The sequence below is a fragment of the Sycon ciliatum genome, chromosome 3 (genome assembly GCF_964019385.1).
Source record: "Sycon ciliatum chromosome 3, ocSycCili1.1, whole genome shotgun sequence".
NCBI lineage: Eukaryota > Metazoa > Porifera > Calcarea > Leucosolenida > Sycettidae > Sycon > Sycon ciliatum.
This window is the reverse complement of record NC_088645.1, coordinates 13,117,145-13,189,233: the sequence shown is the minus strand read 5'-3', so window position 1 is coordinate 13,189,233 and position 72,089 is coordinate 13,117,145. Positions and strand designations below refer to the sequence as shown.

General features: G+C 44.7%; 1 protein-coding gene across 1 annotated transcript; it reads left to right on the top strand.

Annotated features, from left to right (window-relative positions):
* The first annotated feature begins 55,087 nt into the window (after positions 1-55,087).
* LOC135812863 (uncharacterized) lies at positions 55,088-70,596 on the top strand. The gene is made up of 12 exons (XM_065326079.1): positions 55,088-55,175; positions 56,848-56,913; positions 59,210-59,245; positions 60,109-60,132; positions 60,311-60,478; positions 60,993-61,016; positions 64,944-65,105; positions 65,797-65,826; positions 66,714-66,737; positions 67,732-67,896; positions 70,215-70,336; positions 70,582-70,596. The coding sequence occupies exons 2-12, from the start codon at positions 56,856-56,858 to the stop codon at positions 70,594-70,596; spliced, it is 828 nt and encodes a 275-aa protein (XP_065182151.1). The 5' UTR covers positions 55,088-55,175; positions 56,848-56,855.
* The last annotated feature ends 1,493 nt before the right edge of the window (positions 70,597-72,089 follow it).

The window sequence follows — 72,089 nt, the reverse complement described above, 5'->3', positions numbered from 1 at the left end:
GTATCATTATATTGGGTAGTTTTGTGGTTTGTGTGCAGAGAGACTTGATGTGGTATGAAAGAATATTTTCTTCTGGTAAGTTATGGTAACTCAGCACCACTGAGGATTACTAAAAGTAGAAGGGAAGCAAATGAAATGCTGGGCTCTTATTGCGAGCTTCATTCTTATTCATAGCTTGTGGAGCTATTTAGGGGCTTTGAGAGCCCCTTGTCGATACCTCTAATGACTTTGATCTTCGGTTTTTATAGGTTTCCGCCAGCTGTTGACAAACGAAAATCGTATAAATGAAAGAATACGGGAGGCAAAAACCGTACACACTTCTCAAATGCGTAGCTTTTAGTAGTACACCGTACATTTTGTGCAGAGTTCATTATCTGCACCGTACTATAATGCATACAGGAGTTGTACGCACCCGTTTAGAGTATATTCAGCGGGCTTTGAACTATTCCAAGGCCCTCAACGCGTCATCAAGAGTAGTAAAATTACGATTGAGCGGGCTTTAAACTCTGATAAGGCCCTTGGCGGGAATGTCGCTGATTGGTCGTTTCCTGGACAACGAGACAGACCTCGTTCTAATAAATTTTATGGCTCAACATCCGAGTTTCAAATAATAAGAGGCCTATAATCATATGTATCAACCAGTGAATAATATAACTGGTATCGCAGCATACTAGGCAATTATTCTGAGGTGCGAAGCAACTTCAGAAATGTGGCGCAGAAAACTGCGATGCATGTTGGGATGAAATGGATTCATAAAGCTGCGAAACTGCTGAGACATGAAACTGAGGTGTACAGTGTACCGTGTTCTGAGCTTGCACTCTGATCAGCTTTGCAGGACACTGTTGTCAAGTGTTGAAGAAAATTGCTAACATATTCATTTGCTATCCAGGTTTATTATTATTATTATTATTAAAAAGCTTACGTGGAGATAAAAATGTAATCAACGCAATAAATAGAGTAAGCTGCACTCAGTACAAACACCATTAGCAAAACTTGTTTTCATGAAAACAAGTTTTGCTAATGGTGTTTGTACTGAGTGCGCAGCTTACTCTATTTATTGCGTTGATTATTATTATTATTATTATTTATGAAAGGATTGGGAGAACTTCAAATTCAAAGGTATTATTATTATTATTTTTATTTTTAAAAGAGGTCGGAGGCGGATAATACTTTAAAACGAAGGTAAGTTATGGGTCGCAAATATCCACGCAAACACACATCCAGTCATAATAAGGCACTTGTCATAAGTATCCGAACGTTTTCGGTCCCTTCTCATCAAGGATTATACAGGGAATGGCTCAAGCTGGAAAGACTAAAACTTATATAGCGTAAAGATAATTAGATAACAACACTCGTGACAAGGTGGAAAATTATCAAGTTTAGCACGACACAAAACTCGAAGGAAAATAATAATAGTGACAACAACATAGTGAGCAAATTAAGTTACATTGTTACCACCTCGACGAGGAGTAACACCAAACAATTGTAGCGACAACACATTTTCTTTCTGTACGCAAAGTTCAGGATCTAACTTACGGATATACAAAGCTTCTAACACAGCCAAATGTAACGCACATCTACCACGTGACAATATTGAGAAAACATTATCACTGTACAACTCACGACAATTGGTACGGGCTGACAGATGTTGCTTGATTGACGAAGTGCGATTCCTAGCTCCATTGGGTGTTGTCTCCTCCATTTTCCCGTCATCTCGCCTCTTCGTGGCATCACCACTATCTGTCTCTTCGCGTTTCCGCGGCCTTCCACGTTTCTTGACACTAACCGTTGGGTGCGCGATACCCGGTGTCCTTTCCGTTACGTCTCCTCCGTTGCGGATTTCTATTGAGCTTCTTACTCCAACTTGTCCGGTGTCCGATATTGAGGTTAGTTTTCGCGGTCTACCACGTTTTCGAATATTGACTGTTGTTGTCATTTCCGTTGTCGTTGTACGTTCGTCCTCATCAGTCCGTATTTTCACTTGGCTTCTCGTCACCCTTTCCGACGCCGACAGATCCTTTGTCAGTTTCGGTGGTTTACGTGTGGGTCTTTCACCATCTTTTATGCTGTTCTCAGCTGGCCCGTGTCCTACACACGCAGAGGAGGACGGGCATGAAGTCACATCTTCACGGGAAGAGGAAGATCCACCGATGGACTGGACAGCACATTTTGGAGGACGACCACGGCGAGGACGACAATCGCGCGCATCAAGCGGAACACAACTTAACGGCACATGTTGACGAATGCGTGCGCCCAGGTGCTGAAGGGTTCTACCTACATACCGATCTTCACATTGTCGGCATTGAAAGAAATAGATAAGGTTACTTTTACTAAGGGTAGGTAGAACATCCTTCTTCACACTGAACGCACGCACTGTCCCAAATATGACTATATAAATATGAAAAATGGAGCTAGGAATCGCACTTCGTCAATCAAGCAACATCTGTCAGCCCGTACCAATTGTCGTGAGTTGTACAGTGATAATGTTTTCTCAATATTGTCACGTGGTAGATGTGCGTTACATTTGGCTGTGTTAGAAGCTTGGTATATCCGTAAGTTAGATCCTGAACTTTGCGTACAGAAAGAAAATGTGTTGTCGCTACAATTGTTTGGTGTTACTCCTCGTCGAGGTGGTAACAATGTAACTTAATTTGCTCACTATGTTGTTGTCACTATTATTATTTTCCTTCGAGTTTTGTGTCGTGCTAAACTTGATAATTTTCCACCTTGTCACGAGTGTTGTTATCTAATTATTATTATTATTATTATTTTATTTATTTCACTAGGGTGTTTCCCACAGACCTATGGTCTTCTTACGGGAGCCCCTAGAAAGGTTAAGAATGAACGAACAAATGGGCGATAATCTGTACAAGAGCGAACAGTGGAAGGCAGCATATTCCACTGATCAGAACCTATGTAGCCAAGACGAGAAAAACCAGCTTTAGTGTGGGCAGAAGGCAAGGCCAGAGAAAAAGAGATTTGGGACCTAGTGACGGCAGTAGTATGTGCACTGGAGGAGCGGGTATGGAAATTTTCTTTTAGGAGAGAGCTACATGTGCCGCTATGGACAGAGCGAAATAGAAGAATAAAAAGCTTCAAATTGACTCGGACAGAAATGTGAGAGAGATTGTAGAGGCTAAGAAAATGAGAGGCACTGGTAAATTATCGAAACCAAAAACTATTCTTAGACACCTGTTAAATAGCCGGACATACGTATCGAAATAGTAAGAACTGAGGGTGTGGACGTATGCGCTACTTGCATACTCCAATGACGACTGAATAACACTAAGGTAAAAGCTACGCCGTGCGTGGAATGGCAAGAGATGTCTTGACATGTGGTAGGCGCCGAGTTTCCTGTTGAGAGACCCAATCAAACCGTCAATTTGTGGCCCAAAAGTCAGGTGCTCGTCAATGACAATGCCAAGATAGCGTGCGGACTGCGCTCGAAGAACATGGACGCCGTCAATGACGACATCCATGTTCTTCGAGCGCAGTCCGCACGGGTTTGAGTTTGCTTAGCAAAATTGCTTTATGAAAAATTGAAAGTAAATTTTTTCCTGTCAACTATCAAGCACTTTGTGCATTTTGCCTGCGGCTAGTCGTGCTTTCTTTGTTGATGGAGCCCTCGTGTGTACTGTATGGCTGTCGTGAGTCAGTCAAGTGGGGATTTAAGTCGGCAGGAAAAGAGCGAGCTCCCACGTAGGGAGCGATACACAATTTCCCAAGTACTGAGTATCACCAAAGTCCAAACAACCTCATATGCATAGTGGAAAAAAGCTTATTGTCCTTTGTCTGTGTACAGTGATTCTACCTCTTCTCCTTCTACCACTACCACTTCATGTCGAAATGACGCAAAGCCAACAATCCCGAGGTCGGCATCGATTCCGATACCGCGCCAGAACGGACAATGTAATGCCCCAGAAAGTAAGACAACTGCCTACCCCATCGAACATCGGTGTTCGATCAATGTATAGGCCAGCCAATAAAGGGTTAAGACAAATGAACTGATTTTCAAATTTGCAGACCCAATTACATCATTGCAGACCCAATTACATCACATTTTAAAAACGAGAGAATGGTTCTTCTCCATATTTGGGAGGTTTAGTCCCACGTAATCTGTGCGGCCGTGGGTACTTTACGTGTGTGTACCACGTGATACTCAGTGACCCACGTACAGACGTGTTCTGATTCACGACATACCGTGTATGGAGGCTCACCCACGTTCCGCCAGAACGTGGGTGAAAATCAGAATGGAGCGCACTGTGCGAGCTGTAAAAGTGCTTAGCTGAAGAAGTTTCCGAAGCACGAAATCTAAATATTCGATGAGCTTCTTAGGCCCGGGTAGCTTCGTCTTTGACCAGGTTTGGGCCTTTCGCTTCATGCTTTTGTTTGTTCCGTGTGACTAAACACAACATTGCAACGTGGGTGCCCTTCACCCACTTTACGTGTATCACCCACGTACGCGTTTCCGTTACGTTGGAACTAAACCTCCCTATTACAGTGCTTTGATCATCACAACTCATGTACATGTAAATGTATAATTATGACTATGCAGAGAGCGTGACTATGCAAACGTTATGTATGTGTATAGTAAAGAAGAGGAAGAAGGAACTACAAGTTACGTACCCTACAATGTCCCCTCACCACCAGTGACTATTTCAAGTAAACAAACAGATCATGCAATAATATTGCACGACAGGGATGGACAGTACTCACGTTCTGCAACTAATTGCCTAGAGCTAGAGCTGATAGCCAGTTGCAGAACGTCAGGGACCGGCGGATTCTGGTCGAAAAGCAGTGAAATTTGGAAGAACCATACAAACCTTATGGCGGGCAATTCCTCGAATTCTGCTCCATTTTTTTATCCACATGCCAAACATGCATGAAACTTACCAGAAAAATACCGAATTCTGCCAATTTTTCTGCCGGCAGAATCCGCTGGGCCCTAGTACCATATGACATATAATTATGTAAGTGTATACTGCATACTCATGTACATGTAGATAATTGGGTTATGTGGGAGTGCACTATACAGATAAAGTGTGTTGTAAAGCAGGAAAGTGCGGACAACATTACGATCGTATTATGCAAGGGGAAAGGTGTTGAAGTCGCACAAAACTCTTCTTCGTATTATGCAAGGTTGCTATTTCTTTGTCTTTTTTCTTCACACCTGAACTTCCTTTCTGTGTTCAGTTCAACAACTGATTGATTCGCATCGACATAGGAATGACAGGAGGATCAGGAGACCAGTACAGCCATGAAGCCGACCGGATGTTACGCATCCTCTCCTGCAGCTTCATTGGAGAACGAACTTGAAATGTTTCTTTTCTGTTTGTGCTAGATAGTAGTGGTTCAAGTACAGCAGCATGTATGTTATTATTTGTACATGTAGGTCGTCACGGCAAGTTATTATTTTATGACTCCCAACAGTGAAATTATAAAAATAAATAAAAATAAACTTTTTTTGTGTATATTATACGGTGTAATATGCATTTACTTGAAGTAGATGTGGTCAAGTATTTCTTTATTATGTGCATGTATACTGAAAGCGTTCGTGCATTGGGGTCCTAAGTTCTCAGTTGGTGTCCTGCATTCCTTGCTTGTTATTTTACTTGCACGTGATCTACATGTAGTTGCTGGTGATAATTGTTATGAGCACCTTTATCTCTCACTCTCAGCTCTCATTGTTTTGAAACAATTGTCATTGATTTTATGCAAATAAAAGAACAACCAGGCTTTCAGGGACAATGATTATGATTTTTTGATAGTCGAAATCAGTTCTATTCATCTAGGTACAACATTCCAAGGTGAGATAGCTAAGCAAACACAACTAATCGGGCATGGTTCTGCGGCCCCGACAGACTCAGTGCTTGACTTGTGTCTACTAAACTACATGATTGTGTCCTGTACTTGGACGTTCCGTCGCTTTCTTGTTATTGGGAAACTTGCCCGTTAGAACCTGCGAAGTAAAATAAACAACAACAACAACAACAAAAGTTCACTGCCCAAAGAAACCGTGTCACCCCCCTCCTGCGTCGTGCAAAATCGGATTTCGTAAACAACTCAACAGCCTCCTCTACTTCCCTACACCGCCTCATGAAGCACCTAACTACAGCTACAAAACAACGCATACCCTAACTCGGAAACTCCTGCAACAACACTAGCACAAAAAGCCGCTGCCCTCAATGAATTCTTCATTTCACAGAGCAAGCTGTCCGTGGCCAATGCGGATGAGCAAACTCCAGCCATCAACACCACCCCTGACATCCTCAGTCCCCTTCAAGAAATCTCGACTTCCCAAGCTGAGGTCGAAAAACTCCTCCGCGGAGTTGATACCAACAAAAGCCCCGGGTTCGACTCTATTCCGAACCGCTTACTCAAAGAAGCGGCTAAGGAACTTGCACCGTCGTTCTCGTCCCTCTTTAATCTATCATTCCAAACCGGAGAAATCCCACAGGAGTGGAAAGATGCCACCATAACTCCAGTACCCAAGCCTGGTGACCCAACCCAACCCACAAACTATAGACCCATCTCTCTCCTGAGCACTAACAGTTACATCAAAAATCCAAGATAAAATTGCACATCAACTCCTCTACAAGCACATAACACTCCACCTACCCAACCAGCAGTCCGTTTTCCGTGAGAAAGACGGCACTGTACAGCAGCTTGCCCGTCTCGTCCATACTCTCTCCTCTGCGAGAGACAACGGGAAACACGTCAATGCCTGCTTTTTTGATCTATTAAAGCAAGGCCTTCGATCGTGTGTGGCATGCAGGCCTTCTAGCAAAACTCTCCCACTATGATATCCAGGGCAACGCCCAGGAGTGGTTCCGACGGTACCTGTTGGGGAGTCGGCAGAGGGTCCAGGTGGATGGCGACCTATCGCCTTTCCTCGAGATCTCTGCCGGCGTCCCTCAGGGGTCTGTTCTTGTGCCGCCTCTCTTCCTCGTCTACACCATAGACCTTCCACACGCATGTGAGAATCCCGGCACCACCTGTAGCCAATTTGCAGATGACACCGCTCTGATTTCCATAGCGAGAACTCTTCAAGACTGCACCCAAAACCTACAACAGAGTGTCACAGCAGCTGGAGACTGGCTTCAAAGATGGCACCTGCGGGTTAACACAAAGAAAACTGTCATCCTCCCGTTCTACCACAATGACCGCCCCCCTGAACAGCTACCCCAGATCACCCTCAGGAATAGTCCGCTTACCGTAGCACAAAAACACAAACACCTCTGAATAATCTTTCAGCATGACCTCCGTTGGACGGAGCATGTTGAATACATAGTCAAAAATCACTCAAGTCTTTCAATATTCAAATAACCTACGTGGAGATAATAATTTTAATAAGCTATGAATAGGATGGAGGCCGCAGACATCACGCAACTACGTTACTTGTTTGACATGTATTACTTGTAATAAAGGGTTTGCTCCCCACACAAATCATCGCCGAAGTCGCAACCACTACTTCGTACATGTATTACTGTGTATTTTATAACAAAAATATTATTGAAAACCCAGAATCGATTTTCTCGTTCCTATTATCAGTGGGAAAACGGAACTACAGTCCATTCATTGGAAACTGGCACCCTAACTTTTTGGTGTCTCTCTCACATAGTTGTAGATATCGTGAAAACAACAGTACATCCCGCATTGTGTGACCCGTGCAATTACTCCTTGCCACATTTGAGGCCAGAAAAGTCCAAGAACAGGGAAATAGAAATTCAGCCAGGTTTTACAAAATTAGGACAGGTATGCCATGGCAAAATGTATGGAGAAGCAGATCCAAAACCCAGATTTTTGAGATTTAAAGTGGGTTTTTGATCCTCAATTCGGCCCAAATCCGACTTTCAAAAGCCAGCGGGCCAGTTTCCGATGAATTGACTGTAAGGATACAACCAAAGAAACAGAAGTTAAGTACTGTAAATAGAAAGGTGTTAGAAATAACATCAAGATACAAGTGCAATAAATCCACTATTCTTTTTAGACTAAGGTCTACCTCACCAGTGATTCTTTATCTCACATCTATCAGACATACATACTACATATTCTCATATGCGAGCAATGCTCTCACACCGTTGTCACACACTTTACTTCCCTTGACAGGCTAGAACGACTCCAGCGGAAAGCCGCCAGAATATGTCTCCACCTTCCCCTTTACACACACTTAGAACACTCCCACCTTTTGCATCGCATCAAATGGCCAACACTATTTTCGCGGTTTAAAGTTAAACATATACTCTTCGCGCATTCTCTGCGCCACAATTATGCCCCACCACATATACTCTCGCTGCATACTGCTAGCAACGTGCAACCTTCGTATAACTTACGTCGCTGTCGTACTTGGCACTTGCCAACTCCAAGGACTGATCGCTGTCTCCATTCTCCCCTGTACAAGGCTCTTCATTACGTTAATTGCTTGCCAACCCAGCTTCGCGAACTCCCTTCTCGTACTCTTTTCAAACCCCAGATATCCCTGCTGATGCACAACTCTGTATGCTAGTGTAGCAATCACCCCTGCCTGCATTAACTCCTAGGCTCTGCCCACCCAATTCTTCCTCACTCTTTCTCCTTTCTTACACTATTATCTCTTATTGGCCACTGGTTATCGTGAGAATCCCCTCCACTTGTACCGCCTGCCAGGGCGAACAGGTCCTCGCGTGCCACCTTCCTCTTTGTTACCGCTGCCACCTGGAATTCTCTCCCCACTGGCATTAGAATCTCTCAAAATAGGCATTGCTTTGTGTCTCGTGTCCGTACCATCTTTGCCAACACCCCCTTCGAACCCGCTGGTTTCATTCCTTCCAGAGTTTCTATAACAAAGTAAAGAATGGTATGGCTGATTTCTACAGCATGCATTTGCTATAACCCTTCCTCTTCTCAATCTATATGTTATAATTTTGCACATATATTCCCAGTAAGCCATGAACGGAGAACCCCTCGACTTAGGCCTCGGCCTTTAGGGAATCCATAAATAAAAAATAAAAAACAAAACAGAATTAAAATTTGAAACAACAACAACAACAACAACAACAACATGACATTGTACGGAACTTCTGCAAGACGTGCATTTATGTGTCTAGTTCCTGGCGAAATGAACTCGGGCTATGATACGCGCAAAGGGATTCGGAGAGTGCGTTAGAAACGGGTCTGTTCAAAGCACACAAACGCGTGACGTGGGACTGGGGGTATAAATACACATGTACTATCAGAGCTCACTGACTTGTCAGTTTGAGCACTCTGGCAAGGTACGTTCGGGCCTGATTGGAAATTTTTATTTCCACTGCTATCAGGTTCGGCCTCATTTCCTCTGTGCTGCGCTGACGAGTCCACAAAGGACGAAATAGTTCTGTCCGCAGATTGAGTATTTCGCTCCTGCTCTTGTAGCAGTTGACCACTCTTGCGTGGGGTAGTGCCTTTGCTGTTTGCGTTATGCAGAGCTCACTGACTTGTCAGTTTGAGCACTCTGGCAAGGTACGTTCGGGCCTGATTGGAAATTTTTATTTCCACTGCTACCAGGGTCGGCCTCATTTCCTCTGTGCTGCGCTGACGAGTCCACAAAGGACGAAATAGTTCTGTCCGCAGATTGAGTATTTCGCTCCTGCTCTTGTAGCAGTTGACCACTCTTGCGTGGGGTAGTGCCTTTGCTGTTTGCGTTATGCAGAGCTCACTGACTTGTCAGTTTGATCACTCTGGCAAGGTACGTTCGGACCTGATTGGAAATTTTTATTTCCATTGCTATCAGGTTCGGCCTCATTTCCTCTGTGCTGCGCTGACGAGTCCACAAAGGACGAAACAGTTCTGTCCGCAGATTGAGTATTTCGCTCCTGCTCTTGTAGCAGTTGAGCACACTTGCGTGGGGTAGTGCCTTTGCTGTTTGCGTTATGCAGAGCTCACTGACTTGTCAGTTTGAGCACTCTGGCAAGGTACGTTCGGACCTGATTGGAAATTTTTATTTCCATTGCTATCAGGTTCGGCCTCATTTCCTCTGTGCTGCGCTGACGAGTCCACAAAGGACGAAACAGTTCTGTCCGCAGATTGAGTATTTCGCTCCTGCTCTTGTAGCAGTTGAGCACACTTGCGTGGGGTAGTGCCTTTGCTGTTTGCGTTATGCAGAGCTCACTGACTTGTCAGTTTGAGCACTCTGGCAAGGTACGTTCGGACCTGATTGGAAATTTTTATTTCCATTGCTATCAGGTTCGGCCTCATTTCCTCTGTGCTGGGCTGACGAGTCCACAAAGGACGAAACAGTTCTGTCCGCAGATTGAGTGTACTATTAGTACTGTATGCGGCGAGACCAGCCGGCCGCCATACATGTACTTATGACTGTAGTATTATTCTCAATATGGACAAGGAGACATGGACGAGTGGACGCAGACAGACAACGGCGATAGGTTTGTAAATCATGTTGGGTGGTAAGTGCTAAATGCACGGGATCTGCACGGGACAAAATGGCACAAAATTGACAAGGAGTACTGAGACATTCTTCGTTGCGCTTTCCGTCCCCCCTTGGACCTTTCCGAACCTGAGACTTCCAAGTTGGAAGGTTGATGATTTGCACCTTGGAGAAGTGTTGGAGCTAGGTGTTAGGTCACCGAATGTCTCAGTACTCCTTGTCAGGTTTGTGCCATTTTGTCGCACTCGCTGACTGTATAAGATCTGGTTATGTTGGTGGACAGTTTGTCATAACTCGTAACATTTTGTCCTTTTTTCCTTTCTTCATCAATATTATGATGATGTCCGCATCTTTAAAGCCAGTCTCAGTCATAAAGCCATGGCTGCCTGAAATGAGATGACATTTGAAGTATGTTTTGTAAGAATGAAGGAGTCAGTACTGTACTAACACACTTACGGCCCAGCAGGAAGGGTAAGCACATGGATTTAGAATGAAATTTCTGTGTGGACTTTGACTTTTATGTCATGGCGTAGTGGGCGAGTCATTTTGCATCTAAAATAGCTAGGAAAGCAGCGGTGTTTCGAATTTAAGGCCATGGCTTTATAGGCGCTGACATACATCTTTAAAAAGAGTCAATTTGCGCATTGGGCGCGTCTCTGAATTCATGTTCTGTTGTTAACATTGATGGAAATACTGAAAAACCTCCCACATGACACTTCCTTACCGGCATGTTACCCCATGCAATGTACCCAGGATAGGCACCGGCGGATTATGCCGGCATAATTATTGCCATAATTTGGTGGTTGAAAATTTGGAGCATAATTTGGCATCCTTTCGGATGTAGGAGAATAACTACATGATTGTACCACCGTTCTAGTATGTAGGCTACACAATTTTGTACAATGCACCTGATCGGTGCTGGTGGTCTGCATGGTAAAGCCTACTAAAGGGTTCGGAGGTCAAGCAGATAGTGTAAGAAAACATGGCAATCCATTGTGACAGTATTGCATGGTCAGGCTCGTCTTCTTCAAAGCTTTTTCTCACACTTATACACTGTACATGTAGCAGAATATGCGAGTGAATCCGTCTTTATCAGGTATCCCGGGGCGGACGAGATACTAGTAGTGACGGGGTAGTCCGCAAAACTCCGCGTACCGGTACATATGCATGTTACGAAGTCATGACCTCTGGATTTTGGCTGCCTTGATAATTATGGATATTTCTCTAATAATTCTCATGAAAAATTGAGGTCTAGTTGGTGTGCCGGTCATGATGGAACGAGAGGTGGAGCTACTGGAGAGAGGAGCTGATTATTCGCAGGGTGAGGCCACTGAGGGTGACATCGGTTGGACGAGTATAACGACTTGATTACGAAGACAGTTGAACGTGACAATTTTCGAAGGTAACTCAAACTTATTTTGGCAATAAAAAAATATTTTTACAGAAGAAGTCAACTAATGAATAGAAGAAGTAATGTTTTCTCTTTTCCATGTTGATCTCTAGCATGCATGGACACCTTGGTATGGGAATACTTAGGCCTTGACAGATTATGCTAATATTTTCGTGAAATTATGCTTTTCGCATTGCTGAAAAAATTGCAGAATTATCCTATTTTTATGCTAAAAGTTATCATATTATGCCGCATTATGCTCACATATGCTGCTAATGTACAATGTACATGTAATGGTTCTGTGCAAAATAACAGGGGAAGTTTTTTGTAGAGGGCTATGTACAGTAGTAGCAAAAGTTCAACGGGGTCAACGCACCGTCCGACCTACAGTTATAGCTACGACCGTCACTGATTTAGAAAAGCGATCCTGTCAGCTTTTCTATTATTGTGTTCACATGGCAAGAAAAACGACATCGCTATGCTACGTAAGTTTCTACGTAAGGTGCTCGGTATTTCACTTAGGCTACGTAAGTCTCTACGTAAGGTGCTCGGTATTAGATCTACCAACGGGTGGTAGCCGCGTGCTGTGCACGTGCACGGCAGCCGGCAGACATTGTGTTGCAGTGCAGTCCGTGTTCGGATGTGCATGCGCGAGGAACTTCCTTCTTTGGACCTGCTTCTTGTATGAGCTGTTTCGGATATTTTCGTCTCCTGGCCTGGCTTATTTCGTTTCGGCGCTGCTGAGACCTCCTTTCGCGGAATATTACTCAATGACAGGTGAGTTGACCAGTTCCCTTTGATTCATGTGAGAGACGCCCCAACAAAATTATCCTCCCCAAAGCCTTGACAACATCCAAATGGCTTTTTTTATTCAAAACCTCCCTTTTATGGAATTGTCTCCCACCCACATTGACTTCGGAATCTTCTGTCCATGTATTCAAGAGAGAGCTGCGCAAATATTCTTGTCAGTATTCAGGTCTACGCGCTGGCATGCCGTTACCCTGTTCATCGTAGCCCCCCCCTTCCCAATCTGTACTCTCTTGTACCATCATCCTTCAATGCGACGGACCCCACGATAGGCGGTCAGCCTTTGGGTCATCCTAATAAAGGTATTATTATTATTATTATATATTGGGGCTCCCCGCGTGCTACTTTGTACGTGAAGTGTGTGGGTACAGTGAGGGCTGCGTCCCACCCGCCTGTGTGGATTCACAGGAAGTGTGAGTTACGAAGTCTGAAGAAAACGTTGAACGGTCTCTGCTTGGATGACGACTACACCATAGCTCAGTGGTTAGAGCATCGCTGGCTACAAGCGAGGATCCCTGATTCGAGTCCTGGTGGTGACAGTCAATTTTTTCTTCAGACTTTTCCCGTTTGTCTCTTTCCCTCAAACCCGTTAATATTTTATGACTTGGGGCTCCCCCGTGCTAGTTTGTACGTGAAATGTGTGGGTACAGTGAGGGCTGCGTCCCACCCGCCTGTGTGGATTCACAGGAAGTGTGAGTTACGAAGTCTGAAGAAAATGTTGAACGGCCTCTGCTGGGATGACGACTACACCATAGCTCAGTGGTTAGAGCATCGCTGGCTACAAGCGAGGGTCCCTGGTTCGAGTCCTGGTGGTGACAGTCAATTTTTTCTTCAGACTTTCCCGTTTGTCTGGTTTTTGAGGGAAAGAGACAAACGGGAAAAGTCTGGAGAAAAAATTGACTGTCACCACCAGGACTCGAACCAGGGACCCTTGCTTGTAGCCAGCGATGCTCTAACCACTGAGCTATGGTGTAGTCGTCATCCAAGCAGAGACCGTTCAACGTTTTCTTCAGACTTCGTAACTCACACTTCCTGTGAATCCACACAGGCGGGTGGGACGCAGCCCTCACTGTACCCACACACTTCACGTACAAACTAGCACGCGGGAGCCCCAAGTCATAAAATATTAACGGGTTTGAGGGAAAGAGACAAACGGGAAAAGTCTGAAGAAAAAATTGACTGTCACCACCAGGACTCGAACCAGGGACCCTCCCTTGTAGCCAGCGATGCTCTAACCACTGAGCTATGGTGTAGTCGTCATCCAAGCAGAGACCGTTCAACGTTTTCTTCAGACTTCGTAACTCACACTTCCTGTGAATCCACACAGGCGGGTGGGACGCAGCCCTCACTGTACCCACACACTTCACGTACAAACTAGCACACGGGGAGCCCCAAGTCATAAAATATTAACGGGTTTGAGGGAAAGAGACAAACGGGAAAGTCTGAAGAAAAAATTGACTGTCACCACCAGGACTCGAACCAGGGACCCTCGCTTGTAGCCAGCGATGCTCTAACCACTGAGCTATGGTGTAGTCGTCATCCCAGCAGAGGCCGTTCAACATTTTCTTCAGACTTCGTAACTCACACTTCCTGTGAATCCACACAGGCGGGTGGGACGCAGCCCTCACTGTACCCACACACTTCACGTACAAACTAGCACGCGGGGAGCCCCAAGTCATAAAATATTAACTGGTTTTTGAGGGAAAGAGACAAACGGGAAAGTCTGAAGAAAAATTGACTGTCACCACCAGGACTCGAACCAGGGACCCTCGCTTGTAGCCAGCGATGCTCTAACCACTGAGCTATGGTGTAGTCGTCATCCCGGCTGAGGCCGTTCAACATTTTCTTCAGACTTCGTAACTCACACTTCCTGTGAATCCACACAGGCGGGTGGGACGCAGCCCTCACTGTACCCACACACTTCACGTACAAACTAGCACGCGGGGAGCCCCAAGTCATAAAATATTAACTGGTTTTTGAGGGAAAGAGACAAACGGGGAAGTCTGAAGAAAAAGTTGACTGTCACCACCAGGACATTATTATTATTATTATTATTATTATTATTATATGCTTGTGTTGACTCTTTCATTTACGAAAAGTGTGCTGATTTTGGGCGGAATGCAATAAATAATGGAAAAGCTGACAGGATCTCCTTTCTAAATTTAGCTTTTCCGCTGCCGAGGCCTCCTTTTACGGAATACTCGATGACAGCTGATCTCTGAGTTGACCTGTTTCCTTCGATTCATTTGCTTATGCTCACCCTTTCATTTACGGAAACATGTGCTGATTTTATTCGGATTTAGATCCATTTTTATCTCTTTTCCCTTGTCTACAGTGTGCGAAGAACGCAAGTTCACCTTCTTGACGGTAAGGCTCATGTTAGATGTGTTGTCAAAATACTCATATTCATTGTACATTGGCACGTTACAAGTAAGGCACTGGTCAGTGGCATACTATCGTTGGCAGTTCCCAATCTGGAGAGAAAGATTCAAGGACCCATTGACCGAGTTTGCAAAATAAATTCGCATACGGTATCAGGGAAAATCTCCATTGTGGAGAGGTTCAGTAAACTTGTTTGCTTCATACGAAACAAGCCAATGGGTGCAGTCTCGTCTCGTGAAGATCTCGTACTTGTGTGATTGGATTTGTTTACTCGAGTCTGGGGCTGTTTGATTTATAATTTGTGAGTACCGCCGAGATTGCACTGCCCCAAATAAAGTTTCGTGCCGCCAAAGCAAGAATTACGATCTGCAATCTGTTTGTAGTACCTGCAAGAATGTGCTGTACATGTATCGTACTTTCTCTATTGCTGTTTCAGTTGCCGTCATGTTGCTAAAGAAACGTTCAGTAGAGAGGTTCTGCAAAACGAAAATTCGAACGAAGTTTCGCGACAGTCCTTGCGAAAGTGTGTACAAATTTTTGCACGAACTTTGCGTTCTGCACATTTTCGTAGTTTGCGCGGGCCAAGTGTGCAAGTACGCCATGACCCGATCTCACGAAATTTCCTACGACAGTTCATTTCGTGTTCCCTGCAAGTTTCGCGTCCAAAGTTCGTGCGAAGTTTCGCACTTCATGACGTAGAACGAAAGTTTGTACGCATTTTCGTTTTGCAGAACCTCTCTAGTGACTCATTTGTTTCATACGAGACTAGTCAATGAGTGGGTGTGGCTTAGAATCTTTCGCTGTAGAAGAAATCTATTCGTATGTCTATTGGAGAAATAATTGTATTAACTGGTTATATATATAAAATAGGTTACGACAAACTCACAGAATAAATACCATCGGTCCCTTGGTGTTCGTCCTAAAGAGGTTCGACTGGATATCATTCATGCTCACCAAGATATGTGTAAGATTTTATGGAGTGCCTTGTTTATCTCCCAGTACCTCCAAGCATAGCCTTGCCCCTTTTATCCTCAGGAGCAGTGTAGTTGTTGGAACGAGGTGTCGGACTCAGCAATGTATTAAATATTTTGTTTACATTTTAATACATGTTTATTGTTCCTGCTTTGCTGTGTTGTTTTAGAAAATCGTGGACTAACAGTTTGAAGTCATTGAACTACTTCCAAAAGTTGTATCGACATCAACAGGATTACGATTTCAGTGCAATATGATGCAGGATGACTTCATCACGATAACCCATGATTATAAACCATTATAAACACAGAGTCAACAAAAACATCTGCGACACGCACCTGGTTACATTTCTCAAATAAATCTGATCGAGGTTGGGGAAATCTGAAATATCTGAAAGGCAAGACAAATTTATGACAGAGTCATGAAATTCTGCAACAGCAACATGCACAGAATGACCTCCGTATAAAAAAAAGTATCACCACGGTCCATCACTACTCACATGTTTCCCCGCAGAAGAACATGCTAGCCTAGTGCCATTTTCTGCAAAAAAAGACTTGCACCTCAATGCGTATAATACGGTATTGATATGATGTGAAGGCCATCATTTACATATTGATATAGGGCATTCCATTGATTGGTGACAGAAAAAACAAAAGAAATTATAGCAATAAAAACTGCTTTATGACAGTTTTCTAAAAAAAGTTATTGTGTTCTAGTCCCTGAACCCCGTCTAAAAAGTAAGAAATTAACGAAATGTGATAGCCGAAAATTAAAATTTCACACAAAACCTCACAATAATCACCCACAGAATGAAAAGCTACATGTACTCGTAGAAGACCTTTTCCCCTCGTGATCCTCTTTCCTATGCATACATGACATGCACGTTGCCAATTGTTGGTGCAGTACAAGTTTAGTGTTGAAAGCAGCATTTCAACTGTTGTGATTATTGTGAGGTTTTGTGTGAAATTTTAAGTTTCGGCTATCACATTTCGTTAATTTCTTACTTTTTAGACGGGGTTCATGGACTAGAACACAATAACTTTTTTTAGAAAACTGCCATAAAGCAGTTTTTATTGCTATAATTGTAGTGGACTGGACATGTTCTCAAGGGAGTCGTAAACCTACGACTTCCTGGTGCATCTACTTGTACTTGCAGAACATGTACAACTGTATGGAATTTGATGCGAACAGGCGGATTATTCCAATTTTATGCGATTCGTATGCAATTTGCCTCGAATTATGCGATTATTCGATTTTGGTAGGAATTATGCGAAAAATAATGCTAGCATAATCTGTCAAGGCCTAGGAATACTCATGTAACATTTTGTTGTACTTATGGCCACTTGCAAGTACGATAAAGGCACAAATTTCCGAACTTTGAGGCGTCATAAGTACAACAAAGTGAATAAGTATCCCGGCATCCCAAAGCATAATGTGAGGATTTTTGCGAGCATAATGCGAGAATCCATGAAAGCATAATTCCATGATTTCGCGAGCATAATCCGCCGGAGCCTAACCCAGGACACTTGCTTACCGGTTTGTTACCCCATGCAATGTACCCAGGACACTTGCCGGTATATTACCTCCATGCAATGTACCCAGGACACTTGCTTACCGGTATGTTACCCCATGCAATGTACCCAGTCAAAGTTACTCTCATCAACAGACTGAACAAACAGTGTCACAACACTGTGTTGCTATCCAAATACATAAAGTCGCAAAATGACATGATTTTGGGATGTGCCACAATTCCCGTTTTGGTAGTTCAGCCCCCACCCTACAGAAGTCACTGACGTCTCTGGTTGAACAGCAAGGTGACGAGATGATTATTCTTGTCAGTTGTGTGCGCACTGTCTACCTGTACAAAATCTCGTCACCTTGGTGGACTGTCAGTCATAACTATTGGCCCTTGCGCATTCTTTCCTTATATCCTGGTTTCCGATTCACTGTGGTTTTCTGTATTTCCCAGAAGCTGGAACGCCTGTGCAGGTGGTCTCGCCATCAGCATTCAAAAACAAGATAAACAAATACTAAATAGAACGTGAGTGACGGGTATACATGTAGAGGTGTGAGACTGAACAAGAATACATTTCAAAAGGCATAGCTGTTCCACAAACAACTAACAGATCGGTACCCAGCCAGCAGTGACATTCCGGCAAAAGCTCTTAATTGCAAGTGATCAGATAAAGATAGCAATACTGCTTGTATCTATGATAATGTTTGAAGGGTAGGTTTAAATAACATGCATGCATCAGCAGATAGTTCATAACGCGCATATCTAACATTAATAATATCCACCAGGAATGCAAGAGCAAGAAACAATACCCGTAGCCACCGCCACTTTACGCATATCTGCAAATATAAAGTTGCTGGTGGAAGATCCTATTGGGACACATTTCGCACTAGATGCAGCAACTCCAATAATGAAACTGTCGTCATAGGAGCCTCGGTTTGCTATTTCAGTGATATCGCAAAAGTGAGGAAAAACTGTGTAGCAATACTCGAGTGTGAATGTAGGTGGTGAAATGATCGTTGCTCCTGCAGCCTCCGACAGTGCATCTATAGGGAAAACTTTGGAATATTTTTTACATCTATCGTTAGGATCCGATGCACGACGGTGACGCCTCCTGCTCAGACGGTCTCTCAAACTTTGTATCCCCAATTCCAACCTTCGCGCGAGTTTCTCAGTCTTCGAAACGTTGCTTTGCGATCCATGGCCATATACACCTTGCATAGAATGATCCTTAGCGACGGCCTTGAGTTTGTGGTTGTCAGCGTAGACAATGACTGCACAGCAGAATGCCATCAATATGATGGCAGACACGGGCACCTTCATCGCGTAAACCACGGTGACTATAGCATAACAGAACAAAAAGACATAATATAGGGTTGAAGTATTGTACCTGTAACGCCTCGGATTGTGTAGGCAGGACAAGAAAATCCGATAATTCAGTGAAGTGTTGTAAATTGAATTTAAATACAAGCTCACACCATCACCAAATCCATACGTGGGCAATTTCCACGCTCCTAGGAAGCCTGGTCTTGAGAAAGGGAACTCAATGAGCCACCACTCGGCGCCATAGATTACACTGACCCAGCGCCCCAATCCAGGTAAAGCGCACCAGCGCTGGGCCAACGATCAACATCGATCTCCATCCACAATTTCACTCCTGTTGCCGGTATCGAACTCAAAAAATCGTAGAGACTCCCGGGAACTTACTGATACGCCAAGTAACGTGCAACTAGACTTGAGAGGGCACTAGCACTGCAGAGTAGTTGAATACAAAGTTCAAAGTTGCACGGTTACCTGTGACTTGCAGAGCCTGCAGAGCTCAGGCCTCAGGGCCAACAATGCACACATTGTAATATCATTTGTGTGCAACTGGTTCGCGATGCCCTCTCAAGTCTAGTTGCGCGTTATTTGGCATAATAATATTTGAATCTGATTAGCCTTGCCAACAGGTGACGTAAACAGGGACAATCTCTGAGCGCAGATTTCCCGGAACAAACAGTTCGTGTGCTATAACTCCGGAACCGCTTTTACTATCCGTTTGGATCAGGGTGAGATCGGAGAGTTTGTCAACCTACGCTATTGCAAATAATGATCTGCTTTGATAGTAGTGACTGCTAATAATTTCCTGGGTTTGACTTTGGATTTTTCTTCAATCATTTTTCCGATCACATTATCATGGATTTTTAATAAATTTCTTTGACTAGTACGAGGTGAGTTGCTATTTCTGGACATTGTACATTTCTGGACATTTCGAGTAAAATAATTTTTCGTCGCGTGTAGAGTCAAGTCAGTCAGGTTGATGAAGTTTGTTCTTGTTGTAGTTGACAGCTGGGCTGTTGTAGTTTCTCCTCGTGTCGGTGCCTTGTTGATAGCCTTTTCTTGGGAGGCATTTCAACGAGTTTTGTGGTACTATGTCGCATGAGAACTTTGAATTTTGAGTAAAATAAGAAGTAATGGACGAATCGTTGGCTTCCCCATGTGCACTCCACTTCAGACGCTGTATAGTCTTGGACCTGTTGGCTGGAAGTGTGAAGAGGCCAACTGCAGCCCATCAATCGAAAAAATAACAAAAATGGTGCAGTATAGGATGCCTATTGACGCTATTTTACTTTCATGTCCAGAATTCCATACACTGAAATTTAGGCCAAAAAATTGGCCTGTCGAAAATATCCTGCTATAAAGTCTCTGGGATCACAGCATGAGCAATTGTCACATATTTGGAAAGATGAAGGATTAGGCCATACAATAGATACAAAAAGATATGAAAAATGTAAAACACACAGCCAGTGGGCCTCTATTTTATTTTCATGTCCAGAAATTGCTATTCACCTCGTAGTAGTAGGAAGAGTACATAACCCCAAGAGTGTGCAGCTCCAGCTATGGGGTCTGCGACGGCAGAACTTCACATCACGTGATGAACCCGTGCACTCTAGTGGGATTTTCCGATATTATCCACCACCGAACTCGTTATGCCGCTCAAACCTGACATAATGCTCGTTTTGTTCTTTTCTAATGCTCCATAATGCTCTCGTGCTCGGATAGTAGTATTTTGCTGATTATCGCCTTCTTAGGCTGCGTTCGTTTTTAGCTACCTGGTAGAGTAGAGTAGAGTCCCTCTACCGATAGAGGTGGATGGTAGAGGCAAGTGTACGAACGCTGTTCCATTGTGGTTCCGCTGTGGTTCTACCAGATCTAGTAGTTTACACGATGTGTACGTGAAATGTTTCTTTTTTATGGAGTTGTGTACAAATCCTTGATCTCGCTGGAAATCCCGTAGCTCTACCAACGTCCACCGGATTCTACCAACTTTTCCCGGTAGAGCCGGTAGAGGAAAGTAGAATCTACCCTTTTGAGTAGAATTTTTTTTCAAAAAACGAACACCTCTACCGAAAGAAGTAGTTTCTACCCAAACATGTAGACCAAAAACGAACGCCCCCTTAGTATTTGACCCCACTAATTTCCCTGATACCTAAGCGGTCAAATATATCGCGTATTTGAATGCCTAGGGCATGTTCGATTGGTAGGATCGGGATCCCGATCCACCGGATCCACTGGATTCGCACCCTTTCGATTGGTCGAATCCGGATCCGGATCCTTCGGATTTGGATCCGGTCAACCCACCTCGGGGAGCAGAGTTGACCGGATCCAACGGATCCAAATGTGACCTTTGTGCGTACATGGCGGGTAAAAATCATTTTTGTACACATTGTGGTACGCACACGTGGATGGAGATAGAGCTTGTTGACTTTTTGTACAAAGCACGCGATGAGTACGACGTTCACCCTTTTGGGTGCCTTGTGAGCGCCATTTTCAACATGGCAACAGTCAAGGTCCAAGATAAAGTGTTCAGTTGAATCTGACTGAAGGATCCGAGGGATCTGATATCTGGATCCCGATCCCGATCCTTACCAATCGAACATGCCCCTAGTCAAATACACGATCTATTTGACTGCTTATTCAAATACACGATATATTTGACTACTTATATTTGACTGTTTAGAACTTCTTGGACTTAGAATTTTCTCTCCAACTTAGAAAAAGAAATTTTTGAAGAAAGCAGAAATACACAAGATGGGATTTGAACCCACAACCTTGTGAATCTCAGTCACTCTTCCTTACCACCCTGCCACTGTGCTACCGATGCTGAACCTGGTTTAAACAATGATCTTGACTTTCAATGCAGTACAATGCGGTATAGGCTATAGTACATAATACTAGAATTACAAGGATATGTCGTATATGAAGAGAAACTATTGCGTGGAGAACACGATAAATAGATTATAGACCTCATAGTTGGTCTATACAGGATATATATATCCTGTATAGACCTCTTAACTGGTCTATAATCTATACATATAATGCCTGCATTATCCGCTGGACCCTATTTGTAAGCTGGTTGGCTGTAGTAGTATGCTGCATCTAATAATAGCCTGCGATTGAAATTGATTGTGTTCTTATTTGCGAGCAACCAGGGCCTTGGACAAAACCGTTAATAGAAGCCAATTTTGTCCATGCAATGATCATCAGTCCCGTTATATGGTAGGTATGTTGAATTTCATTTGAATGACACAAATGTAACATGATAATAACAAAAGTATTGGATGTGACTGAAAGACCTCCTCGAAGCTACCAGTGGCGCCTAAGCTTCTTGTTTTAGTTTCTGTTCCTCCAACGAAATCTCCTTACGATAAGAAGCCTCTGGGTCATCCTAATAAAGTTGTTATCATTATTATTAAGACATGAAGCCCCAAGTAGTGAATTACATGGACACGACCTTTGCCCTGTTTTCATATTACGTTCAGCGTGTTTGGTCATGGAGCTTCTCTGCATATTGCTGATAAATGCACGAGAATTGATAATTCGCATTCTACCAAGAGTCCATAAAACAAGAGTATGCAACTGTGATCTCTTTTCTATGGGCCAGATGCGCGGCGCGCTGCCTTCATTACATCATTCAGCTGCAGTCCGCGCACTGCGGAAAATCAAACACCGCACTTTCCCTCTGGTTTGAAATGAACTTTTGTACGGAACTGCAGTTCAAGCGCCAGAATTTAGAAATTGCGTAGGTACTGGAACGAATCGAGCAAAAACAGATGGGCTCGTACGAGAATTTTGAGTTTGAATGCATGCTTTCAGAGCGTGATGAAGGCAAGTTACGTAATGAAGGCAGCGCGCCGCGCACTGACCCATAACCACAGTTGCATACTCTTGTTTATGCACTCTTGATTCTACCAATCTCATTGTTCCATAATCATTACTACTACATACTGCAATTATTATATTGCAATAGTACTGACTACTTACTTGAACACGAAAGACTCGGATGGGTGACAGTCTTGATGATCGAGAAGAGGTAGTGAACTGGAACAAACAAGCAGCGCAATAACTTGCACTAGAGTTGGGGAACAATGGCAACGCAAGCTTACTCGACAGGCTTGTGGACAACAAAAATGTGCTTTAAATGCAGCACACTTCTTGAAATGCGCTACTGTACCAGCCGGGGTGCATAACTCGAACTACACGTACAAGTTGCTCAGTCCCGTTACTCATCCAAATACTGCAGTATCGTACCAAGAGTACATAACCCCCACTCTTGATCGTACGCTCTACCTATACCTACTTCAGTTACCGTACTTTTTTTAGGGTTGAGAGGAGAAGCGTACTAGCTGTGCAACTGGCGCGTGAAACCATTCGTTTGTGCGTATTTTTGCTGGCTTTTGGGGGGGGGGGGGGGGTGGGGGCATGCGTACGCGTCGAAATGGAAATTCCAACATGTTGGAATTTTCAGCGCGTATCATATACTAGTATCAGGCGTGTACCAGCGTACATGCCAGTCACTTTCACTGGTGGGGTCAAAACATTAGTACTCGAAGGTGTCGCCGGCGCTGAATATGACTCGAATTGCTGTTTTTTTGGGCATGCAAGAAATGCGAGCGTACCGCGACAAAGCGCGCCAGTTGTGAACACAGCTAAAGCTGTTCAAGGAAGTGTGGGGGGGGGGGGAGGGGGGGGGGGTAGCAGGAGAAAGAAATTGGCGGGTAATAGAGCAGGTTAGTAGCCACTGAGCACTGCAACCAAGTCAGTTATGGACTCTTGCTGCAACTATTTTTTCGGATATAGCATTGCCGTACCGTACCGTGACTCCTGAGATAAAACGATTTGTCCCTATAATAGTCAATAGCTGACCGCTCTCTCTCTCCTTATTTCATATCACTTCAGAGAACAGCAAGTGGAGATTACAGTCCCTTTGGAAATGCCGTGTGACAGGATCATGAAGAGGCCTCGTAACGCTATGATGTTGATCGCGATTTTCTTATGTAGTCTTCTTGCCCAGAGTAGTGCTATTGGACAAGGTCTGTACAGCACGTTTCGAGACATTCCTGTAGACCCGGAATTAACCATAGAGTGGATCCCAGGTCCTGGTATTCCTCAAGTTCCGACTCTTCCAGCCACAGCTGGCCATGTCGACCCGGATCTCGTGCCCAGTATTGTACGTAACGTGACTGATCAACTGCAAGGAAATGTACAGCAACAAGGTACACAACTGCAAGCGTTTGGTCTGGCTGGTTGCAAGACAATTACAGGTATTCATGTCTTACGACCCGATGCCCCGTCATTGGTCACAGACAAAGTGACTGTCGTTGACATTAGCCGTCGAATCATCAAGACAGGCACTGCAATCAAAACACTGTTGCTGTCAGTGCCGGTTAATTTTTGGTTTCAAGGTAATGACACTACTGCTGAGAATTATTGCAAGTTGAACCCGAATCAGGAGGCGGAATTCGACATCACATTGGACGTGGTGACTTCCGATGGCTCTATCTACTTCAAACAACTTACTTATACGTTCAGTTACTGCGGCATTGTCAGCAGTCCACATACAGGGTCCAACAACAACAATCCAGGTGCTGTCCTCAGTGAGTCATTTATCTTCAATGTTTCCTCAGTTCTTAGCACGTTGAATAGAACATCATCTGTAGACATGAGTTTCGTTGTCAAGGTTGACCCTAGCGTCGGAACCATTCTAAAATCACCGAGATTGTTGGCTCGTGTTGTCGCCGACTCATCTGTAGGTTCCCTAGGTCATATATATGTGCGAGGTGAAGAGAACACCGGTGACCTATCCTGTTTTGAAGGGACAGTCGAACAACAGAGAAAGTATGCTAGATACCCAACCAGTGGTTCAGCCGCTATCAACAGAGCAGCTCAGCTTGGACTGAACATCAGCGATTTGATTGTCAGCGATCCAGCCAATTCGCCTCTACCAGAAGAAACGGCGACGCCCGCGTGTTTGCCGCTGTGCTCGCGCAGAGTGCGGAGGGTCAATATTGAAAGTTTTGTTGCCAAATTTATCTCGAAGAGTTATCACTTGGAGGCAGCCGCACTTGACCTTGATGTTGGTTTGTGCTCCGGTCTTTGCTCTCGCCTCGACACACCTAGCACTTGCCCTCTAGCAGCTGGTTTGCCACGAGAGAAGTATGTATACGAGAAGACCCGTGAAACACTAGTGCTAAGACAGCAGCCCCAGGACGTTTTGAGTATTCTTAGGGGTATCGCGCCCCAGTGTGTACGCGCTACCACAGACAAGATTCTGGATAGATGGATTCAGTATACCGTGTTTACTCCAAATAATCAGCCTAGTGTCTATCAGTCTCACTACGTAGAGAGTGGTGTCGTGCTCGTTAAACATCTAATTCTTCCCCCCAAGGGTGGTTGCAGGTGCCTGTAATGTAATCTATTGGTGCCATTTCCTTTTATCTAGTCTCCTGTTTCTCTTTTAGACTTTTACTTGGATCATTGAGTAATGTTGTTGTTATATGACCATTGCCTGCCATGCCTTGCTTGTTGATCGTTGATCTTTATCCTATGCCATTCTCCGATATTTCACATTTGCTACTGAACCGCATAAAATGAAGTCTTGCGTTTGCTACAGATTCAAGCCTTCGTGGCATGTCGATTCAGCTGGTTCCGCCTATTGTTATTTTCAAGTTCATCTCACTCTTTTCATTATGAAAAATCTTGTGCAACATCCTTGCTGATTGCTATGATGAGTGCTATAACTTTGTCGGCATTCTAAGCCGTGCTTAAAAGAGGGATGTGTTTGGCTTTGGTGTGTTTGCCAATAAACATTTTGGGGAGAGGGAGATACAGACAGAGGTCAGACTACAGGACTTCCCAGCGCAGCAAAAACACCAACTTATAAACTTTCTTTTACACCTTTTTCAAACCTTTGAGACAATAATAATAATAAAAATCTTTATTTAAAGGATCTCGCAGATCAGAGGCGATGGCCTGTATGCATGTAGAGGATTGATCACGTGATGCAAAGCATGCAATAGAAATAAACAGGGAGGAAAACTACATATACATTGTAAATGCTACATAATGAGCAAAAAAATCAGGGCTAGGTTGTTCAAAATAAAACATCTTAATGTCCAGGGATATACCAACTTTTCACGTGCAAGATAAATAATGCAATCTCTCTTGCACCCGTGCCGCTATCTTAGCTTTTCTAGCATCCAATCATACAACAGTTTGCTTCAAAGTAGCTTTGCTTGATCCAGGGAGAAGTACTACTCCCTGGTTTGATCGCACAATAATAATTCACTTGTTACCAGTCAATGTCGATGCGATACGATGTTGACAATCGGCAGAAAAGCTTTTTGAAGAAGATCATCAAGCCCGACTTTACCTCGCTTGAATATCATATGCTTCAGACAATCCCCAACAATTGTTTTGATTTTGTATCGCTTTAATCTTTAGATGATCTTCAGTGTGGACAATGTCGGCTTTTCGTTTGGTATTTCAGAGGTGAATGAAGAGCAGGTGTATTCGTCCCTTTCGTAAGTTTCAAAGAGAGATTCCAGGAAAGGGAATGTCGTGTGAGTGGACGATGAACCTGTTTCGTGAGAAGTTTTACAAGACCACAAATAGTGCCATGAGCCAGACGTAGTAGTACTTCGAAGCAGTAGCAAGGGTCCATAAAACACCCATTGTTGTCTTTTTTGTTTCGTCTTCGTTTTGTCTCCCCTTCTTCCGTAGGTATGTGCAATGTGATAAAAAAATAAAAATAAACATGCGCTTTTGGTAGTACCGTAAAATCCCGCCAGAGCGCCCCTATCTCCTCGACGCTTCAGGTGGGGAGGGGCGGATGGGCGAGTCCTACTTGCCGCAAGGTCATCAAGAGCCAGGAGTCGTACAGACCCGACAAAACGCAGAGTTTGTGCGATCCCTGGTCAAGAGGGTGGGCACTATTTCCAACGGGGTTGAGCACGCGTCTGCAGTACAGTACGGCATCACGGACTGCGACAGAGTAATACGAGGATACAATAAATCACGTCCCTGACAAGAAGTCAGGGAGGGGCGGATGGGACAGACGGGGCGCTCTGGCGGGATTTTACGGTAGTAGCAGTAGTAGCGCTATACCGTACCTGTCCCGCACCGTACCATCAAAAACTGCTAGCGCATGCTTGCCACAATATTCAAATAGGGCTTTCAAATGCAGGATCATAACGTGAAGCAACTTGGAAGAATTAGTTTGTGTATCGAGGGGCGATAGTGCGGGTTCGAATCCCAAGTTATGTCTTAAAAAAAGAGGAGAAGGGAAAAAGTATGTACATCTCTATGTTTTTTTGCCTAGGTAATCAAGGTGGTAGACGGTGTCGTATTACCCTCGAATGCAAAGAGAAAGTTCATTTCTTTCGCTTAGGGCCCTGCGCTATGCTTTTTTGCAAACTCATATTCAAACTGATTGAAATGTTTATGGAATACAACGATATAGCCAATCAATGAAAAAAACATGATTGTCCATCAGTTCTAATAATATGCATGATGCGGAGCTAGGCAAAAAAGCATAGCCTAGGGCCCTGAGCTTCCAAGCTCTCTCGTTGAAAATCCTTGATAATGTGATCGAAAAGATGATTGAAGAAAAATCCAAAGTCAACCCAGTCACTAGTATGAAAGCAGATCATTATTTGTAATAGCGCAACTTGGAAAGCCGGCTAAAATTCCAGACCATCCATACTTGTAAAGTTGATCGATATTAACTAACTGGAAGGGTGTGTCTACAAAGACCGTAGACGGCACTCATCCAGAAATGACAAAGCCCCGGATCGCCTACGCAAATACGAGGCCCGGAAACCGCGGAACCAAAACGAAAGGCAGCTTGCATATTAAATGATTCATGCCCAATGAATGCTTCAAGCCAGAATGATGTATGACAATCAAACTGATCACAAATTCTTTTTAAAGTTACTGAAGACCAAAGGTGTGGATCAGAATGCACCTCTCTCAACACCCACTACACGCTGCAGATATGCTCTCTTCTTCTGGCTTTCATTCATAGACATCTGTGCAAGAAGGTGCCCCCTCGACAACACCTGGCCACCATACTCGGCTCCAATCGGCCATCGGCCTGTATGTGCCAGTTTCCCATTCTGCAGCAGATGAAGGGCGCTTAGCTCGCAAGGGCGCAGTGCTATGTATTTCACTTCCGGGTACCGGTAAATTCCATGTCATTCATCACGCCCAGCAATTCCGGATGCAGATCATCCCCTAGACACCCTCACGGAACAAATACCACCGGTCCCTTGGTGGTCGTGCTAAATGTGACGGTTTGTTGACATCGGACGGATATAATGCCAGAGAGTCAAGAGGCAATTGTCTTATTTCTACGATTTATGCTACAAACATTAGCCAGTAGGAAGTTCGTCACTCGTAAAATACTACACTACAACGTACAGTTGGGCCAATATTGATGTCAGGGTGGTCAACCGGTGTGCGTCCTCGAATCGAGCCACTTCACTGGCCTCCACCTACACTTGGCAGGAGAAGGAGAAGCGCAGGGCTTATGTGCGTGGTATCAAACATACATGTACTTCGTTTGCTCCAGCAGTCTTTGCCACAGCAGGCGGGATGAGTCGCCATTGCACTGCACTCTACAAGAGGATTACCGGCCTGCTTGATAATAGAACCAGCGAGCCTTACAGCACCTTCATGGCATGGGTCCGCTCGGTAGATTCCATAAAAAATGCGTGACCATGGTGAAAAAAGAACAAAAAACAGGTGGGCCAATTCCATCTAGCAGAGCTGTATTTCAAATATCATATTCTCACCAATTTTGAAACCTATATGCCAACAATACCAACGCATATGGCCGATTGGTTTGCAGGCCTGCCTGTGAATCATGAGGTCCCGAGTTCAAGACCCGCGCTGGTAGCAGGGAGCGTGTAAAAAGACTTTTTACGCGTGCTGAACTGCGCCGACACCCAAGGTCAACTGGGTACTCACAGCTCGGAGTGAGAATAACAAGGATGCAGTTTACAGGGTTATGGGCCGTTACACGCCCGATTGGTTGAGAGACTAACCTCCTCTCCCCTTACTCACTTGTGAGGTCTGTATTCGCCACTAAGGTTAATAGGCATAGTGGTGGCCTGCGGATGCGAAGGCTAGTTTATTTGTTTCTGAACATTCAAGCGATGCCGACGCGGATCCCGCGAATATTATTATATGCCAACAATTCTTTTTGCCGATTTTCAATTATATTCCAATTTTGCAGCCGATTTTCCAACGATCAGTCGATTAGTTGATTTTGCAGCCGAATATGTTGTATTTTTGAGCTAAGCGAAAAGCCGAACAGGCGAAAAACCGGCCGATCTGGGAAACGTCTAGTGCTTCCCTTATAGAACGTGTAAAAAATGCCTTCCAAACCACCATGGACCCCGTCCAAAAAGCAAGAAATTGACGAAATGTGATAGCCGAAAATTCAAATTTCACACAAAACCTCACAATAATCACACACGCTGGCAGGATGAAAAGCAAGAAGATCTTTTCCCCTCATGGCCCTCTTTCCCCTGCGTGCATTCTGGCGCAGTACAAGTGTCAGACTAAACATGTGTTGAAATCAGTATTTCAGGTTCTGCATAACGTAGTTAACGTAGTTACGTAAGTAAAAACTTAATCGATCTACGGAAAGTCTCACGTAAAGTGCATTCGCATCTTACCCCAGCAAGTCCGTCCTCGTCGTCAAGCTGGACAAGCTAGAGGCAGCTCGATGATGCTCTTGCCCGCGTCCACAGGGCCAAGAGTCAGAAACATGGCTGAACCCCACCATACCAAATGCTGCTATTGCTATCCCAGGCTTCAGGTTGCATCGTTTTGACCGAGCCAGCACATCTCTGCCATGGTCCTAACTAGGTGGAGGTGGAGTTGTGCTATTTTATTAAGGCAGAGTTCAGCTGCAGCATTCGCCCACAGCCTGGTAATAACAGCTGTGAAAATGCAAATTATTGAAATACAGCTTCCTGGAAGACCTATCTTCGTGACTCTGAATGGTACAGACCTCCACGGCAACCCATTGCCAAAATTACGAGTTTGTTTAATCAGCTTTCTAATTTATTTGATGACCACAACTGTGTAGTGTTAGGTGACTTCAACGCAAGGAATTCTCCATGGAAAGACTCTGACGTCACTGACAGTAGTGGTAGAGCTTGGCAATCGGCGTTTGTGCAGTATGGATTCACTGTTATAAATAATGATGGCACACGTCCCCAATTGGCGCAGTGGTTGCACTTTTTTACTTGACGTCGTAGCAACCAATATTCCAGATATTGTCTCCTCAACCACCACTCTCTCTCACCCCTGTCAAACCACTGCCCAGTTATCGATTCTCTTACACTACGTGCACCAGCACCACAGCGGACAAATCTACTGCATCGAATAGTTGATTTCAATTGGCTTCTTGTCCTGATGGAAAGGGAACGATTTCTTGAGCGCCTCTACGGTTGTGAAACAGTTGATGCTTCTTGGAAAGCATGGGAATCCCATTTGTTAAACTTAGTTGAAAGGCCATCAACCTGGACGAGTAAGCATGATCAGCGAAAGCAGACTTGGTACACACCTGACCTGCGCCTGTTTCAACGGCGACAGAATAGGCTGTATCGTGCTTATATCTGCGCAATCCACAATCAACTGAAGCAAATGCAGCGTGCTGTGTATCCTGGAACATTTATCGCAAGAAAATCCGTGCTGCCAGATCTGCCTTTCTAGATCGCACCGCTACCAGTGATTTTATTTTATTTACTTTTTATTGAAAAACCCCAAACCTTCAGACATGTGAATGTGCACATTATATAAAGTGTATACTTATACGCATGTATCGAGAAGGCAGCACAGAAGCGGCAGTGGTGGTGAGGCCTGGGCAGCTCGTCCGACCGTGGGTCTGGGAGTCTGGGCAGACGTACCGGGAGGGGGGGGGGGGGTATCTCCATGGCTGCACGAAAGGTAGATATGTGAAGGAAGTTCCTCGTGCAAGCACATCCGAAAAGGCTGCAACGAAATGTCTACCATGCACGCGCACGCGGCGGGCCACGCGATGGTAGGAGCCATGGAGTAGCTGCGGTCTCAGCAGACCAGTCGATGCGGCTAGCCCAAGCAAGCTACGCCAAGGCAGTGCGCGCACCAGGGCATCAGAGGCGCCAACCTGGACCCTGGTCAAGCCAACCAACACCATCCGGTGGGAGAGAAACCAGGGAGCCAGAGGGTCGTTCAAGGCTGTGTTTCACCTGCAGGAAACCCGGCCATATTGCCAGATTCTGTCCAGAAGGAGGGAGGAACGCCACAAGCAAGCCTTCTTTAAACGATGGACGCCAGTAAGGAAGGGAGTGCGACTACTGGCGAACACGAGAGCACCCAGGAATAGGCCACGAATCAAAGTTCAGAACAAATTCAGCCCCTTAGCAAATGAGGAACCACGCCTCGAGGAGACCGAAATTCAAGCCTCGCCTGTCAAGCATTCGTCACCTGATACTGTTGGCCGGCCTAATGAAGTAACCGCCAGCACAGGGAGCATTTCCGCCGACAACGAACACGACCTAATGCGCGTCCAGGGCAAGATAAATAGACGTCGCGTTACCATGCTACTGGATTCTGGGTCAACCCACGACTTCATTTCAACTGACCTTGTCAAGAAGCACAACATCTCCACAACAACCGGTAGCGACGTCCTGAACGTCACACTTGCTGATGGATCGGTCCGCTCACAGCCTATTACGAAAACGGACAGCTTGAAGACCGTAGTCGGCGACTTTAGCGAGCACCAACAGTTCCTAGTATTCCCTATGACGCGGTATGACGTGATCCTCGGCAAACCATGGCTGACCCGGACGAACCCACAGATCAATTTTCGTACCAATGAAATCAAGCTGGAGGGTGGATCCATCATCTGTCAACCGAGTGAAAGTGATGGCACGGACAAATCCAACCCACCGATCGAGACTTTCCTCATCTCAGGGAAGCAGGCTAGGCATGCAATGAGAGGTGGCGCAGAAGGAATCCTAGCGTATGTGACAGCAGATCCGGACGAGCCACAGACGGTGGATAGTCCGGGTAGGGAGGATCAGAAGGATTTCAAGGACCTGCTGAAGGAGTTCGGGGACGTCTTTCCCGATGAGCTTCCAAACAAGCTGCCACCCAGAAGAGGCGCAGATCACGAGATAAAAACGGGAGAAGGAGCTAAACCGCCATCTCGTGCAGCATATCGTTTACCAAAACCAGAGATGGATGAGCTTCAAGCTCAGCTCACCGAGCTGCTCCGTAGAGGATTCATCCAGCCCAGCAAATCCCCATACGGAGCCCCTGTGTTCTTCGTAAAGAAGGCGGATGGAACACTTCGAATGGTATGCGACTGGCGTGAGCTAAACCGCATAACCATTAAGAACAAGGCATGCCTACCGAATATTGACGACCTCTTTGATACCGTCCAAGGCAGTGCGTATTTCACCAAGCTAGATCTGAGGTCCGGTTACAATCAGATTCGAATAGAAGAAACAGATATTCCGAAGACAGCAATAAATACCCCATTCGGTCACTTTCAGTTCACAGTGATGGGTTTCGGCCTAACAAATGCCCCAGCAACATTCCAAACCTTGATGAACAGTGTCCTCCAGCCATACCTGCGTAAATTCGTTGTGGTGTTTCTAGACGATATCCTCATATTCAGCAAATCATGGGAGGAGCACCTCGATCATGTCAGAACCATCTTAAACGCCCTCAGGAGGAATGAGCTATATTGCAAACCGTCTAAATGTGAATTCGGCCGGACAGACGTTCTGTTTCTTGGGCACCAGATAGACGGCCAATGCATTTCTCCAGATCCAGAGAAGATCAAGGCCGTGCATAACTGGCCTGTCCCGACGACGGTCACGCACGTAAGACAGTTTCTGGGATTCGCTAATTACTTTCGAAGGTTCATTAACCATTTCTCGGCCATCTCCAAACCCCTGGAGGAACTGACAGGGAAACATGTGCGCTTCGAGTGGAATCAGACTCGACAGGAGGCATTTGAGCGATTGAAGTCTGCTCTGCTGGATGCACCAGTGTTGCGACTAGCAAACGTCAGTCAGGATTTCCGCGTTGAGACTGACGCAAGTGACTTTGCTGTGGCAGGAGTCTTAACGCAGCAAGCAGAGGACCAGTCCTGGCATCCTGTGGCTTACGTGAGCCGAAAGCTGTCTTCTGCCGAACGGAATTACACGGCCGCCGAGCGAGAAACTTTGGCTGTAGTGTACGCCCTGCAGTGCTGGCGAGTCTACCTATTTCGCCACTTTCAACTCTACACCGACAACATGGGAGTTGTCTACCTCAGGACCAAACCAAACTTAACCAAGAGAGAGGCTCGATGGATTGAATTCCTGGCCGACTATGACTACACGGTACATCACAAGCCAGGGAAGTGTAACATAGCAGACCCGTTGTCACGTCGACCAGACTTGGAACTGAATGGAATCGAGTTCTCTCTGGATGTGAATCAAGGAATTGCGAATCAGATCTCAGCAGGGTATGATAGTGACCCAGAGCTTTCGCCAGTAATCAAGCGCTTGATGGCTTGCAGCGAAGACGCCATGCATGAGCGATACGTCTGGAACAGTGTGTGTAACAGGTTTAATCAAACTTGAAAAGTAAGAGGCCTGGTTGAGCGTGCCTCGACCAGTTATATGCAAAATGTGATAGTATACATGTGGCAATGGCGCCAATGAAGGTGCTAATAGACAGGCGTAAGACGCATGAGGTGCGAGGGAGTGTAAAGTTATAGAGAACAGGGGAAAACTGTTACATCATCCCCCTCCTATGGAGAGGAAGGAGCTTATAACCCAAATGCTCAAGTGGAATAGAGTACAATAAGCGCAAACACGTGCGAGACGAAAAAAGGCTTGAAGTAACACAATAAGACGACTGAAACTCCATGCAAATAAAGTGTAATAAGCTCAACAAATGTGTAAGGTGAAACTAGAAGTTCAACTGCAAAACTCAGCGGGCAGAAGCCAAGGTTTTGTACTTCTGAAGTGGAACAATGTCATTACCAGATTCATCCAACAAATAATGTTCAGGCTCCCAAGTGGCATCAGAGTAGCCTTGCCACTTGACTAGGTACTGAAGCTGATTCTGCCGGCGGCGGTGACTGAGAATGTTCTCCACCACATAGCGGGCATGACCATCAAGGTCCGTGATAGGCGGAGGCGTAGGCTGTCTCCTATTAGGAATAGCGTTCTTCTCGTAGGCACGGAGTGCCGACACATTAAATACCGGGTGACAGCGGCTGGTATGAGGCAACTTGAGCTTGTAGGCATTCGGGCCGACCACATGGGTTATAGGAAAGGGGCCAAACCACTTGGGGCGTAATTTATGGGATGGTCGGTCCCGAGCTTCAGGAGTCAGGAGGAAATCCCGGTAGACCATTACCAAATCTCCCACCTTCAGCTTTCCCTCGACCCTTGTCCGATCTGCATAGAAGGCCTGACGAGCTTGAGCTGCCACTAGCGCATCTTGTGAGATCTTGACCGCGTCTTGTCTTGCTTGCAACCAATCAGCTGAATCTCTGCCTCCCTGAATAGGGTTGAGGAAGTCGGGTGGCGCTCTGGGATTTAGACCGTAATTTAAGAAGAACGGTGTGTTTCCTGTAGATGATTGAGTAGCGCTGTTGATAGAAAACTCACAGAGAGGTAGGAGCATATCCCAGTTATCTTGTTTATGATTTACAAAAGCCCTCAGCACATCCTCTACTATTCTGTTTACTCGTTCAGTTAGGCCATCTGTCTGAGGGTGATTGGCAGTACTAAATGCTAGTTTCGTTCCTAAGCGATCAAACAATTCCTGAAAAAATGCTGCCGTAAATCTTGGATCACGATCACATACAGTACTAGAACTCAAACCATGAAGTCGAAATACATGTTGAATATACAGATCAGCACTTCCTTTAGCGTCAATAGTAGAGGAAGTAGGTGCTAAATGTACACACTTTGTCAAGCGGTCTACAAATACATATATAGCATCATGACCTTTATCGGTCCTAGGCAAACCCATGATAAAATCCATCGAGATATCTGCCCACGGCTGACTGGGCACTGGTAAATTCTGCAAGAGACCAGTTTTTAGCTGGCCGCCTTTAACTCGTTGGCAGACGTCACATGACTTGACAAACGCCTTTACATCCAGTCCCATTCTGGGCCAATAGAAATATCTAGAGAGTCTGAAATAGGTGCGATCTCGACCGGGATGCCCCGCAGTCACACAGTCATGGTATTCTTGAAGCAGGGCGAGTCGGAGTTTGCTACTCTTTGGAATGCATAACCTGTTCTGTGGTGAAGATCTGAGATAAAGATAACCGGGTGTTTCATTTAGAAGGTAACGGTCGTGCAGATTGTCATGGCTTGAATTTTTCAGTCTCCTGATAATGGGAGCAAGATCCTTGTCGCACTTGTAACCGCTGACAATTAACTGCGCTAAGTCTGGATTAATCTCTAGGGTATGCTCTATGGCATTCAACTGAATGTTAGGAGGATAGGATGACCCGCCTATTTCAGAATCACTGAACAGATCTGGACGGCGTGAAAGCGGGTCGGCAATGTTTTTCTTTCCTGGTTTGTGAAAGACCGTAAAGTCATAGTCAGCTAAAAACTCTACCCATCTTGCCTCACGCTTGGTGAGAGTCGGTTTGGTTCGTAAATAGACAACACCCATATTATCAGTCATCAGGTCAAAGTGGCGGAAGAGATAGATTCTCCAGCACTTTAATGCAAATACCACAGCCAACGTTTCCCTCTCGGCCGCAGTATAGTTGCGTTCTGCAGCTGACAGTTTCCGACTACAATAGGCTACGGGATGCAAATCCATATCTTCTCCCTGCTGCAGGAGCACACCCGCCACTGCAAAGTCACTTGCGTCAGTTTCTACCATGAAGCTTTTCTCAACATCGGCCAGTTGCAACACTGGCGCCTCGAGTAATGCTGATTTTAGAGACTCGAATGCCTTCTGTCTAGCAGCGCTCCATTCAAAGCGTGAATTTTTTCCGGTGATTTCTTCTAATGGACGAGAGATGGTCGAGTGTCGATCTATGAACCTTCGGAAATAGTTTGCAAAGCCAAGAAACTTCCTCACATCAGTTACTGACGACGGAGTTGGCCATGTTTCCACAGCACTTATCTTCTTGGGATCAGGGGAAATTGATGTGCCGTTGATTTTATGCCCCAAGAAGAGAACTTCTCTCACGCCGAATTCGCATTTAGACTGTTTGCAATACAGCTCACTATTTCTAAGTGTTTCTAGAACTGTTTGAAGATGATGCTGATGATCTTCCCAGGTCTTGCTGAAAACTAGAATGTCATCCAAGAATACTACAACGAATTTTCGGAGATGCGGTTGCAGAATAGAGTTCATGAGAGACTGAAAGGTGGCCGGGGCATTAGTCAGCCCGAATCCCATGACTCTAAATTGGAAGTGGCCGAACGGCGTATTAATGGCCGTCTTAGAAACATCCGAGTCTTGAATTCTGATTTGATTGTAGCCTGACCGCAAGTCCAACTTGGAGAAATATGCACTGCCCTGGATCGTGTCGAATAAGTCATCAATATTAGGAAGACAAGCTTTGTTTTTGATCGTAATTCTATTCAATTCTCGCCAATCGCACACCATTCTCAGAGTACCATCCGACTTTTTCACAAAAAACACAGGTGCACCGTATGGCGACTTACTTGGCTCAATGAATCCCTTCTCAAGTAATTCTGATAGCTGTGACTGGAGCTCGTCCATCTCTGGTTTCGGCAGGCGGTAGGCGGGTCGAGACTGTGGTCTGGCTCCATCTTCTATCTGGATTTCATGGTCGACTGGTCTCTTCGGTGGAAGCTCATTCGGCAGCTCGTCTGGAAATAAATCCTGGTACCTCTTGAGCAGGTTCTGGATGTCTTGTTGCTCTGATTCCTGGAGTTGTGGCCCGGAACGATTCTCCTCGTTTGCAGCAGTGACCCATGCAAGAAACCCCTCGGCTCCACTCCTCAGGGCATGACGAGCTTGTCGGCCACTGATAAACATGCTTTCCACAGATGGCCGGTCGGCTGTCGGCGGGTTAGCTGAAGGCAATTTGGCAACAAAGGGCTCACCGTCCAACTGAACTTCGTTCGTACGGAAGTTGATGCTGGGGTTGTTCCTTGTAAGCCACGGCTTGCCAAGAATAGCGTCGTAGCGAGTCAGGGGATACACAGTAAAGTGCTGTTCCTCACTGAAGCCCCCGACTGTCACCCTTAGCGTGCGTGTGGAAATCTGCGGGACCTCGCTGGTCGAGCCGTCCGCCAATGTTACGCTCAGCACTGCTGAGCTTGCATCCGTGTCAAGATGATGCTTTCGAACAAAACTGTCTGCAATGAAGTCATGCGTCGAACCGGAATCTATCAGCATCACTGCACGGCGACCGCCGATCTTTCCCTGTATGCGCAGTAGGTCGTGTTCAGGTTCATTGCCGACGCTGACGTTGCTGACATGACACCTTTCTGCAACGGGACAATTTCCTACAGCTATGGGTGTCTCCGGCTCCGTAGGTTCCTGGAGAGCAACGTCTTCAACCTCCAGAGCTCCGAACCGGTTAGCGACTGGTACCGGCGTGGGCGCTTGGGTCGTCGCCAGTAAGCGCATCCCCTTTCTTACTGGCGACCAGCGTTTGGGTAGCGCTGTCCACCCTCAGTACAGTCTTTAGCGAGGTGGCCTGGCTTCCTGCAAGCAAAGCAGTGTCCCATTGCTCGCAGTTGGACACGCTCTTGGTCCGTCAGCTTGCGGAGGCCCTGACCACGGAAGCTGGGCACGGAACGCGACTCTCTACTGGCTGGTGGCCCCGACGCCGGTGGCCCTGACGACTGCTCCACGGTGTTTGCTGCCATGACAGCTTGCTCCAGGGTACGTGGATGCTCACGCATGACCTGTCGCTGGATGTGCGGCACTAGACCCCTGACGAACAGCAGCGCTCTGGTGTGGTGGTCGATTTCCGGCACTTGCAGGCTGAGGCGAGTGAAAGCAGCAATGTATGCGTCCAGCGACCCGCGCTGCGCTGCGGAAATTAGTCCCATACGCGATGTTTCCTCGTTGTGCCGTGGTCCGTACACATCGCCAAGTGCCGCTTTCAGAGCAGGCCAGTCGGAAAACACTTGGTTAGCTTCCAATGCCGCTATCAACCAAAGACGAGCGTTTCCAGTCAAAAATCCTGCCGCGTAGTCGACCCTCTGTGCCGCATTTGGGAGTGCCAACGACCGTAGGGCCATGTCCATTGCAAACGTCCATTCTTTGAATGTAGCGGAATCTCCTCCAAACACAGGCGGCTCTTTCGTAAGGCGGGGTGTTGGCTCCCACGGTTCCGAGTTCGGATGTATCGTTCGGTTTCCTTGGCTAACGCGCTGAGCGGTCTTGATATCGTTTATCAGCCGAACGACGAGTACGAGGAGCGTAAGCAGAGCGACCAGAACACCTGCCAAAAGCAGAGTAGTAACCATCCTCTGCTACCAGTGTAACAGGTTTAATCAAACTTGAAAAGTAAGAGGCCTGGTTGAGCGTGCCTCGACCAGTTATATGCAAAATGTGATAGTATACATGTGGCAATGGCGCCAATGAAGGTGCTAATAGACAGGCGTAAGACGCATGAGGTGCGAGGGAGTGTAAAGTTATAGAGAACAGGGGAAAACTGTTACAGTGTGGACCGGCGGCTGTACCTAGTAACATCGGGCGATGCTCGCCTCTGCATTCCTCGCGGTCCGGTACGGCTGCAACTGCTCAAACAGAATCATGATTGCCTGACGGCCGGCCATCCGGGGAGAGACAGGACCTACCTGAAGCTGAGCAGATACTTCTATTGACCAGGCATGAGAAGTACTGTGAAGGACTTCATTAAATCTTGCGACCGGTGCCAAGGCGTAAAGGGTAGCCAGACCAAGGCAGGACTGTTGCAGTCCCTTCCAGTCCCCGAACAGCCCTGGACAGACATCAGCATGGATTTCATCATGGCACTGCCGCTGACCTGCCGAGGACATAGCGCCATTCTAACCTTTGTGGACCGTCTGACGAAGTATGTGCACCTGATCCCGACGACTGTTCATGTTGACTCTAAGGAGGCAGCCCGATCGTACGTGGATCATGTGTTTGCTGCCCATGGCTTGAGCAAAACGATAGTTTGTGATCGAGATCCGCGATTCACGTCGGCGTTCTTCAAGGAGGTTTTCAGTATTCTTGGCGTGGAGCTAAAAATGAGCACGGCCAACCACCCGCAGACCGATGGCATGACTGAGCGTGTGAACCGTGTCATTGAGGATACGCTAAGAGCTTTCGTCAACCATAGGCAAAACAATTGGGATGAACTCCTATCGCTATGTGAGTTTGCGATCAACAATGCCGATCAAGCGTCAACAGGTAACACGCCATTTTTCCTCAACCATGGATGCCATGCAGTTACTCCCTCGAGCTTATTGACGAAGCAGAAAGCTGGAGCTGGCATGGACACGAATGGCCCGCTGTCATGGCTGGATGGCCGCGTAGAGGCACTACGTGAGGCACAGGATGCCATCGTGGCGGCGCAGGCCCGGCAATCATTGTATGCGGATCGAGGACGGGTGGAGGACGCCCTGAAGGAGGGGGATGAGGTGTTGGTCTTCAGGGACTTCCTGCTGACGCCCGAGGAACGAGACAGGCCTTCACACAAATTAAGGCTCAAGTGGTATGGGCCGTTTAAGGTGCAGAAGAAAGTGGCCCCGAATGCGTACAGATTAGCTCTTCCAAGAATCATTCGGGCCCATCCAGTGTTCAATATTGCTGCCTTCAAGCTGTACCATGGCAATGAGATACCGGGCCGTACTCAGCCGGCACCTCCACCCCTAACCGATGCGGATGGTCATACGCGGTACATTGTCGAAAAGGTGTTGTCGCACAAGAAGAGAGGACGGCGCACGCAGTACCTAGTGAAATGGAAGGGCTACCGAGATGCCACCTGGGAGCCGGAGGAATACTTGATGGATGAAGCAGGAAACGCTATTATTCCGCTGAAAACCTACCTGGACCGTTTTTCATAAAATTGCTATTTAATTGGCAGCCACAGTTGTATTGCTAGTTTCTACGTGTTGCAATAGAAATGTAGCATTCTGCATGATTAGGATAGTGCTTCCCTGCCAGCCAGGCGTTATTTGCAGAGGACATGCACTGGATATTGAGTTCATCAGTGTTGTTTTCGGCTACCATGCATTCCACATATCCATGCACGATCATTAGTTACCATAACTGTTCCTTCGAATTGGTACTGTTCTGACAGTTGAGAGGGGGGAATGGTGTAACAGATTCACTGTTACTACTAACACTAGGAATAGGATGCACTTATCACCTGCTATTATCACGCTGCTGCTGTTAGGTGTTATGTCCATCATTGCTTGTTCATGTATATAAGAATGCATTATGGCAAGGATCATTGCTTATTCCAAGAATGACTACTGAAGGTAGTTGGACTGTTACACACAATATTGTCAATAATAGAAAAGCTGACAAGATCGCTTTTCTAAATACAGGGGATTCACACACACACAGGAGCGGTTTTTCCAGCCGTGCTGCTACCCACAGTCAACTGGGAACTTGTGGCCAGGCACAAGGGGTGCATGGATGCAGCTAATGGGGTCGCTTTCGGCACTAGTGCTAGTGGTTGTGAGACCTACCCACTCACCCCCACCGTTAGGCGCTGCATCTGCCGCTAGGGTTTATCGGGTGTTAGCGGCCGTCGTGAGTTCCCTTCGGGAACGGATACGATAATTTACTTTTACTTTTACACACACACACACACACGGGTAAAACCATGGTTGTGGGAAAGTTGTTTTGGAAACCATGGAACGTGGCGAAAGGAAGAACCTCTCGGCGAACAATTGGCAAAGCCGTGGCTGTGGGCCTCAGGGCGTTTGTCAAGAGAAAAATCCCATGGCTATAAGACCTTCTCCTTGGCGAGAACTCTGAACCCTAGTTGTAGGAGTGCATCACAGCCTGCATTTTCAGACAGACTCCAAGACTCTCCATTCAGTCGAGCCGCCAGATTTGAAAAATCACTTAGGAACACTGATCGCATAATTTAGTACGATTGTGCAATAGGATATCCTTGCTGGATTCTTGTCTATCCTTCTTTCTTCTCTTTTTCTTTATTCCTTTCCTTTATTTTCTTGCCGTGGTTGGCTATCAACCCTCTCTCGCACTTTGCGTGCCAATTGGTCATGAACCAGGAGTTGAGTGAAATAAATAAATAAATGAAACACAAATTCTATTTTTCAGATGCACCCTTTAAATTTGTGCACTTTTCTCATGGAATTCTCAACATTATGATCGTTTGCATGTAAATATATGTGTATACACTGCTTGCCAGTCTCACGCATTCTCTGAGTAAGGAATTAGTCGTCGCACTCGAGGATTCGGGTTTATAGGGTTTATCGGGTGTTAGCGGCCGTCGTGAGTTACCTTCGGGAACGGACACGATAATTTACTTTTTTTTTTTTTTACTCGAGGATTCAGTAGTCACCTTTCACCTTATTTCTGTTATGAGTTCTTCAAGAACGACGAAATTCTGCAATTTGGTGTCGCTATACGTCGGCTAAGGGTTTGTCTCTTTTCCATTTTTCGTCGAAATTTCCTCGCCCGACCTATAATTTCGTGCCACCGAAATAAGGTGGCAGACTACCCAAAAATACGCTGAAAAATCGAATTTGTAAATTCATATTGAGTGCTACGTCAGTTGAAAGAGCATGAATAGCTGCAAATTCTCTGAAAATTGTGTCCCGATCTGACCGGCCGTTCAAGAGTTATGGCCGAAAATGTGCCCTTGCAAGGAAAGATTTTTTGTTGCACGCTGTCATTTGTTGGCAGCACTGTATTTGAATGTGAGCAGACCGTGCGCAACTTGTCGTATCATGGAAACACGTGAAAGTATGCAGAATTTTGCTCCAGGTCCAAAAAATCAGGTTTTTGAGCCACGTATTGGGCTGCACGGCGGCGGGCGAAGCCCGCCGCCGTGCAGCAGGACTTTTGCCAGCACCCTCGTGACGTTGCCGATATGTGGCTTGATTATTGTAGTTGACATTGATTTTGTGACTTTGGCAAGTTTGAGTCGTGTCAAGAAGTCAGGTAGAATTCAGTACTAGGCAGTAGTGAAACGTGAGTGGTAGTCTTTGCCGGTTTCTGAGGGTATCCTGGATTTGGTGTGCAGCGCTGTGGAAATGGCTTGCTGTGGAGGTCCCAGCACTGGATGTTGTATCAAAGATACGACCTCGTAGCGCACCCTAAACCTAAAAAAATTTAAAAATTGACTTGGGTCTGTGGGAGTGTGTGGGAGAACGCCCACTCTTTCCTTTTGTTACAGATTCCAGGGCCTCGTTGAGGGGCCCTACCCCATCACCCATGGCTGCTTCTGGACTTGTTCTAGGTTTGAGTCCCGCGCACGAACAGAATGAGCACGAAAATGTGAAAAAATTGTAAATGCATTTGTTTGGTTCCTGGGTGGCTCGCACACCGTGGCACTATGCCGGAAATTTGAGTTTTTCCGGTCTGGAAAGCCTGTCAGTGAGGCGCAAGAACTTGTAAATCATGTCCTGAGGGCCAGCATAGTGGCAGGAGTGTGTGGTCAAAATTTCCCTCAAATCCATTGAGAAACACCAAATTTACGGTCAATTGAATGCCATATGAAATTTATGGGTAGGCTGCCCCCCTAAGGGGGCACATCACCCAAAAATTCGCTGAAAAATCGAATTTGTAAATTCATATTAGTAGGCTGCCCCCTTTATTACGGAGTGAAAAAAAAATTCAAAAATTGACTTGGGTCTGTGGGAGTGTGTGAGAGAACGCCCACTCGTTCCGTTGTGACAGATTCCAGGGCCTCGTTGAGGGGCCCTACACCATCACCCATGGCTGCTTCTGGACTTGTTCTAGGTTTGAGTCCCGCGCACGAACAGAATGAGCACGAAAATGTGAAAAAATTGTAAATGCATTTGTTTGGCTCCTGGGTGGCTCGCACACCGTGGCACTATGCCGGAAATTTGAGTTTTTCCGGCCTGGAAAGCCTGTCAGTGAGGCGCAAGAACTTGTAAATCATGTCCTGAGGGCCAGCATAGTGGCAGGAGTGTGTGGTCAAATTTTCACTCAAATCCATTGAGAAACACCAAAGTTACGGTCAATTGAATGCCATATGAAATTTATGGGTAGGCTGCCCCCTTAACCAGGCATTTCGCCGCTTCTATGCTGGACATATCAAAAGAATCGATTTTCAAGCTCCGATCATCAGTGGAAATACGGAACTAAAGTGATCAAGGGAAAAACAAAGGTTAAAAATCCAAAGAAGTGTGACACATAACGCGTAATATTACAAAAAGTGAGGGCTAAGATAAAGAGTCTGTGTGACAAATGGGCATGAACAGTGCAGAAACAACTCATGAACACGGGGTGCAAACTCACCAAAATAACCCAAGTGCTACAACATCGATTCTGGAATAGGGACCGGCGGATTCTGCTCGAAAAGCAGTGAAATTGGCAGAACCATACAAACCTTATGGTGGGCAATTCCTTGAATTCTGCTCCATTTATTTATCCACATACCAAACATGCATGAAACTTGCCAGAAAAAGTACCGAATTCTGCCAATTGTTCTGCCGACAGAATCCGCCGGACCCGATTCTGGAAACACACAATCTCAAACCTTGAACAAATTGTCATGTTGGGTGGTGATGTCTGCGGCATTCATAATTTTCATCGTTATTATTAAACTTTTATCTCCACGTAGATAATTTGTATAGCTTGTGACATTGGAGCGGAAGTTATGTTCTGGCCGAAAAAGGGCTTGCGTCTGGTGATGTGATTTCTAACTAGTGTTTTTACGTATATTTTCCATGCATGTATAATTATATGTGTGCACAGATGTCAGAGGCAGGAAGACCCTCAAGCATACATACTTGACGGCCATGTGGCCTAGAATGCAGCATTTGCTCCAAAGTGCCATCTGACAAGTGATTCACACATGGCTCAATGCTGTCAGATTGGCAAAAGCTACACACATGCACATCAATCTCGTCAGGCCAATGCATTCATTTTGTTCAAAGTGCCTCAAAACACTACAACGCCAAGTATTCACCCAGCGAAAGAAAATAAGCGACCAGTCTGCCAAAGTACATGCAGTGTACATTATAGCAATAAAAACTGCTTTATGGCAGTTTTCTAAAAAAGGTTATTGTGTTCTAGTCCATGGACACCGTCTAAAAAGTAAGAAATTAACGAAATGTGATAGCTGAAAATTAAAATTTCACACAAAACCTCACAATAATCACACACAGAATGAAAAGCTACATGCAGAAGACCTTTTCCCCTCGTGATCCTCTTTCCTATGCATGCATGTTGCCAATTGTTGGTGCAGTACAAGTTTAGTGTTGAAAGCAGCATTTCAAGTGTTGTGATTACTGTGAGGTTTTGTGCGAAATTTTAATTTTCAGCTATCACATTTCGTTAATTTCTTACTTTTTAGACGGGGTCCATGGAATAGAACACAATAACCTTTTTTAGAAAACTGCCATAAAGCAGTTTTTATTGCTATAATTTCTTTTGTTTTTTCTGTCACCAATCAATGGAATTCCCTATATCAATATGTAAATGATGGCCTTCACATCATATCAATACCATATTATACGCGTTGATGTGCAAGCCTTTTCTTGCAGAAAATGGCACTAGCATAATGCATGTTCTTCTGCGGGGAAACATGTGAGCAGTGGTGGTGATACTTTTTTTATACGGAGGTCATTCTGTGCATGTTGCTGTTGCAGAATTTCATGACTCTGTCATAAAATTGTCTTGCCTTTCAGATATTTCAGATTTCTCCACCCTCAATCAGATTTATTTGAGAAATGTAGCCATGCGCCAGGTGCGTGTCGCAGATGTTTTTGTTGATTCTGTGTTTATAATGGTTTATAGTCATGGGTTATCGTGATAAGGTCATCCAGCATCATATTGAAACTGAAATCGTAATCCTGTTGATGTCGATACAACTTTTGGAAGTAGTTCAATGACTTCAAACTGTTAGTCCACGATTGTCTAAAACAACACAGCAAAGGAGGAACAATAAACATGTATTAAAATGTAAACGAATACATTGCTGAGTCCAAAATCTCGTTCCAACAACTACACTGATCCTGAGGAGAAAAGGGGCAAGGCTATGGTTGGAGGTACTGAGAGATAAACAAGGCACTCCACAATGATAAAATCTTACATATCTTTTGGTGAGTATGAATGATATCCAGTCGAACCTCTTTAGGACGAACCCCAAGGGACCGATGGTATTTATTCTGTGAGTTTGTCTTAACCTATTTTATAACCAGTGAATACAATTATTTCTCCAATAGACATACGAATAGATTTCTTCTACAGCGAAAGATTCTAAGCCACACCGACTCATTGACTCGTCTCGTATGAAACAATTGAGTCACTAGAGAGATTCTGCAAAACGAAAATGCGTACAAACTTTCGCTCTACATCATGAAGTGCGAAACTTCGCACCTTTGGACGCGAAACTTGCAGGGAACGCGAAATGAACTGTCGTAGGAAATTTCGTGAGATCGGGTCATGGCGTACGTGCACTTGGCCCGCGCAAACGAGATTTTCACGAGACGGGACTGCACCCATTGGCTTGTTTCGTATGAAACCAACAAGTTACTGAACCTCTCCACAATAGAGATTTCCCCTGATATGCGAATTTATTTTTCAAACTCGGTCAATTGGTACTTGAACCTTTCCCTCCAGATTGGGAACTGCCAACGATAGTATGCCACTGACCAGTGCCTTACTTGTAACGTACCAATGTACAATGAATATGAGTATTTCGACAACACATCTAACATAAGCCTTACCGTCAAGAAGTTGAACTCGCGTTCTTCGCACACTGTAGACAAGGGCAAAGACTCCCAAAGAGATAAAAATGGATCTAAATCCGAATAAAATCAGCACACGTTTCCGTAAATGAAAGGTGAACATAAGCAAATGAATCGAAGGAAACCGGTAAACTTAGAGATCACCTGTCATTGAGTATTCCGTAAAAGGAGGCCTCGCAGCTCGGCAGCAGAAAAGCAAAATTTAGAAAAGAGATCCTGTCAACTTTTCCATTATTTATTGCATTCCGCCCCAAAATCAGCACACTTTTCCTGAATGAAAGAGTCAACACAAGCAAATGAATCAAAGGCAACTGGTCAACTCACCTGTCATTGAGTAATATTCCGCGAAAGGAGGTCTCAGCAGCGCCGAAACGAAATAAGCCAGGCCATGAGACGAAATATCCGAAACAGCTCATGCAAGAAGCAGTTCCAAAGAAGGAAGTTCCTCGCGCATGCACATCCCAACACGGATCCGCGGACTGCATGCATGTGCACTGAACACAATGTATGCCTACGCGTTGGTAGATCTAATACCGAGCACGTTACGTAGAGACTTACGTAGCCTAAGTGAAATACCGAGCACCTTACGTAGAAACTTACGTAGCATAGCGATGTCGTTTTTTCTGCCATGTGAACACAATTATAGCAATAAAAACTGCTTTATGGCAGTTTTCTAAAAAAAAGTTATTGTGTTCTAGTCCATGGACCCCGTCTAAAAAGTAAGAAATTAACGAAATGTGATAGCCGAAAATTAAAATTTCACACAAAACCTCACAATAATCACGACACTTGAAGATCTAATAGTACGGCTTTCAACACTTGTTTATTCCGACACTTGTACTTGTACACGAACATGTACATGTACTGCGCCAACATGCTTGCATATGAAAGAGGACCACGAGGGGAAAAGGTCGTCTCGCATCCTGTGTGTGATTATTGTGAGGTTTTGTGTGAAATTTTAATTTTCGGCTATCACATTTCGTTAATTTCTTACTTTTTAGACGGGGTCCATGGACTAGAACACAATAACTTTTTTTTAGAAAACTGCCATAAAGCAGTTTTTATTGCTATAATTTCTTTTGTTTTTTTGGCTAAAGGATATTATTATTATTATTTTATTTATATTACTAGGGTGTTTCCCACAGACCTAGTACCTATGGTCTTCTTACGGGAGCCCCTAGAAAGGTTAAGCATGAACGAACAAATGGGCGATAAGCGCGAACAGTGGAAGGCAGCATATTCCACCGATCAGAACCTATAATTATTGTGTCACCAATGGAATGCCCTAAAATTAATGATGGCCAACATGTAGCGCCTCTACATGTCATGTATCATTATTTTATTTTACTAGGGTGTTTCCCACAGACCTAATAGTATGGTCTTCTTACGGGAGCCCCTATGTACATGTACGTGTATCATATTATCAAATTCAATACCGTATTTATACGCATTGATGTGCAAGCCTTTTCTTGCAGAAAATGGAACTAGTCTTGCGTACATGTACACTAGGGAGGTTCTGCTCTACGTTTTGGGAACGAGATCGCAAAGAATCACGCGAACTTTCTTCGCGTTCCCGTAACGTAAAGAAATGCTGTTCTGCTCTACGTTTCACCAAGAGTACATGGGGGGTTATGTACTCTTGGTTTCACCTAGAGAAGTCACGTGGAATGTGTACTGGGATTTTCCCCTTCCATATTTGGCAGTTTCTGCATGCAGTTGATCGATACCCAGCAAATCCGTACGCATTTTCTCTGCGTGTGCCACAACGTAGAGAACCCCATCTCCGCGTAGAAATCTGGAGCCAAAACACGCGAAGCCGTAGACTCTAACCCAGACACCTGCTCTCTACGTGATTTCTCTACGTTTCACGTATAGCAGAACCTCCCTACTGTATTCAGGTTCTTCTGCCGGGGAATCAATTATGGGTAGTGCAGTGGCGGTGATACCTTTTTTATACGCAGGTCATTCTGTGGATGTTGCAGAATTTCATGACTCGTCATAAAATTGTCTTGTCGTTCAGAAAATTCAGATGTCTACACCCTAAATTTTTACATGAGAATTGTAACCAGGTGCGTGCCGCAGATGTTTTTGTTGATTCTGTGTTTATAATTGTAGTCATGGGTTGTCGTGATAAGGTCATCCCGCATCATATTGTAGTGAAATCGTAATCCTGTTGATGTCGATAAAACTTTTGGAAGCAGTTCAATGACTTCAAAGTGTTACAAGTCCACGATTGTCTAAAACAACACAGCAAAGTAGGAACAATAAACATGTATTAAAATGTAAACAAATACATTGCTGAGTCCGACACCTCGTTCCAACAACTACACTGATCCTGAGGATATAAGGGGCAAGGATATATGGTTGGAGGTACTGAGAGATAAACAAGGCACTCCATAATAATAACATGTTACACGACTTTGGGGGAGTATGAATGATATCCAGTCAAACCTCTTTAGGACGAACATCAAGGGACCGATGGCATTTGCTCTGTGAGTTTGTCTTAACCCTATTTTATAACGAGTGAATACAATTATTTCTCCAATACTGCAATAGAGACACGAATAGATTTCTTCTACAGCGAAAGATTCTAAGCCAGACCAAACCATTGACTCGTCTTTTATGAAACAAATGAGTCACTGAACCTTTCTTTAGCAACATGACGGCAACTGAAACAACAACAGAGAAAATACGATACATGTACAGCACATTCTTGCAGGTACAACAAACAGATTGCAGATCGTAATTCTTGCTCTACCGGCACGCAACTTTATTTGGGGCAGTGCAATCTCGGCGCTACTCACAAATCAAACAGCCCAGGCTCGAGTAAACAAATCCAATGGTACGAGATTTTCACGAGACGAGACTGCACCCATTGGCTTGTTTCGTATGAAGCAAACAAGTCACTGAATGCATGAACCTCTCCCTAATGGAGATTTTCCATGTTATGCGAATTTATTTTGCATACTAGTACTCGGCCAATGCGTCCTTGAACCTTCCCCTACAGATTGGGAACTGCCAACGATGCTATGCCACTGCAAAATTCAGATTCTACCCTATGATCGGGGCACGGAATGCCGGAAGCAATCATGACCAGTGCCTTACTTGTAACGTACCAATGTACAATGAACATGAGTATTTCGACAACACATCTAAGCCTCAGCAGCAACATACAATGTAAGCCTTACCGTCAAGAAGGTGAACTCGCGTTCTTCGCACACTGTTGGCAAGGGCAAAGAGATACGAATGGATCTAAATCGGAATAAAATCAGCACACGTTTCCGTAAATGAAAGGGTGAGCATAAGCAAATGAATCGAAGGAAACTGGTCAACTCAGAGATCACCTGTCATTGAGTGTTCCGTAAAAGGAGGCCTCGACAGCAGAAAAGCTAAAATCAGCACACTTTTCGTAAATGAAAGAGTCAACACAAGCAAATGAATCAAAGGGAACTCAGCTGGTCAACTCACCTGTCATTGAGTAATATTCCGTGAAAAGAGGTCTCAGCAGAGCCGAAGCGAAATAAGCCAGGACACGAAATATCCGAAACAGCTCATGCAAGAAGCAGTTCCAAAGAAGGAAGTTCCTCGCGCATGCACATCCGAAAACGGACTGCACTGCATGCAACACAATGTCTGCCGTGCACGTGCACAGCACGCGGCTACCACCCGTTGGTAGATCTAATACCGAGCACCTTACGTAGAAACTTACGTAGCCTAAGTGAAGTACCGAGCACCTTACGTAGAAACTTACGTAGCATAGCGGTGTCGTTTTTTCTGCCATGTGAACACAATAATAGAAAAGCTGACAGGATCGCTTTTCTAAATAATAGAAAAGCTGACAGGATCGCTTTTCTAAATGATTGCAGCGCAGGGGTATGCGTACACTGCCCTGCAGACAAACTGCACAATCATGCACAGTCTCAAAGAACAGTGCGAACCGGTTCTGTGCCCCCCCCCCCCAAAGGGGAGGGTTGAAATCAACCTGGGGCGAAATTTCAACCCGGGTCGAGTTCAGCCCGGGTTGAAAGTGTGTACGATAGACAAAATAGGTAAGCGTTTACATGAAGGCAGTTGACCCGGGTCAAATACTGATCTGCCGCCAAAAGTCCACTTCTATAGTAGAGTCCTGTATGATCACGTGAATCATTTCGCGCGAAAATTGCGTGTGCGCTGCTATTGAAACCTGGCGCCAGACACGCATTTGTTTCGAATTAAAAGAGCACCTTTGGGAAAGGGCTACCTACAAGGGGAGGGTTGTAATCAACCCGGGGCAAAATTTCAACCCTGGTCAAGCGCAATGCGTCATGTTAACGCGCCATTCTGCATTTCGTGTACATGGCGGGTTGAAATCTGACCCGGATCGAACTCAACCCGGGTTGAAACGCCTCATGTAAACACAGCCTACAATAGTAGATTGTATCCAGGGAGTACATGTAGTACAATACCAAGAGTACATAACCCCCGGTTAGGGCGCGCTCACACTGCGACCAAAACCAGCGTCCATGCGGCCATGCGGCCAAGTTGCATGGCAACGGCATGAACTTGACCAAAACGTCGCGGCCACGTTTCAAATAATGACCGCGACCTTCGCGGGCTTCGGAGGGGGGGTGCCACGACTTGGCGGCAACATGATCGTAGACGTGAAGCGTATTTGTGTACAACCTGGCCTGAAGTACTTCGAAGTATGCTCAATTTCTCAAATTCCGGTGTGTTGATTCATGAAACTCGGCGGTTGTCGATGTCATCCTCGACATTTGTACATTTTTAAAATTTTGTAGTTATGGTCCTGCACGCACGCACCGCCATAATATATGCATTCTTTGCCCTTTTTGGACGATGTCATTTTGTTTTTGTTTTTGTAGTTGCTTCCTTGTGATCAGGTCAGTGACCAGTACTGGTGACCAATTTCTACAGTGTACTCGTTCAATACGATGGCAGCTTGGTCTGGCTTTTCGGGTTGGGAAATCATCTTTCTCTACTTTTCTGCGATGATGGAATGCCATACCTCAAGACATTTCAGTTACATATCATCGGAAAATACAGTTCGCATCTCGGCAAAAGACGAAAGAAACCACTACCGGAATTTCCACTGCACTGGCACTTGCTCTGACCACGAGGTCAGGAAAGTGAAAGCGCTTGGCTGTCAGCGGCAGTCCCTCAAGAGTCCAAACCTTCCTGATTGTATGATTTATTTTCGTCGACTTCAAGAATACGAGCCACGAGGCACTTCCTCCCACATGCAACATGCGAAAAATTACATCCAAAACGGGCCACAACTTTATTAGGAAACGCACGAACTCTTTTGGATACGAACTGCTATTCGTAAAGTTTGTGTGACAACTTCACGTCTACGCGTGTACGAGGCCTAGTGTGAGCACGACTGCCACGTTTCTGCGTTTTGCTGACGCATGGACGCGTGCTCATGGTCGCAGTACAGCAGTGTGAGCGCGCCCTGCTAGGCTGTCATCACACCATGGTACAAAGCAGGGAGTAGTACAATACCGGTATTGTACTATTCCCTGGTACAAAGCGCTGCGTCTACGTCCACGTTAGGAGTTTTTGGTCGGTTGTCATGATGATCCGTATACGGGGTGAAAACGGGAGCAGAGGAAACGGGAGACGTAGACGTGGTATGGAGAGGGGGGGGGGTATACGACTTTTTGTATGAACGTGCGTATCTCCCCCAGCCTTTTTCCGAGCGACCCTGTACTTCGATGTACTAGTACGTGGGTTCAAATTTCTCCAATAACCTGACTGCGTGTACGCGTCAAGATCTGTGCCTGTCTGATGACACGACCACCCGTTTTGGTTTTTTTCACCATAGACGTAGACGTAAACGGGGGTCGGAGAACGTGGTGTGATGACGGCCTAGGCTGTCTTCACACCATGGTACAAAGCGCTGCGTCTACGTCCACGCAAGGAGTTTTTGGTCGGTTGTCATGATGATCCGTATATGGGGTGAAAACGGGAGCAGAGGAAACGGGAGACGTGGACGTGGTATGGAGAGGGGGGTATACGACTTTTTGTATGAACGTGCGTATCTCCCCCAGCCTTTTTCCGAGCGACCCTGTACTTCGATGTACGTGGGTTCAAATTTCTCCAAAAACCTGACTGCGTGTACGCGTCAAGAACTGTGCCTGTCTGATGACACGACCACCCGTTTTGGTTTTTTCACCATAGACGTAGACGTAAACGGGAGTCGGAGAACGTGGTGTGATGACGGCCTTATGTACTCTTGACAATACTGTATTGTACTACTCCCTGATTGTATCTAGCCCAGCTGGCCAGATAGGCTGTGTTTACATGAGAAATTTCAACCCGGGTCGAGTTCAGTTCAGATTGTTGCGCAAACGAGTACCGCTGTATACTGTACGCATAGTGTAAGGTTCAGCAGTGCTTGGTGCATAGAATACAATTGATAACTGGGGCCTCTCCTTATCCCCCCCCCCCCCTCCCTTCCCACCCAAAACACCACCCTCCGCTGTTTCGATGAAGTGGCCTCAGAGTACAGATCCGAATGCACTGACGCATGCATTGCAGCAAGAGTAGGAGAATCATTGTATTGTCAAGGGCCCCATATATGGATAATCAAGAGTACTATCGGTAAATCAAGAGTACATAAACCGGTTTATGCACTCTTGGTATATATAAAAAATACCAAGAGTTCATAACTACGGGCTTATGGACTCTTGGTATAATGTATGTTTCGGCTTATGAACTCTGGCTACTGGTGATAGTTGACAGAGTAGACCAACTACAGTCTATTTCAAAAAGATTAGCAATCAAGTTTGGGTCTTAATAAGTATGAAGATAAGGGAAATTTGGACAACAAAGTACATAAAATGGCTTGTTAGGGCACGGCAAATTGTTCTGTGAAGGTTTCAGAACAATTGGATCAACCGTTAAGGAGTTAGAATTTCGGCCAGGTTTCTTGCCTTTTCCCATGGTTTATAATTTACCCTGGAAGCCAGTATCGATTTGTTATCAAAACCCAGGATTTATCCCTTCCTTTTTGGCTTTGTGGTTACGAATGCTGTCTGCTGACCATGAAGTAGTTGTTAGTTCAAATCCCAACAAATCTTCAAGTCAAACATTTTGTTCTTCATTTTTTCATTGTTTTGGTGATCACGCTGGTACAATTACAAGACGACAAAGAAGGTGTCTGCGCCAAACGACTTGTTGTGGGAGCTCGCGTTTCCTGCCGAACTGACTGACAATTGACTGGCTCATGCCATGTGAAGTTGTGAACACACACAACACTGAAACCGTGTGAGTGAACACGGAAGTCATTGCGCTGTAGCTACGTGTTGTTGAATACACTGGCACATCGATCGATCGATTTCTGTTTGAGAATTATTTTCGTATTTCAAGATCGCCAATTTATTTGAATTTAGGAGTCAACGCCGTCTTCTATCAGCTTTCACAGGCGTCTGCTTTTCTCAAAATGTCGTCGAAGTCACACGGACAGCTTTGCCACATCAAGGCCTTGGGAATGAGTCTGTGTCGATGCCGTTTTCGTCACATCGTGAGAGTAAATTGCATCCGCGGCAGCTCAAAGAATGAATCTATTTGGTCACAAAACGAATTGGGACGCATCCCGCTCGTCAAAATTTACCAGACTTTCGACATGTCCTCTCTGACTCCATATCGATACGAGGAAGAACTCGTTTGTTGTAAACCAGACGAAGACAAAGTCCTGCACGAGTACCGACGTCAGTGAGTTGTCAATTTTTTCATGCTTTCGCGCGGAATATTTCTTCGAGTTCACAGTGAGTTTTTCCAGGCAGCGCTCGAGTGCTCATACGGTAAGACGGCAAACTCCCCGGGCGATCGCCAGGATCTAGGATTGCTAATCTTTTTGTACAATTGTTTGCAATACGAGGTGATTTGGCTTCTTTTAACATGGTTGTAAAATGACGTTTTTCAGCCACTTCTAGGCAAGCTACGACCAAATGAACTGTTGCAAGTGGAAGTGCTATCCTTCATGCCCATTGTCTCAAAAAATGGGAATGATCCCACTTTGGAAAGTATCTTGAATCATGTCCTACTTTCATAGTATTCTCAAGATTCAAATAATTGGTATGTCATTTTTTAACAAATTTGTAAAATGGCATCACAAACTAGGATATTCGGTCATCAATGTTCTGAAGTTTATAGATATCACTTCAAGGATTGCTAGTGGATGAAAAATTAATCTGTCAACTGCATTGTATGCGGCGAAAGCCGTGTTTTTGTATTTGTAATTAGTGGCTGTGTCATACGGTAGAATTGGATAGTTAGCATCGCATTGCAGCCATGTTTTTGTTCTCTCAGAGTATATTCCTTTACCTACTGTTCTTCATTATTGTCTTTAGTGATGGCAAGACGGCCTGACGTCGTCCAAAGGCCCTGCGGAAGCAATTCACTGCCCTCCTCGTCCATTCAGTGGCTTATTTTACACATTTTACACCAAATGGCAAAGCACCCACCACTAGTTATACCGACGTGGCAGGGGGAATTAAATTGTATGCACCAAATGTTCTGGTCAATGTTGATCTACGATAAACTGGCTCTCATTTGCCACCACCCATGTTTCGAAACAGCCATCCGGAGCAGAGAAACAGCCAGAAGAAAAGCAAATTTTACACATTTGTTAAAAAATGCCAAATGTTAAAAAAAGCCAAATCACTTCGTACTCGATGCATTCCAGTTCACGTGATTTTCTATTGGTTGTTTTTTCTGCTGCGCGAATAAAAAAATTGTACTTCAAAAAAATTACAGTTCACCTTGTATTCATGTTGCGTGGAACGGTGCACAAGTACTTAAGTACAACTCGTACAACTCGAAAGGCCCACCAACCTCAAGGGAATCTGGAAATAAATAAACTTCAAATACAAATTAAAATTCAGCTTTTACCTATTGTACATGCCGTAACAGCGAAGTTGACTGGTTTGAATTCCCGCCTCTATATGACCATATCGAAAAACCACTTGGGAACCGACGCATCATGTCATGGATTGGGGTTGGGAATGGGGGGGGGGGGGGGGTGCGACAATGGTACGCTCCGGGAAATGTCATGGTTATGTGTGAAATATGAAAGGTTATAACCTGTAGAATGCGCCTGGTACTATTATCGTATACTGATAGAGTAATAGAGTACTTCGCCCGTAAAAGAGGCTTTTACTACTAAAAAGAAAAAAAATAGAGTACTTCACCGTATCTGGGGTATCGAAGGTGGTGTTGGTGTGTGTGTGCGGGGGGGGGGGGGGGGTGAAATGCTTTTCGAAATTACGCGCGCGAGATGGGCAGTACTGTATTGTGGTATACAAATTGTGCCAAAAACAACAGGTTCCACGGGCGTACAACTTTCGGTTTGGACACGCTTATCTAGTCAACATTGCAGGAATGATCAACAAGTAGTCTGGAGAAAGAGTGACTCGAAGACACAGCTGCTTTCTTCCCTCGTTGTCCACACGTCTTTGCAAGGAAAGCGCTTGGAACAAGGCAAGTTCTAATTTTTCTATTTTTCTCGATATTATAATGTAGTTGTTGTTGTTTCCTCGCGGATCTGAGGCTATTACGTACGGACTATCTTCTATTAGAACGATTACCAGTATGTATATTGTGAGCATGTATAGTGATCATGAATGTGGAGAGGAGTGAAGTAGAATTTGTATGTAGCCACATACTTGAAAGGTGTAGGTCGATTCAAACATGCTTAGATATCTCACCTTATATTTGTGTGGACAAGTCGCTTCACTAGTATATAAATCAATGATCATTTTCACTGTTAGGAGATCCCCCCGATAAGCTATGCCTTTGGGAAATCCTTTAAATAATATAACTACACGTGTAGTTTGTCCAAACGTAACGTATGTGGAGAGAGATATCTCCATATCCAAAAATATGGGATTCATACATGTACGACCGCCATTGACTTTGGCACTTTGTAACTCTGATTGAAATACTAGTTGCTGTAAAGTGAGCGACGAGAGTGATGGCGATCAGCAGTCAGATCAAGCGGTTCTAATTTGTTCTGTGTGTTTACGCTTCAACGACGTAAATGTATATACGCTCTATTAGTTATGAAGTGTTTTCATTGACAGAACTAAATATCTTGACCACAGTAACGCATTAGAAAGTATCTTAGTTCTGGGAAAAATATATCGTATGATACCGGTAAAAAATATAAAAAGATCTGCTTTTAGTCAGCTAGATGTGTTTTATTATTATAATTTTTTTGAGAGATTCCCCAAAGGCCGAAGCCTAAATCAAGAGGGTCTCCGAAAAGAAATATACGTGTACAATACGTGTACAATATGGTGCAATTTTTAAAGGAAGAAAATATTAAGATAAAAAGATTAATGGGAAAACCTCGAGGATGGAATCTATACCTGTGGAAATGGGACTTAATGTGCCGGCTAAATACACCACGGGTTTTAGATATCCTAACCTCGGTAGGCAGGGAGTTCCACGTTGTGATGATGGAATGTAGTAGAGTAGAGCGGAAACAAGGACCAGTGTGAGTGGGCAGGAGGTCAAGGTGAGGACGTCGTGCACTCTTGGATAGAATGTTGAAATTATTGAGGGTTTTCCGCCTTTCCACTTTCCGGGTATTGGCGGGTGAAATGTTGAACAGTTTGAGGCAATGTATGTGCCACCGCCACGCAAGACGCATGGCATGAACTTCGCGCGCACATGATCAGACAAAGGCGTCGCTTTGCCATATATCTGTCCTCCTCTTTATCACCAGTCTGATCAGTATACAATTCTTATTTTCATGATTCGTTAGTACTGTACATGGCATTCGTGCTAGCGTCCTTTTGTTTATGTTCCTGGAGTGCCATACTCTCAGTACAAGATAGTATTGTCCATGCAGATCACCGGTGACACCGCACTTTTTAAAGAGCAGTAGTTAGCGTAACTCTTACTTCATTGGCCCTTTTCTTTGCTACAAATGTGTCTTTGGCTCTCTATCCGAGTCCATTCTAATTGGAAAGTGCGGATAATTTAAGCTGTATTGAGGGTACGTCATGAAGGTATGAATCCATGCTTCTTGTATCATTAAAAAGTCCTGTAGATAAATGTCGAAGGTGCTTTCTTTTGATTGCCTGAAAATTATCTCCATGCACTATCGAAGGAGGACCTGTATTTTGTGTGTTCTTTAAACTTTCAGAACAAAGTATGGCTGCTGAGCACCTACGATTTCTTCTAGCGTTGTTCATCTGCGCCTTATCCGGAGGTACGTTCCGTTGTGATGCCAGGTGCTGCTTTGTACTGGTTGATCTTCATGAAGTGTTTTCTCTAACTTGAAGGTAGTTGGTACACTTCATAGCTATGATTAACGCAAACTGTTATGAAAAAGAATTTCCCAAATCGACCCGATATTTTTCGCCAAATTGGCTTTTCGATCGGCTTAGACAATGTTAACAAGCCCTGCTAGCATGGGACATCCACCACCAAACCTGCCCACCACACCTGCAACAACCTCATCTTGCAACACAACGTCAACACCAACCATGCACACTTCGACAGACCAGAACCTACCCGGTACTCCATCAGATACGCACACACAAACATGCACCGAGATTTCTCTATCAACAGTGCCCTCACCCTCTACAATTCACTGCCTATCGACATCACAACCCAACCTCGTAGAAATTCTTTTCGAAACAAGGCATCCAGTCTTCTTTTGAGTTCCTGCTCCACGCTTCCCCCTAGTTTCTGATATCTCAAACGTGTAATAAACTATCTCGATCACCCCTGCTATTGCCCCCACTTGTTTTCCATGATTCATTGCTTCTTGCCTCCCCGGGTAATTTCCATCTAGCTGTTTCTGGCTAGTATCAGTTTTATCACACTTATCAATAATCCTTATTGACGTCACGCCATTGTGGAATAAAAGAATAATATTGTCCAATTTCGGCCATATTATAAGTCCGAAAGACCGAATTCGGCTCAAAGGTGTACTTGAGGTCACCACTTGCTTGCAGGATACAATTTACACACGTACATGTACATTGTACACTTACATTTACTTTGTACATGTACGCTATTGACCAATTTTCTGCGTATTCGGTCCGAAATTGGTAAATTTCGGCGAGTTCTTAACCGCCATTGATTTAGGCGTCTTTTCCTGAACACCGATTTCCAAAATGTCTAAACTAGGTTAAAGTCGCAGTCACCTTTCGCAGTATATTGGTCGCAGAAATTATGTTTCCATGCTGTAGAGACACGAAACACATCGAATTTCGGCGAATTTCGGCGAATTCAGTGCGAATTCATTGCGAAAATCGCATATTTGGCGAAAAGGTCGATGGGTTCTTAAAAACTTTGTTTTCGGCGAATTTTTCGGCCGGCCGATTTGGAAAAAGGAAATTATGAACAATTCAACATCAACGTTTCGAATATCATGACCTACATGTACATGTACAGTATGTTTGTTGTTGTTTTCTTTATTTGAATTCGCTAAAACCAAACGGAGAGAACTGTCCAGTGACAAGGGAGCGAATGATGAGCGTCATAATCACTCATTCATCAAAACATCTCAGGGCAAAATGAGACAGACAATATTAAAGGAGGGTTTGCACAACAATTGTACATAAAGGGGAGTACGAGAACAAAGGCGCGGCAGAAGTCGAAGTAAGAAAGCAATCAACGCCAGAGATGTTTTTATCCACTACAAACAGAGAGAGAGATCCGAGAGAGAGAGAGAGAGAGAGAAAAAGAGAGAAAGAGTATCAGGTGAGCTTCGCCCTGTGTCGCTGACAGGTGCAATTATTTCGGCCAAAAAAGAACATTCTCCGTTCACTTCATCATCACCACCTTCGCCCTCTGCGGTCGAGCGCCATCAGAGCGCAATGGAAGGTAACGCAGCATTTCCAATGGCCGAGTGCTGCTGCTTACTTTGTTGTAAAAAAAAGAATGCAAAGACGCAAATCCACAGAATCAAGTCGACACTTCCTATTATCAATGAAGCGCTTCCTTTTCTTTTCTACTTCAAGTAATTGGACATAGTTAAATGCCTTTCCAAATTTACAACATTCTCTGTTCTTTCCTGAAGTGAAGGAAAAGAAAACGTGTCATCGATAAAAAGACGTGTCTACTTGATTTCGATGAAAGTAAAGTGAGCACACTCACCACGAGAACAATGGGACAATATTTTAAGGATTTGAATGTCGTGTTCATGTGATTATCCTCAGAAATATCGTTTACATTGTTCTCGTGGTATGAGTGCGCTCAGTTTACTTTCATCGATAATAGGTTTCTTGTCTCCACGCCGAACTTTTAACTGTCAACTTGATTGTGTGGAAATGAGGCGTCACAAGCGAAGTTGTAGATCGCGGAACTATTTTGATCGCCTCCAAACTACCCTAAAAATGACAATTATCTGCCAGTTGACCAACATTGGCAACACTTTCTTCTTGTAACGTGACACGAGAGATGACATTAGGAACATATAGTAACAGAACACCCAATACGATCTTTAATGAACGTATCATGGAGATTTACTTCTTTGTTTTTTTGTTGTTGTGCAGACGCTGCCAATGTCGGCTCGGTGAAATATGGTGCCCGTAAGTTCAATGAACGTACTGCCAAAATAGTGTGACAAGTAGAACTACCAGTATCTATTGTAGCAAGAGTCCATAACCCAAGAGTATGCAACTGTGATCTCTTTTCTATGGGCCAACCGCGCGGCGCGCTGCCTTCATTACATCATTCAGCTGCAGTCCGCGCACTGCGGAAAATCAAACACCGCACTTTCCCTCTAGTTTGAAATGAACTTTCGTACGGAACTGGAGTTCACGCGCCAGAATTCAGAGATTGTGTAGGTACTGGAACGAATCGAGCAAAAACGGATGGGCTCGTGCGAGAAATTGAGAGTTTGAATGCATGCTTTCAGAGCGTGATGAAGGCAAGTTACGTAATGAAGGCAGCGCGCCACACATGCACCCATAATCACAATTGCATACTCTTGGGTTATGGACTCTTGATTGTAGGGTTAACATCTCCCTAGCTCTACAGTCTCTCATTTCTTGGTGCTAACCGCTTTAGTTCACTACCCGCTATCATTAGCCCTTTCCCAAAGATGCCAACAAATTCGCAACTTCTGTTTTTCGCAACCGTGCCAAAACCAGTGAAAGTTGCTGAAATCGCATCCTTATTTTCACAAAAAGCTCAGAAGTTGCCAATATCGCAACTCAAAATGAGCGAGTTCTTTGTGCATAATGATGCCAAAACAAACAAAAATGGACTTACTGGACTTCCACTCACTGGTCAATTTTAGACATCTGAAGATATTATCATGTTATGAGGATTCAGACTAGAATCGGATGTAAACTGTATATGGTTGCCATGGCGTTGACCTTCAACTGCTTCAAGCATTGAAATTGATGTCCTTGCATACAATTATTCTTTCTTTCTTATTTTCACACAGTACCGGGTGGCGGAGAGTACGTGGGTAAGTTGAATCGGAATTCTTTTGTTGTTTGATGGCTATGTTGTTATTATTGCTTTATATGAAAACATTACACTTCCGCAGCCCTTTCGACCGTGACATTACTCTTCTTGCGCTTTTATGTCGACTAGATATTTACATGTGTCATGTGTAACTTTGGATTGCTTTCTTGGATTTCTAGTCTCGTGCCCAGTGTATCAGTTTGATCATGGATTTTTCCCAGCAACACACGCAGAGTTATCTGCACAACCAGTGTGTAGCCTCGGATACAGTGCTGTTCCGAACAAGGAAGCACAATGTGCCAATGAATTCAATGGCTGGAACATCCCACAGGGACTAATTTGCCAACGTAAGAAGTAGCCTTAATTCTCAGCGGACATGTAGCGCTGTTAGCTTGCCTAGTTCTCCACTTTGAAAATTCCAAACCCACAGTCCGTGGTCTTCATTGTGTCCTGCTAGTTCTTAGCCTACCAAGCCTTTTCTGAAATCGAAGAAGACGTTGCACCTGTGTTTGTCTGGTTCTGGCAGATCCATGGAATGTTTGACATCAGTCTGTATTCTACGCATGAGTATCAAACGTTTATCTAGCTGTACTGATGTTCTAGCCTCACCATGGCAGTTTTTAAATGTGTGACATAGCAACAAGCTAAAAGATGGATGGATTGTTATCCATGACCAAAGTGAGCGTTACCTACTTAATGTTACTCCATATTACTCCATATTACTCCAAAAGATTCGCGGAGATAACGCTTCCAAGCAAAGTGATGACCCATTAGTGATTGACATAGTTATTTGCAGCAGCAGACGAGGATATGGCTTGTAATAGGACAATTCTTCCGGTTTTTCTTTCTCTTTTCTCGCAGTTGGTCCTGGAACAGAAGACACCGGTGAGTAAACCAGCATAATTATACTGTGTATGATTCTGTTTTTGCGGGGTGGCGACTTCGGTGGTGGGTTGTGCTGCGGCCTTTGGCGGATAATGCTCGAAATATTTTCAGATTCTGCTCGAAGAGGAATGAAATTGGCAGAACCGTACACCACTTATGGCAGACACTTTTTTGAAGTCTGCTCAATTGCTTAATCCACATACCAAACTAAAATTGTATAAAATGTTTGAAACATTAAAATTGTGGGCACAAGTTATGCGATCGAATCCACCAACTAAACTGACTTTCATGCCGTGGAATATCTCAGTACTCCTTCTCAGTTTTCTGCTAGATTGTGCACGTCTGACTGTTCAAAATATGGTTTAGTTGGTGGACTCGATCGCAGAACTTCTGCCCACAATTTCCATGTTACAATAATTATTGTTCCTTGGCTAACCATCTGAGTATATAAAATTTAACATTCTAGAGTTTTTGAAATGTCAGTTACAATATCCAGTATCACGCACTACTATCACAATCTCTGACAAGCTTTTGACAGCGAGACAGCCGTTAGAAGTAAAATTCACCCAGTACGCCGTCGTTGTTTAGCATTATTGGTGTGAGTACTACACGGAGGAGTAGAGTTTTTTTGTACCATCAAAGGTAGTAAAAAGTAACGTACTAAATTCTGCTTATCTTTGATGGGCAGTATGTGCTAGGCCTGGGCGGATAATGCTAGTTATTTTGCGGGATAATGCTAATGGGAATGCCAGAAAAACTGTCATAATGCTGCTGTTCCTCTGTAACGCCAGCAATTCACCAGTAGTAAGTATTAGCCCTTGGCGGATTATGTCGGCATAATATTTGGCATAATCTTGGGATTTCGTCCAAAAATTATGCTCCTGCATAATATACGGATTACAACGTGTAAGGTCGGCATAATCTTTCGGTTTAGACAATAATTATGCTTAGGGGCATAATACAGCTTTGTCAGAAAGCCTGAAGATGTTTTTTTAAGGTGGCTGGGGCGGTACAACTTTTTCGGGGTCATTCTGATCACATTTTGACTGCATTTTTGAGATTATCGGCAAGGTGGAGATGGTTTTTTTTATTAAAGGTCCGTGAAAAAATTACCTTTCATAAAACTTTTTTAAATTTTGACAAAAGTAAAAACGAGAGAGCTTGAAAGCTCAGGGCCCTACGCTATGCTTTTTTGCCTTGATGACCTAGACAAAAAAAAGCATAGGGATGTTATAAATTCTTTAAAAAAATCCTTTTTTTAAGACATAACCTGGGATTCGAACCCGCACTATCGCGCGCCCTGCATGCATCCCCCGATACACTTCGCATACATACTAATTCTTCCAACTTGTTTCACATTGTGATCTTGTATTTGAAAGCCCTATTTGAATACAGTATGCATTGTGGCCAGCCGTCTTTGATGGCACGGTACGGTAGGGGATAGGTACGGGACAGGTACGATCGAGGGTAATACGACACCGTCTCCCGTACCGCACCGTACCATCAAACACAGCTGGCCACATAAAGCTGCCCGCAATATTCAAATAGGGCTTTCAAACGCAAGATAATAACGTGAAGCTACTTGGAAGAATGAGTATGAATGCGAAGTGTATGGGAGAATGCATGTAGGGCGATAGTGCGGGTTCGAATCCCAGGACATGCCTGAAAAAAAGGAGAATTGAAAAATTTATAACATCCTATGCTTTTTTGCCGTCAGATACGGATAGCGCCAGGCGTGACACAAACACACAAACACACAAACACTAAATTAAAGCTGTGTGGACCCTGGCTAGCGCCAGACGTTACTGAAGTAACGTCTTCTGCATAGCTACGGGAATAAAACTATAGGAAGCTAGAGAAGGCTATTCTCCAGAGATTCACCAGAAAACATTTTCAAATTTCATCTCTGCCTTGCCGATAAACTCAAAAATGCAGTCAAAAATTTCCCCAAAATGTTGTACCGCCCCAGGCCCCCAGCCCAGTAACCCCAGTTACGACTCGCTATCGTAAGCCCTTGGAGGATTATGCCGGCATAATATTTGGCATAATCTTGGGATTTCGTCAAAACATTATGCTCCGGCATAATATACGGATTCCAACGTGTACGGTAGGCCTTGGCGGATAATGCCGGCAGAAAAATTGGCAGAATTCGGTACTTTTTCTGGTACGTTTCATGCATGTTTGGTATGTGGATAAAGAAATGGAGCAGAATTCGAGGAATTGCCCGCCATAAGGTTTGTATGGTTCTGCCAATTTCGGTGCAAAAAAAGCAGAATCTGCCACCTTTTCGAGCATTATCCGCCAAGGCCTAGTGTACGGTCGGCATAATCTTTCGGTTTAGACAAAAATTATGCTTAGGGCATGGCCGTGTGTGTATGCGTGGCTTCTCAATCCTCTATGTACAGCGTGCACATAGTGGAACCGAGCATAATTCAGCATAATTCAGCATAATTATTTGTTGTCATAATTGTGGCATAATCAAAAGCATAATTTAACGATTGGCCGAGCATAGTCCGCCAATGGCTAGTAAGTATGGAAAAATGGCTTAGTTTGGGCAGCATGGGGCACGTTTCGTAGTTCTACGTAGACGGCATGGAAAATGCTAGAAAATCATAATCATAATGCTAATTTTATGCTGCTATTGCTCCATAATGCCAGCAAAAACCGATATAGTATGCATGGAAAATGGCTTAGTTTGGACAATCCTATGCAGGTTGTGCAGTTCTATGTACAAGGCATGTAACAGTCCATTTTTTTGTAATGGCCAAAACTTCCATATTTGAGTATAATGCAACTTTTGTGGAAATGTAGTGTTATACTGCTAGCATAATGCTCGTTGCAAGTCGCGCACTTTAATGCTAAGGGTTACCAAAATCGCCTCCGGGGATCAGTTCCGGAGGTGGCTCTGGAGAACACGGATGTTTGAATCGATATTTCGGGGCAGAGCGACAGGTTGTTTTTCCTTTTTACCTTTAGATGTGTGTTTCATTCCCTTTGGTACAGTTATTTGTAGCAACTGGGGATGGGTCAGAATGATCACTGTTGTGCCGTGCGTTGCTCGACAAGGAGAGTGAAAGGAAAGAAGATCAAATTTCTTATCCCTCGTAAGCCGACAGTGCGAACCATTTGGCTCACAAGAATCAATAGAAAAGATCTGGTGCCATCCAAGGACACTTGCTTGTGCTACAAGCATTTCCACAACGAGGAGAAATCCAAGGACCAACCATATCCGGTATATTTCTCTCACAAGTCGTATCCTTTGTGTAGGAAAGCTCCAGAAAAGAGACCGTTGAGAAAATGTCCGAAGTCTAAGCCCAAAAAAGCCAATGCCAATGCCAAGAAACCAAGCAGCAGGTCGAAGTTATTGCAGTTGATGGCCAGGAACACCTTGTGTTTTTTATCCTTCGTCTGGCTTGCCCAACAAAATGCACTGACTACAGCATCATCATCCGCTTCAGACAATGATATTGTCACAGCATGATCCATGCGACTATCCACACTATCGTTGCTACTACTACAAGTCCTACTCTATTCCTACACTACTACTAGGAGTCGGCAGCAACAAACAACTACCAATACACTAAAAGGAAGGAAACGCAAGTCATGTCACAAGCAAAACAAAACACACAAACACATCAATCCATGTGTCTCTTTGCCCCGAAAAATCGATTCCGAGCTCCGCGGTCTCCAGGGCCATCTCGGGTACGGATCTCCGGAGGCGACTTTGGCAACCTGTCTATGCTAGCATTATCCGCCCATGCCTAGTATGTGCCAAGGGCAATTGAGCTGTGTTGCTATAATTGGTGTTGGTGTTATCCTGCTAGCGAAAGAAATCAAATTTGCACACAAAGGAATTAGGTCTTCATATCCATTTCTTGTTCTTTTGGGACCAAGTACGTTTGATATACATTGTTTTTGCTTTTCTAGCCACGTGCGCTTTGTACGAAGTCCAGAATGGCCATTTTCCGGCTACACGCTCAGGATCGTCTGCAGAGGTTATGTGTGATAGTGGATACAGTATTGTCACGTACGACAAGGCAACTTGCACCGATAATGGCTGGACCATCCCACAGGGACAAGCGTGCCAGAGTAAGTACTTTCACCATTAGCCTACTGGCATGAGGACATCCAGAAACTACCTCTCTCTGTTGTTGTGAACTTGTTTGTTGCGAACTTTTGCTGCTGTCATTAGGATTTAGGGTACGTTCTCAAATACTCACCGAAAAGATCAGGACTCCCGGGAAAGTTCGAGAAGTGTTCTTCTATCTTCTCTGAATTCGGCTATGGCCTGTACCAAGAGTACATAAACCAAAAAAGGGTTTATGTACTCTTGCTTATACGCATTACGCTTCTTAGGTGCAGATCGCTGGAAAACACTCCCTGCTTATCATGTCCGTTCCCAAAGGGAACTCACGACGGCTGCTAACACCCGGTAAACCCTAGCGGCAGATGCAGCGCCTAACGGTGGGGTGAGTGGATAAACCTCACAACCACTGGCACAAGATCAGGTACAGAAAACAACTAACCAGTCATGGGTATGTACATGAACGAAGTAGGAGAGATGCAGTTACTTTTGGCGTTTAATTAACATAAAGTAAATTATAGAACAGGAATATAGAGCAGGAATCATAAAGAACTCTCTGGATGCAGCAAAGTAAAAATATTTCAAAAATCATACCCCTGGGGTCCGTTTGGACCCCAGACCGCGGAATGAAAACGGACCCCAGACCGCGGAATGAGGGTTTATTAATGGATCCTGGATATTTTTCTTCATCTGCAGGTATTAACAGCGCAGTGACACGTCATGTTGGTAAGTTTAATAATACCAAGATAGGTTTCTTCTGTTTCTCGTCATCCTGTCTGTCTGTCTGTCTCTTTTTGTCTCTGTCTGTCTGTTTGTTTTTCTGTCTGTCTCTCTCTCCCTCTCCATCTCTCTCTCTCTCTCTCTCTCTCTCTCTAATTATCTCTATCTCTCTATTTATCTCTCTCTCTCTATCTCTCTCTCGCTCTCTCTCTTTCTCTCTCTCTCTCTCTCTCTCTCTCTCTCTCTCTCTCTCTCTCTCTCTCTCTCTCTCTCTCTCTCTCTCTCTCTCGCTCTCTCGCTCTCTCGCTCTCTCGCTCTCTCGCTCTCTCGCTCTCTATCTCTATCTCTCTCTCTCTCTCTCTCTCTCTCTCTCTCTCTCTCTCTTTCATTAACGCCTCCTTCTATTTTCTGTTCCGTTCGTCTCATTTCCTCTATCTGCTTCTATCTGTGCCTCGAGGTCCTTTCTGCGTCTCTGTCTCTCTTTCCATCTGTCCGTTTTTCTTGCTATATCATACTCTTTCTTTAACTGAGGAAATGTTACTGCTTGTCCTAACATGATATGGTCAAATATTGCTGGTTTCTAAATGACTTAGATGTTATGAAGCTATCTTTTCTTAACAATACGCACTCCGACCTTGAACGGAAATCCCAGTTTTCTATTAGAAATTGGATATACCAGTGGTAGAAATTATCCGTTTGGGCGCGAGACTACAGGGCGTACTGCATTGGACCAAAGGAACAGTTCAATACTACCGGTACCCGTATTCATTACCGACTCTTAGTGGCATAATCCCGTGTTGATATAATTTTAATTGTTCAGTGAAAATCTTGTATCCACCTCCACTGCGTAACTGGTACTCTGCTCTGTCCTTCTGTCCTTCCTTTGTTCCCAGGTCCCGATGGTACCAGCACAGTGTGTAAGTAGGCGGGTGTTATACCCCTTATTGATTGTTACACACCTATTGATCGTACAGGGTAACATTAGTATACTGTACACTCCTACCAAGGTTTTTTATTTAACCAATGTCCATGCATGTATGTGTAGATTGGTTTCACATGTGTCGCATGATTCCACTTAACCACATGCAATTATTAGTTCCCTTGTTCCACGAGCAGGATTCGATCCCAGAACATCTGTCTTTCCGATACTGTACCCTGCCGATGTTGCTACCGCGGATTCCACACACTAGTGGCTCCTTCTTGTTACACTATTATGTCGGTAATGTACGTTCCTCTGTCTCCATGGCAGTAGTATTTTATAAATTTTATAGTGGAGAAACAGGCAGATGCCTAATAACAATGGACCCACTGTGTAGGGTGGAGGAGGGGGGGGGCGACATGGCTAATGGTAAATAGTGGCTGCGAAATAGAGCAGTTCCAGCACAGCTACAGAAACATGGCCGTAACGTATTATATCGGGGGAATTTGACCCCGTTGACAACACCAAGCAAGTTTGGCTAGTCTTCGTAGGCAAACAGGAATGAAGAATATGTCAATGGTACCTGTTGGTGATATTTTAGCGCTGTACATCCAAGGCAATGTCCCTCAAAACGATTTTTACGTACGAACGAACTACGTTAAAAGGTAGTTCGTTTGTACGTTACAATGGAAAAAGAAAATTCTTGATCCATGTTGTTGTTGACTTCTATTTTACTTCACAGGCATGATTGCCTTTTCACCGGTTCTCACTGAAAAATGAACATCACGCGTCATTCTGACTTTTTACTTTACACTGCTTTGTTGGATGTGGGAAATTTGGGGAAGCGTTCTAACCAGTGTACGCCAGTAGCGTAAAAGTAAAGGTACGCTTGCATCGGAGGAGATGATTAGTTTGCAAACTATGATCGAATGAGCTGTGGCCATTAGAGAGCCCTAGGCAAGACCTGCTGTTGTTTTTCTTCACCTCTGCAGTTCAATGCCTGAAAATCAGACTCGAGAGTGCATATTTTCAAGCCGCATACAGTGGACATTACACAACAGCAGTGTGCACCGCTGGTACGGTAACTCTTCCCAACAAACTGGCCTACTGTGATCCGACAACTGGCTGGACATTGCCTGAAATGCCCATGTGCACCCGTAAGTTCGCTACCTCTTGTGGTGAATAAAGGATTATGATGAAAATATCTTGGACGTGCTGTTACCAGTCACAGGCCATGTCATAAATTCCTGCAGTCACAAATGCCCTGCATTGCATGAGAACAATCCAGTCAAAAATGCTCCGTACTCTCCGCCAAGACCAGTCTCCAGAGACATTTATTCCCGTAGCTATGCAGAAGACGTTACTTCAGTAACGTCTGGCGCTAGCCAGGGTCCACACAGCTTTAATTTGGTGTTTGTTTGTTTGTTTGTTTGTGTAACGCCTGGCGCTATCCCGTATCTATCCTGTACTGTACCGTACCAGTGTACCGTACCAGCAAAGACAGCTGGCCACAATATTTTTGTTTGTTTGTGCCATCGACATGCATATGCATGCCTGGCGTTATCCCGTACCTGTCCCGTACCATCAAGAGTACGGTACCATCAAGAGAATGAGTATATATGCGAAGTGTATCGTGGGAATGCATTCAGTGCAGTAACATTTTGTGTGGATTTGTGTGCGAGGCCGAGATCCCACTAGCAGGCTGGCTGGGCCACCTGTCGACCAGCCCGGGAATCGCATGTAGGCCGATAGCATAATAATTATAACGTATAACGTATAACGTATATACAGTCATGTACATACACATATACAGTCATGTAGATGTATAGCAGGGAGTCATAATTATTATGTAAACGACTCCCTGCTGTATGCGGAGATTTTCTGGAAAGAAATACGAAGTAGGGAGACGAGTAAAATTAATGCAATCAGAATAGATGTTAGTTGCCGTCAGTATAATAATAATAGAGATTTTAAGTTTCACGTAAAAGTCTTACGTCCGTGAACTTTTACGTCAAAAGTGAAAAAACTCACGTAAAATTTGACGTGTTTTACGTGAGTTGACTGTACCGCACGTAAGTTCATGACGTGAGTTTTTGGAAGTTTCGCTTGGTTATTCCGACCGAATTTGTGTGAGTTTCCGGAATTTTATCGAGTTTGTTGGAAGATTTGATATTTGTGCGAACTAAACCCGAATCCTGCCAGGCAAAATTTCACGTCACGTCGCACGTGTAACTTAACCTCTAAAAGTTACACGTAACGTGAGATTTGCACCACGTTTTGAAAAAGGGCAAACAGCGTGTAACTTAACCTCTAATAGAAGAAGAAGAACGCTCGTGATCGGCAGAGTCAGCGCCGGTCCCAGGAAACGTCAGGACAGACATCCCGTCGACTCCAGAACGCCCTTGATCGGCAGAGTCAGCGCCGGTCCCATAGCTATGCAGAAGACGTTACTTCAGTATCTCATTGAAACGTTTTTGCAATACAATGATGTAGCTAATCAAAGGAAAAAGCATTTTCATCAGTTCTAACAACATGCACGATGAGCTAGGCAACAAAGCATAGCGCAGGGCCCTGAGCTTCCAAGCTCTCTCGTCACAAAAATTGATCATGCATAAATTCAGATTTATGTAAAAGTGGGCAGGCTTCCAGTTTCATAAACAAGGTTCGGTCAGGTCCAGGCTTCAGTCAGCATGTCCCCATAGATCGGATTGTAGAGCATTGCTCAGGACAAGCAATGTCCCGGGTTCGTGTCCTAGTGGGTCTGGAATTTGTTTCAAATTTTCGGCCAGTTCACTTCCCCGACTGGTCCATTTAATAAACAAATTATGCAATACATACTGGAACGCATTTAGGTCTGTTTTTTATTACTCACAACTGCAACTAACATGTTCTGTGTGTTCTTGTGTTTGTGCGTGGAATGCGATCTGCGACTCAGCGATTTCTTGTAAGTTAGTGTCCTGTCTTGTCTATGGAAGTGCTTCTTAAGATTTTGTGGAACCTGTTGCTTGCTGATCATCAGACTATTTTACTTCAATAAATATTATCGTCTGTTTCGCCTCGGTTTTTATAATAGTACGTAAATCCGTCGGCTCTACATTTACTATTTTAAATAAAAGGGGGTTTGTCAACTGACAACCGCTCAATTCTTTTATTAATGATGTCGAAATATTATTGACGTTTCGGGCCAGTCACCCATCGTCAGAACAGTTTACAAGGGGCGAACCTTGCCTTATATAGAAAGAAAGCGAGAGCGTATGTACGTCCATGTACAAAACAAACGAAACACACAATCGCCGTACGATCTTGCGTAGCACATCAGCACATTAGCCACTGTTCTCTGGTTCACTTTGTCCGTTTCAGCGTCTGTTTGTGTCTTTGCGTTTCTACGTGTGTGTGTGTGTGTATGTGTGTATGTGCGTATGTGCGTATCTGAATGCATGTAATTGGGTATTTGTGTATGTTTATGTTTGCTTAGATACCACTTGCGCCATTTTGAACGGCGTGGCCGTCATGCCCATAAGTGTCACCTTCAAGGTTGCCAATGAAACCTGCTTGGAACGCGGCATGCGGTTGCCTGATAGGCTTGCGACCGCACAAGTAACATGTCTAGGTGAAGTAATGGAACACATCCCCACTGGCACCGCTTTTTTCACTTTTGAAAACCAAGGTTATATATACAGCGGTGGTAATTTTAGCCCTAATAAACAGGATTGGGTGCCAGCCGGTGATCACGTTGTCAAGGTTGTCGTTTGCGTTCGCTGAGCCACCGCTTTGATTAAACGCACATGGACATAATTATAACCTTTCCTGTGCTTTCTCTTCCCCCGTATTGCTATGCACAGTTTGTAGCCGTGTGAGCTAGGGTATCAATTCTTCCTGTAATTCTCAAGCACGCCAGTCGACAGTGTTGTTTGTCCCTGTTACAAATGTGCAGCAGTTTTCAAGGGCTAAATTTCATACTTCGACGTAATCACAAGCAACCCGTGCCATCACATCGTCCATTTGTTGGCATTTCCACCCACCAATATTTTTTATTCTGTTTCTGTTGTTTTTTTTTGTTTACACTACGCGCGATGAATATCCGCAATATGTATAAAAGTGTCCTCAAGGACTTTTAATCCAGTGCTTTGGGCTCGTATTTAAGGAGGCTCCAACCCTTTGGGGGTGGTTTGTTTCTTCATAAACCGCCTCCTTTTTGTGGATGAGTGTGCTCTGTATCATCCCATGTTACTCCACAAAAAAATCAGGGGGTGTTTCCGCGGAGATGAGGCTGTTTGAGGTGTATTACATAAGGGCAACTAGACTGCACCTCGCTCGCCAACGCATTCCAGAGTCAAGCGCCTTGGCGCGCCAGACAACCCTGTCGCGCATAGTGTAAGCAAAAACGGGCCTCATCCGCACGTGCCTCCTTCACAAGAAGGACGGTCTTTGACGCATTGGGGTAGCATCCATATTCTGGGCCGATTTCACTAAGTGTGGACCAATAAACGAATACATTTCTAACAGTATCAGCACCCGAATCATCGTCCGAATACCAGATCTGTGTTGTGTTTGGACATTGGGTGGATACATAATTAATGTGAGGCATTATCGCTATCGCATAGATTGCCTCTGCTAAAAGGTTCCCATGGAATGTTCCCTCGCGTGAAAGAATCTCGCCGCCACCTGTGACAAACAGGCGGGATGGACTTTTTTACGTCTTTTTAAAGACTTGGCCTAGAGCAGGGCAAAAAATGGGGACGTTATGCAGTGCTGCTTCTCTGTGTTTTAATGGGTTAAATGCATTGGATGCATCAACGAGTAATAATATGCCGTCCGTGCTGTCAAGATTGAACAGACTATCCATGGCATGCACTGAGGCCTCGCAAGCAGAGGGCACGCCAACGCAAAGTTGTCGTGGTTCAGTGGTGTCCCTAACGTCGCTCTTGATAATTTTCATGACCGCCCGACACATAATGCGCCTGGAAACCTCCCCAGCGGCTATAGGTCTCACCAAGAGTACATAACCCCCCAGAGTGTGCAACTCCACTATGGGTGCTGTCCCGACAGAATTTCAAGTTGACGTCATTTTGATGATGCAATGCGCACTGTACACGGATTATCAGACGAATCCGGAACCTGTGGTGGACCGAAGCCGATCGATCCTGTACAAATTATTGCAAAGAAAAACGTGTGATGCGTTGACACCCGTACACATTGTTGTAAATCACTGCTGCAAGGAGCATTGCGTCATAAATAATGACGTCAACTTGAAATTCTGTCGGGACAACAGGGTATGTGGGAGTTGCACACTCTGGGGGGTTATTTAGAAAAGCGATCCTGTCAGCTTTTCTATTATTGTGTTCACATG

Bases quoted from the DNA above. Each gene is read 5' to 3' on its own strand.
- LOC135812863 (XM_065326079.1), top strand. From the start codon at position 56,856: ATGGCTGCTGAGCACCTACGATTTCTTCTAGCGTTGTTCATCTGCGCC. The intron at 59,246-60,108 runs GTAAGTTCAATG...ATTTTCACACAG, and splicing joins CTCGGTGAAATATGGTGCCC to TACCGGGTGGCGGAGAGTAC. The intron at 61,017-64,943 runs GTGAGTAAACCA...TTGCTTTTCTAG, and splicing joins TCCTGGAACAGAAGACACCG to CCACGTGCGCTTTGTACGAA.